Below are 70,199 nucleotides of genomic sequence, written 5' to 3'. Positions count from 1 at the left end.
ACATCTACTGCCGGCCCTTCATGACACTGCCCATGGACACAACCGTATCCATTAATAACACGATCATTACCCCCATGCTGAACCCCTTAATCTATTCCCTGAGTAATCAAGAGATGAAGTCAGCCATGCAGAGGCTGCAGAGGAGACTTGGGCCTTCCGAGAGCAGAAAATGGGGGTGAGCAGTCAGATGGAGAGTGGAAGTCCATCTGATCTAGTTTTCTCAAAATGCTAACCTAAGAGTAACAGGTAGCTAGCTCTTCTTCCACCACTTCGTTGTATATCTTCATAGCCACTCGATTCTATTAGCGAGAGTATACAAACAAAAAGAAGAAATGAGATTAAACAATGTGAGCTATCGAGTTTGTGGACTCAGGAGAAGAAGGGGGTATAAGGTTGAAAGCAATACCCTAAATGCTTTTTGGTGTTATCTGTGACTCATACCAACACTTATCTCACTTTTAGCACCCGTAATACGGAAATATCATTACTTGCTCACAAGGTTGTCAAAAGAACGAAATGTGATCAATGCAGTGAGGATGATAGTTGTGACGGTTAGTACTGCTCCTGGCATTAATCAGGTATTCAATCAACTTTCCCTATTACCTATCCCTCTCTTCCTAAATGTGCATATATGCAGAATATAGACACATTTATTTCATATATGCTTTCTGTGGTGACTCTGCTATATCCAGTCAATTATTAAAATCACTGATTTTATATTTTAAGTACAGAATTTTAAGTGTATTTCACCAATTAGTGAAAATGGGAGGAATATTTTAAATTGTAAGTCAAATATGTACATGGACAAATCTATACATGGACCAAGTATTTCCTGTTCTCAGGTCTAGTCTACTGATTTACGAACTGAAATTAAAAAGATGCTTGTACAGTTTGGGTACATGTATGCGCAGAGACAATTTCTTTATGTTAACCTGAACTTCCTTTTCTTCTTTATACACTCTTTACATTTCACCCTCGGGGATTTTGTGACTGGAATAAAACCATAGTTTTTGTTTATGTATGGGTAGGCAATTCAAGACAAATCATGGTGGTTCAAGAAAACAAAACCTGTCTAATAAATACATTTTATGCCTTCATGGCCCATGGCCCACTTTTTGTTCCAGGAGAGAAAAGAAACACATTGTATTCAGGGTCATTTGGGAATAGCCACTGGGTCTGTGTTAGAATCCACCTGTCTCTCAAGGGAAGGATTCCAAGAGAGTAGATATGTAAAGACAATGAATCCTCCTTCTTCCTCTATACTCATCTCAAATCCACCCTTCGGCCTTCAACAGTCATTCAAAAATTATCCAAGAGAAGTAAGGAAGCTCAAGAAATTGCAACACATTGAAAAAAGTTTTGCAAGGTACCGAAATGTTATAATGCATTAATATTTGGCCACGAAGATCCTAGTAGTTGGCATACATCTGTGATCCTCCCTGAGTCCTACAAGACCAAGATAATGAGCCAAGACCCTGCATCAGCTCACCGTGCAGGCCCAAGGGCCTAGAGTCGCAGCTACTCATGGCAGGAGGATCATTTGAACCCAGGAGTTGGAGACCAGCTTGGACAACACAGCAGGACCTTGTTTCCACACACACACAAAAAAATTATTAGCCCCCTCAGGGAGCTTTATTAGCTGTTTTTCCTAATTGCTCCTTTATGAGGAAATTCAATACCAAAAATATACTGTATATATTTATGTGTACTGAGGCCTTTTGAAGGGCCATACCTCACTGTAATAAGTAAGTTTTGTTGCTCCCCTGAGAATGAATTGTCTCTTTGGACATGTCAGGCTCTCATTGAGTATGAATGATTATATGACATTAGATGTTTCCAGAGACCAATATTTCCTCAAAACTCAGAGAATCACAGAAGAGGTAGATTCATGTCCATGCGTTCCGGGGCCTTGAAAGATTTTGGAAAGCAGAGAAACATGGGCATCCTTGTGCGTGTCTGTCTGTGTGTGTGTGTGTGTGTGTGCATATGTGTGGATTTGCTTGCAGTAATAACTTGGAAACTGTTTAATAACTCCCTCTGGAACTCTGACACTACCAGAAGGATGCCCATTCTATTTCCACACTCACATCCAATAAAATTTCCTTTGCTAATTCTCATATTAGGCCTGAGCCTGAGACATTAGTGCACATAGCAAGGACATTTTGAGCCAAGGAGAAGAGCCAACAATGATGTAACTCTCTTAGTCGGCTCTTTCCAACATGAAGGCTGAAGAGAAGACATTGAAATCTGGTATGATTTATTTTCAGAAGGACTTTACCTTCAAGCGCTATATTTCCCCACGATTGTATATGCTGAGGCCCAGCTACCCAGTCTCAGATGGCGTAAATTCATATTTGGACACTGAAGGATTTAGGTAAGAATATTGAACTGTCAGAGTGTGAGATATTATGGATTATGCATGAATATGATGAGCATGAAAAACGCATCAAGTATATAAGATATGGCAAAAATAGTTGAAAACTTTAACAACAGGAAACCAAAAAAAATGGATGTTAAATATTGGGAAATAAGTAATATTTTCATAAAAAGGAACCACAGCAATAAGGTCAGCATAATAAAAGAGAAGGCAGTTTGTATTTGATGGAAAGAATAGACCAGGCGGTGGCTCACATCTGTGATCCTTTGGGAACCTGAGATGAGCAGATTGCCTGAATTCAGTTGAGTGTTCAAGACCAGCCTGGCCAACATAGTGAAATCCCATCTCTACTAAAAACACAAAAAATTAGCCAAGCGTGGTGGTGCACCCCTGTAGTCCCAGCTACTCAGGAGGCTGAGGCATGAGAATTGCTTGAACCCGGGAGCCTGAGATTGCAATGAGCAGAGATCACACCACTGAACTCCAGCCTGGGCAGCAGAATGAGACCCTGTCTCCAAAAATAAAAGTAAAATAAAATGAAATAAGAAAAAGAAAGGAGCAGATTTTGTTTCAGTTTAGGGTTTGCCCATGAGGATCATGAAGCTCTTTCTACAAAATAGGTGCTTACTTACAAAGACATGACCTTAACCTCAAATTCCCTTAACAACTGTGAAGGTTTCAAAGGCAGCTCCATATGCATACTTTGCCCATGGCTCACTGGGTGTCGTTTCTCTTTGATTCGGAGACAGCCTTATTCCCAAACCCATTCACCCAGTGCTGAAGACTTGGCTCCGCTCAGTCAATTCACACATGTTCACTGAAACAAAACTAAGCAAGCTGATTCAAAGAGAAGCTGTCCTTTCACAGAATAGCATTTTACATTTTGCAAATGTCTTCATGAATAACCTTTCATGTTAGGCAGGATTCAGTTTTAGCTATTGCAAGAACAGAAGTCCAAACACAACATGTTCTCACTCAAAGGTGGGAATTGAACAATGAGATCACTTGGACACAGGAAGGGGAACATGACACACCGGGACCTGTCATGGGGTGGGGGGATGGGGGAGGGATAGCATTAGGAGATATACCTAATGTAAATGATGAGCTAATGTGTGCAGCACACCAACATGGCACATATATACATATGTAACAAACCTGCATGTTGTGCACGTGTACCCTAGAACTTAAAGTATAATAAAAAATAAATTAATTAATTTTAAAAAAGATTCGGTTTTAGGAGAAACAGAAAGGAACCAAGTTAACTAAATGCCTACTATTGAATGACGGGTATTTTACAAATACTACTTCATTTACTCCTTATGCCACCTAACAAAGTGTTATGCTTCCCAGTTTCCAGAGGAGTAAACTAAAGAAAACTAAAAGACTTGCCAAGGTAACAAAGTAGGAAGAGACAGAATTCCAACCCCGGCATGCCCTACTCCAAAGCTCTTAACATTATCCCACACTGCATTGTCATAGACCCCTGCGGCATTTCACCACTGAGGATCTGAGGCACAAGAGGCAAAGCGGTTTTCTCAAACTCACAGAACCTTTTCATAGCCTGGCTCAGAACATGAATCTCTACCTAGCATCCCTGAAACCAAGTCAAAGATATGAGCAACATAAGCTGGGCACAGCGGCTCACACCTGTAATCCCAGCACTTTGGGAAGCCAAGGTGGGAGGATCACCTGAAGTCAGGAGTTTGAGACCAGCCTGGCCAACATGGTGAAACTCCATCTCTACTAAAAATACAAAAATTAGCCGGGCGTGGTGGCGTGCACCTGTAACCTTGGGTACTCGGGAGGATGAGGCAGGAGAATTGCTTGAACCCGGGAGGCGGAGGTTGCAGTGAGCTGAGATCGCGCCATTGCCCTCCGGCCTGGGTGACAAGAGTGAAACTCTGTCTCAAAAAAAAAATGAGCAACATAGCTTATTAGCCTGTGTTTGTCAAGATCCTTCTCACTCAGACTCAAAGGCCAAGGACATATAAGTCACGATGTGCGTTTATCAACTAGATTTATTCATTAAAACAAAAAATATTAATAAGCACCTAACATGTGCCCCAGACTAGGTGAGGCTTTAACAACATTAGGGTGAATGAAACATTGAGCAGACAGGATGAACTTGAGACTTAATAGGAAAATTATACTGAATTATGGAGAGACAGGCATATAAGAAATTAGATGCTATAAACCATGATAGGTGTCAGGGCAGAGAATGGCGGAGACACAAAGGAGGGACCTGGGTGAGGGGAGTTAGGAACATGTGCTCAAAAGAGTATACCATGAACCTGAATGTTGAAAGACCAGGATTGGTCAAGGCAGATAGTTGGGATATTCTGAGAATGGGAAGGACATGGTAGGCAGAGGGAGCAACAGGAATGTAGACCCAAAAGCACAGGTAAACAACAATTTGCATAATATTTGAGCCACTGAAACCAGAATCAAAAGAAACAAGGCACCAGATAATATCCAAGACGAAGAAAAGTCTTGGATGTAAAAAAAAAAAAAAAAAATAGGAGTTTGGGGGCTTTTTTGGTGCTTGTTTTGTTTTGTTTTGTTTTGTTTTTTTGAGACAGAGTCTCACTCTGTCACCCAGGCTGCAGTGCTGTGGTGCGATCTCAACTCACTGCAACCTCCACCTCCCTGGTTCAAGCAATTCTCCTGCCTCAGCCTCCTGAGTAGCTGGGATTGTAGGTGTGCACCGCCATGCCCAGCAAATTTTCGTATTTTTAGTAGAGACTGGGTTTCACCAAGTTGACCAGGCTGGTCTCGAACTCCTGACCTCAAGTGATCTGCCCACCTAGGCCACTACGCCTGATCCAAAAAAAAGGAGTTTAAACTTTATTTTTCAGGCAATAGGGCACCATTTAAAAAATTAAACAAAGAAATAACATGGTCTCATTTAGGATATAAAGACATTTCTGGAAACAACAAAGAGAATGAGGTAAGAGGAATGTAGAACAAAGAAAAGGAGACCAGTTAGGGAATTCCCGCAATAATCTAACAATAGATGAGAGGCTTCAACTGAGGATGGAGAAGAGAGAACAAGAGAAGTAAAGAAAGTGGAATCCTAAGAGAGCTAACTTTGCACAATGTCCTGGTGCCTTTCCAAGTGGGTAGCTCAGTATATGTCATTGGGATGAAATGCCGTCCCCATTAGTACATGCTGTGGTGTTCACTGTGCCCACGTGGAAGAAATAGACTCAGGAAACAAAGGGTCACATTCTCTGGAGCATGTGAGAGGCAACGCGTGTTTTGGGTTTGTTTATCCACACGATTTTTTAAGGTTATCACCCTTCCAAAGCTTGTTTTTCCACAGCCAGAGCACGATGCCTCCCAGCTGTGCACTGAACTGGGGACCTTCTATCTGTAATATGGTGCCAGATGACTCACGCAGATGCTTACACTGAGTATGGCTATTTTCCCCTGAGTTAACTTTTGTATGCTGCCACCATCATAAATTTTATAAATTATTGAAATTATGGTGTCAGACTCCAGAAAAATATATATATATTGAAGTGTCGTGAATGGAAAATGTACTGGGCTGAAAGTGAAAAACTGACTTCACCACTACCTTGCTGTGTGGTCTCTTACATGTCACTTGAGGCTAACAGGAAATTTATTTTTCTTTAATTGATCCAAAACCAAAAAAAGGTTACTGGTTCTTCGAAAAGATAAATAAAATTGATAGACCATTAGCAAGATTAACCAAGAAAAGAAGAGAGAAAATCCAAATAACCTCACTAAGAAACGAAACAGGAGATATTACAACTGACACAACCAAAATACGAAAGATCATTCAAGGCTACTATGAACACCTTTATGCACATAAACTAGAAAACCTAGAAGAGAAGGGTAAATTCCTGGAAAAATACAACCCCCTAGCTTAAATCAGGAAGAATTAGATACCCTGAACAGACCAATACCAGTAACAAGCAGCAAGATTGAAATGGTAATTTTAAAATTACCAACAAAAAAAGTCCAGGACCAGACAGATTCACAACTTAATTCTACGAGGCATTCAAAGAAGAATTGGTACCAATCCTTTTGACAGTATTCCACAAGATAGAGAAAGAAGGAACCCTCCCTACCTCATTCTATGAAGCCAGCATCACCCTAATACCAAAACCAGGAAAGGACACAACCAAAAAAGAAAACTACAGACTGATATCCTTGATGAATATAGATACTAAAATCCTTAACAAAATACTAGCTAACCGAATCCAACAACATATCAAAAAGATAATCCACTATGATCAAGTGGATTTCATACCAGGGATGAAGGGATGGTTTAACATACACAGTTCAATAAATGTGATACACCACATAAACAGAATTAAAAACAAAAACCACATGATCATCTCAACAGATACAGAAAAAAACATTTCACAAAATCCAGCATCCCTTTCTGATTAAAACTCTCAGCAAAGTCAGCATATGAGGGACATACCTTAATGTAATAATAGCCATCTATGACCAAACCACAGCCAACATAATACTGAACGGGGAAAAGTTGAAAGCATTCCCTCTGAGAACTGGAACAAGACAAGGATGCCCACTCTCACCGCTCCTCTTCAACATAGTACTGGAAGTCCTAGCCAGAGCAATCAGACAAGAGAAAGAAATAAAGGGCATCCGAATCAGTAAAGAGGAAGTCAAATTTTCACTGTTTGCTGACAATATGATCTTTTACCTTGAAAACCCTAAAGACTCCTCCAGAAACTCCTAGAACTGATAAAAGAAACAGCAAAGTTTACGGATATAAGATTAATGTACACAAATCAGTAGCTCTTCTATACAATAGCAATGACCAAGCAGAGAATCAAATCAAGAACTCAACCCCTTTTACAATAGCTACAAAAAAAATAAAATTCTTGGGAATATACTTAGCCAAGGAGTTGAAAGTCCTCTGCAGGCAAAACTACAAAACACTGCTGAAAGAAATCATAGATGACACAAACAATTGGAAACACATCCCATGCTGATGGATGGGTAGAATCAACATAGTGAAAATGACCATATTGCCCAAAGCAATCTACAAATTGAATGCAATCCCCATCAAAATACCACCATCATTCTTCACAAAATTAGAAAAAAAATTCTAAAATTCATATGGAATCAAAAAAGAGCCTGCATACCCAAAGCAAGACAAAGCAAAAAGAACAAAATCTGGAGGCATCACACTACCTGATTTCAAACTACACTATAAGGCCATAGTCACCAAAACAGTGTGGTACTGGTATAAAAATAAGCACATAGACCAGTGGAACAGAGTGGAGAACCCAGAAATAAACCCAAATACAGTTGAATTAATTAATGCAAAAAAACAAAAATTCTAAGTTTCAGCAAGTTATAGACGGCTACAAACTAAATATGTCCACTTCCTGAAAAAAAAAAAAAGAGGTATTTGTTGGCTCTTTATTGGTAGAGCCAGAGGCCAACAGAGAGAGCAGCACGAAATGCACACATAATAAGCACCCAATTAGTGAAAAAAAACTGATGAATAAAGAAACATGAGTTTTAGCTTTTTAATGGTTTCTTACTGCCTAAAAAATAAAGTTTAAACTCCTTTTTTGGGCCAGGCATGGTGGCTCAAGCCTGTAATCCCAGCACTTTAGGAGGCCAAGGCAGGTGGATCACCTGAGGTCAGGAGTTCGAGACCAGCCTGGCCAGCATGGTAAAACCCTGTCTCTACTAAAAATACAAAAAAAAAAAAAAAATTAGCCAGTCATGGTGGCGTGTGCCTATAATCCCTGCTACTTGGGAAGCTGAGGCAGAAGAATCACTTGAACCTGGAAGGCAGAGGTTGCAGTGAGCCAAGGTAATCCCACTGCACTGCAGCCTGGGCGACAAGAGTGAAACGCCATCAAAAAAAAAAAGGGAAGGAAGGAAGAAAGGAAAGAAGGAAGGAAGGAAGGAAGGAAGGAAGGAAGGAAGGAAGGAAGGAAGGAAGGAAGGAAGGAAGGAAGGAAGGAAGGAAGGAAGGAAAGAAGGAAGGAAGGAAAGAAGGAAGGAAGGAAGAGTTTTAGTGACAGAAAAACAATAAATAAAATTAATGTACTTCAGAATATATCAAGAAAATTAAAACAAGCTGTAGACTAGGCAGATTTATTTGCAATACATATTTCTAATAAAGGACTTGTATCCAAAATATATCCTAAAACTCAAATTAAGACAAATTAATATAGGAACAAATTTGAATAAACACAAAATCAAAATAAACTATATGAAAAGTACATTATAAATGTGCAACATCACTGGTAGTCAGGAAAATAAAAATTAACACCATGGCCAGGTGCAGTGGTTCACGCCTGTAATCCCAACACTTTGGGAGGTCTAGGCAGGCATATCACTTGAGTCCAGGAGTTCAAGACCAGCCTAGGCAATATGGCGAAACCCTGTCTCTACAAAAAAATACAAAAATTAGTCGGGCATAGTGGCATGTGCCTGTAGTCCCAGCTGCTTGGGAAGCTGTGTTGGGGGGATCACTTGAGCCAGGGAGTTGGAGGTTGCAGTGAGCCAAAATCATGCCACTGCACTCCAGCCCAAGCGACAGAGTGAGACCCTGTCAGAAAAAAGAAAAACACCACAATGAGATACTACCACATACCCATGAGAATAATGAAAATTCATGATGCTAACAATATCAAATGTTGGGAAGAACATGAAGCAACTGCAACACTGCTGGTAGATCTGTCAATTGCTGCAATCACTTTTCAAAACAGTTGGGCAGTTTCTTATAAAGTTGAACATGCATTACCATATAGTGCCCTAACACCTCCAGGTATTTACCGAAGAGAAATAAAAACCTATGTCCACAAGACTTGAACAAGTATGTTTAGAGTAGATTTATTCATAATAGCCAGAAATGAGAAACAACTCAAATGCCCATCAACAGTCAACTGGACAAATGAATTGTGATATATCTATTCAATGGAATACCATTCACAATAATTAGGGGTAAGTAACACATTCAAGAAAACAGATGAATCTCAAAAACTCTTTTTAAAAAGCCAAACACAAAAGAGTTTCTCTATATTATAACTCTATAAAATTGATTTTTTAGAACAGAAATGAAATTTTTTGAATATATATATTTATTTTCTTGACTATTCTACATTAAAAAATTATTTCTGTTCTAATATATATATCTTGTTATATATTCTGTTCTCTCTATCTATATATATTGGTGGGAGGTGTATATGTTTCCAATGCTTGTCAGTCTTTTTTTTTTTTTGAGACGGAGTTTCGCTCTTGTTGCCCAGGCTGTAGTGCAAACTTCAGTCTTTCATACAGCTGCAAGAATGATCCTGTATGATTATGTCAGTGCCCTATTTAAACCCTCCAATTTCACTCAGAATAAAAATAAAATTCTCATAATGGACTACTCATTCTGTATAATCTTGACATCATCTGCTAAGCACTGGTCTTTTTGATGTTCCAAAAACATGGTGCCTCTCTCCTTAATACGCTTGTGTAAAACTCAGTTCCTATCCATTCCCACCTATCTCACTGCCTACCTAGTGGTTTCTATTCTGTTTACCACCAACATACTCTATACATTTGACTGATTTACTTTATTTATTGCCTGGGCTATACCACTAGAATAGTAGCTCCGTGAGGACAGGATTTGGGTCTGTTTTATTCACTGCTGTACTTTAAGTTCCTTGGTTATAAAATAGACTCTTGAGAAGTAATTGTGGTGTAAACAGGTTTTTACACTTTTCTGTGTATTTGATATAAATCACAGATGCCAGAGAGCTTATATAATCACTAAGTCCCTGTGTCACATGAATGCCATTACTGCATCCTATTCACATTAATTCTTGTTTCCAGTTAAACTTAAAATCTTAAAGCTCTATTCCCCAGTACTAAAATTCCAAAACAGATTCACATTTGTCTGGATCCAATTCATTATTCTCCTCACCTTCATTGAAAGGCATCAACCACTCTCAGACTCATTGCCCATTTAATACGTCTGAATCAGGAGTCTCCACACATGTGACACAATTCACCATAAAGCTTGTAGGTAAAGTACATTCTTGTTCTTTTTATTAATTGATTCTCTTCCTTTCCTTGTATCTGCTGCTTCTGACTCAAGTCAGACATTGATGACTGAGACAGAAGAGGATGGAGACAAACGTCCATTCAGTCTGCTACTCCAGAACCAGGTTAGTGAGACCCAGAAAAAGGTAAGGAAAAAAAAAAAAAAAACAAGCATTTTCTATCTCAGCATGTATGTTCAGTCTCATGCTGTTCTTTGTAGACTAGTTTAATGTAATGAAACACAAGTTCAAATTCATTTTCATTCTGGAAAGAGTGGAGGTGGATTCTATGGAAAATCAAACCTTTCAACAAATTGAGTTAGGCTAAAATAATTATTGCATTTATGTGAACAGTTTTATTATCTTGCACTGACCCATCTGTCTCCCAATTGAAAGAGTCCACATAAGTAGTGTTGGAAACAGGAAAATGTATATTCCCCAAATATCACTTAAGTTGTGTATGTTTATATGGACATTTATTAAAACAGCATGATCATACTCAAATGAGATGGACAGTAAGTGTGTGTGTGTGTGTGTGTGTGAGAGTGTGTGTTTGTGTGTGTGTGTGTGTGTGTAAAACAAAAAAAGGCATCATGGGGCTATATTTATTCTGAGTTTAATTAGAAACTGGACTGGTAACAAATTACTTGAGGTCCAGTTCTCCCAGGTTTTTGGCAATCTAGTTGGAACCCACAGGTAGACGATGTCCTCTGAGCCTTGCAAGCTGTGAAAATTGGACTCAAAGCCTCTCTGGCATAGCATTTGGCATGTATTAACAAAGTTCTTATTAAACTGTGGTTAAGGAGATAGGTTTCCTCTATTGCCTCTAGAGAATTTGGACACCAACCAAAATGTACCCAGATGTGTCTACGTACACATGGTATGCTTTGGCAACACTTTAATAACTCCCATTGAAACTCCATCACCAACAGCAAAATCAGCCACTTGACTTCTCTGTTGTCCAGTAACATTCTCTTTCCAATTCATAAATTAAGCATAAGCCTCAGAGGTTTGAACATAAGTCAAGGACACAATGGAAGAACTTTTATAGATGTGGTTCTTTGAGTCTGACTTTTCTCTCCAAAAGTGGAGCAAAGACACTGAGATATTTAGCATTGCAAAGGGCTTAACCTTTAGGCAAGATTTTCAAGAATCAATGTCAGTAGTCTTCTGTTATGCACTGTACCTAATAGCATCCAATTTGTAGTTGGAGTTTTGGGATCAAATGAACTAGGTAGAGACAAACTTCTAGGTAGGATTAAGGTTATGCCTAATGAAATTGAGACGTTGTTATTGATTATGTATGACTAATTTTACTTTGAATATTTTCCAGGTATACCAAGTGCTTCCGACTTAATCATCTCAATGACAGAAACAACAAAGGTGGGTGTTAAATATTGGAAAAATTGATATTGTGTTAAGAGAGATGCTGGAAACATGATCCATTTGGTGTGAGAGGAGGCATCATGCCTTCGCTGTGACCCTTTGAATTGCTTATGTGTGAGGCCACCTCAGCCTAAGGTCAATGCAAAAAGGGTTTCCAGACCGCTTTCTGCCAAAGCTTACCTTCAGAAAGACTTTTTCACATGCTTTCCTAATACAAAGTTTCAACCTATAATGACTGAACTTTGGGAAAAAATAAAATATTGTGTCTTCCATCCTGTTTCTATACCTTCCATTTCATACGGTCGTTCTTCACCCAACAAAGGTTCATGCTATATTCCATATGAAAGACAAGATTTACACTAGTGCAGACTTACCTAACGGGTGGTGGTGAGAATTAAATAAATCAAGTTTTTATACCACTTCACATATACAAATGACTCAAACAATGGATTTTGTTACTGCCATAAATGATCATATCTCCTACCATATGTGCTGTGCCACCCAAATCTCTTACAACATATCTCACTTTTTATCATGTATCATGTTCACTTATTTGCATAAATTTTCCATTTCTGTTGGTCTGTAAACACTTTAGAAATGTGGCCCAACTTATTTGTATAATTTGAAGATTATGATAAATGTCCACAGGCTATGTATAAGGTGGCACGAGTAATAACAATTACAAAATTTATTTCAAATGACCAATGACAGCTTATAAACGTAGGCATTATTCTAAAGATGACAATGTCTCTCATTGCTGTGTGATCCCTCCACCCTCTAAGCTTTGATCCAAAGAGGGATAGAGCAGAAGAAAGCGTGACGGTATAGTATCAGCTGCCTCCCAGAAGGGGGTCACTGTCTTTTTCTCACCCCAACACTCAAGCAAGATCCATAACCTTTCATCACCACTTTCCAGAACACGCCACTCCATGTAATACTAGAAGTGCATGGATCAGAGTTGAGGAGTAAAGAAGTCAAAAGGGCCGGGCACGGTGGCTCACGCCTGTAATCCCAGCACTTTGGGATGCCAAGGCGGGCGGATCACGAGGTCAGGAGATCGAGACCATCCTGGCTAACACAATGAAACCCCATCTCTATTCAAAATACAGAAAATTAGCCGGGCGTGGTGGCAGACCCCTGTAGTCCCAGCTACTTGGGAGGCTGAGGCAGGAGAATGATGTGAACCCGGCAGGTGGATCGCGCCACTGCACTCCAGTCTGGGCGACACAGCCAGACTCCGTCTCAAAATAAAAAATAAAAAAAAAAAAGAAGGAGAAGTCAAAGGACATTGTCCCTACCCATCATGGATGAACATTTCAGGCTTTCCTATCTTGATTAGGAGAACAAGAAGCTCAGTAGGCTTAAACCATTCATTCACAAACCAAACAATACCTAGGCACCATTGAATGTAATAATAAATCTTTGATTAATGAGGTTTCTGTTACTAATAAAAATCTCCTTCCATTCCACACTTCCTCCCTCTGTGCCAACCACACTGCATTTTCCAGTGTTCTCTGTACAAGCATATCCTCTTCACCACTGACTGACATTTTACAGGCTGTTTCCTTTGCATGATACATCTTGCTTTTGTTTGCTGGAAATTCATCTAAATTGAAGGAAAACTTCCCCTCCTCTAGGAAGGCTTGCCGCACTAGTCCCAGCTAGAGCACTGCCGTGCTTCCACAGCACTATATTGGTACCAGCATCATCTCCCATGTGTGATTATGCACTTACATCTTTATATTTTCCATCAGAGCGAAAATTACTCCAGAGTAAGAACTTTGCTGTGGTCATATGTATACTGCTAGTACTAGCAGAATCCCAGCCACACCATAAGGATTACAAAATGTGTGCCAAAGGACTGAAGGATTCATTGGCTAAACGAAAGCCTTCTCACTGGCCTAATACATGGAGGGTCAGGAATGTAATCAAATCCAACATTAAAGAGTCAGGTTCCATTTCAATGACATCGATTTCTGCCGCACAGTCTTATCGGAGGTGCTGTAGAGGTGTGGAATATTGGGCTGAACCTATGCTGATCCAAACTCACCTGAAAATTTTATAATTTTTTTAAACAGTGCTTCTGAGACTGTTTTTCTGCCACCTTTACCCTAAAGTAAATGGGAAAAAATAACTGATCGACTGAATGCTTAAACAATGATCATATGTGGCAACGCACGTCATGTTGTTAGCTTTGGAGGTAAACAGAATCACATCCGAAGTTCAGTTCCACCACTTACTACTGCTGTGAGTTTGAGAAAATGAGCCCACCTTTCTGAAGATCATTTCTTTATCTGCAGGGAGAAATTTTTTTAAGAAACCTTCCTTATAGGAATACATAAAATAATAATTCAGAAGGCACGTTAACTCTTGGGGTATGGAGATTGCAGGGACATCAAGGCTTTCCAGCTGATTTTCTCCCGGCCACATGCAGTTGGTGAAAACAGGATCTACTGTTGGTGAAGACAGGAAAGGGGAAGGAAAAACAGGACAGGAGGTTAGACCTTTTAACAAAGCCTGAAATTGGGCATTAACATTCAGACCCCAGGGTCTATACCCTCACTCAGTCTACTTTTCTCTTTTCTAAGACAAGGTCTCACTCTGTCACCCAGGCTGGAGCACAGGGTGCAATCATGGCTCACTGCAGCCTGGACTTCCGGGGCTCAAGTGATCCTCCCACTTCAGCTTCCTAAGTAGCTGGGACCACAGGTGTGTGCCACCACGCATGGCTAATTTTTTATTTTTTGTAGTGATAGGGTCTCCCTATGTTGCCTCACTCAATCTTGTCTTCTCTCAAGTGAATATTTCCCTTGACTCAGATTGCTACTCCTCCCTGCTGACACCAACTGATATTACACACGCAGAATCCATCTGACACAAGGCAGAGTGGAGAAGTCAGAGCCCGAGTCATTCAGCTAGTTGATGGCAGAATAAGGACCAAGTGAAACCAGTGCTCCAATCTCCCCAGTCCAGAGCCCTCTTCACTACATCCCACTGCCTCTCTCAGCAGGGAAATTCTTCCTTTGGGGAAAAAAATAAGTCACCTTTCAGATTTTCAAAACTTCTGTTGGCTCCTATCAAAATGTATTCCTGTACAGGGCAAAAAAATAACTGATAATAATAATAGTGACCATAAACCAGGAGCAGCCACAGCATAAAAAAAAAAAAAAAAACTAGTACTTTCACTTCTGTCTTTTGAGAAAGCCAGAACTTTTGACCTCCAAAGCAATGTAAGTGACAAGAAGAGATGAAAAGATTTACTTAAAGCAGAATAAAGAGAGGAAAGATTTATTACATTGGGAGTTTTGTACCAAAAGCATCAAATTAAACTTGGGTAATTGATATTTTAAAATACGCTATGTCACTACTTAATATATTTTCTTTCCCAAAATAGCTCTATAGGAGAAGAATTATTGAATGACTTTGCATATGATAACTTGATTTTATCACCAAACTAACTGTAATCTGGAAAACGTGAACAATGCAACAAATTGCAAAAACTACAACCACATGGGAAGTTTCTGCACTAAATTCTAGGTGTTTAGGAAGAAAACAAAATAAATATCCCAGTGCTTTCATATGACATGGTTTAAACCCAAAGAGAATAAAAGGATGATTCAATGGAGATGAAAAACTGCACCAGGGTAAAAGAATTTATTTTCCTTGGCCTGACCCAGAATTGGGAAGCGAGCTTGGTCCTATTTCTTTTTCTACTCTTGGTGTATGTGACGACTCTGCTGGGAAACCTTCTCATCGTGGTTACTGTCACCTGTGAATCTCGCCTTCACGTGCCCATGTATTTTTTGCTCCGTAATTTATCTATTGCCGATATCTGCTTCTCCTCCGTCACAGCGCCCAAGGTTCTGGTGGACCTTCTGTCTGAGAGAAAGACCATCTCCTTCAATGGTTGCTTCACTCAGATGTTTCTCTTCCACCTTATTGGAGGGGTGGATGTATTTTCTCTGTCAGTGATGGCATTGGATCGATATGTGGCCATCTCCAAGCCCCTGCATTATGCGACCATCATGAGTAGAGACCGTTGCATTGGGCTCATAGTGGCTGCCTGGGTGGGGGGCTTTGTCCACTCCATCGTGCAGATTTCCCTGTTGCTCCCACTCCCTTTCTGTGGACCCGATGTTCTTGACACTTTCTACTGTGATGTCCCCCAGGTCCTCAAACTGGCCCGTACAGACATTTTCGTACTTGAGCTACTAATGATTTCCAACAATGGACTGCTCACCACACTGTGGTTTTTCCTGCTCCTGGTGTCCTACATGGTCATATTATCATTACTCAAGTCTCAATCAGGAGAGGGCAGGAGAAAAGCCATCTCTACCTGCACCTCCCACATCACTGTGGTGACCCTGCATTTCGTGCCCTGCATCTATGTCTATGCCCGGCCCTTCACTGCCCTCCCCACAGATAAGGCCATCTCTGTCACCTTCACTATCATCTCCCCTCTGCTCAACCCCTTGATCTACACTCTGAGAAACCATGAGATGAAGTCAGCCATGAGGAGACTGAAGAGAAGACTCTGACCTTCTGATAGGAAATAGACCAATACTTCCCTCCTTCTCACCACTTTTGAAAATGCTTGCCCAGGAAATACATTCTACTCACTAGTTGATTTCTAATTATTTTTTAGTCTACTAATAAGAAACACATGACTTTCAAACATTCTGATTAGCAGGTCATAATAATGTAAAAAAGATTGGTTCTGTGTCACAGGAGAAAGTACAGAGATAAAATTGTTAGCGGGAGAGGTGTATATTGTTTTTGCAATACAGCCTTGGAAAAACTAAAGGAAATGAAATCAAAATACACTCAGACATTTCCACTACAATCCTGTACTACTGCCAGGAACGGAGCTGAGACACACATTAGAAATATGATGGGCCGGGCGCGGTGGCTCAAGCCTGTAATCCCAGCACTTTGGGAGGCCGAGACGGGTGGATCACGAGGTCAGGAGATCGAGACCATCCTGGCTAACACAGTGAAACCCCCGTCTCTACTAAAAAATACAAAAAAACTAGCCGGGCGAGGTGGCGGGCGCCTGTAGTCCCAGCTACTCGGGAGGCTGAGGCAGGAGAATGGCCTGAACCCGGGAGGCGGAGCTTGCAGTGAGCTGAGATCACTGCACTCCAGCAAGGGGGACAGAGTGAGACTCCGTCTCAAAAAAAAAAAAAAAAAAAAAAAAGAAATATGATGCAGCTTGGGCATTAGGATTCCGTAAGATCTTTCATGGAGTCATCATATCCTAATTAAAGAAATCACATCCAAGTTAAGTTCCTCCTCCAGTCCTATAATATGAACAAATAAATATCACTGCTAGGTTTTTTAATCTAAAGCCCACCTACTGGTAGCTGAGAGCAGCTGCTTGGATCAGCACAGCTTGAGTTAGAACATGACCTCACATATTGTGACCTCTGTAACCTTGAACATAGTTCTAACTTGATCTTCCCCTGAATCCCAGGTCTGCTGGCCCCCACTCCAGGACATTCCCTCAGTAGCCTGTGCTTGGCTGTAGCGCAGAACTTGGGACCTTGTTTCAATTCCCTGTTCTCTTTCTCCCAATCTCCCCCAGTAGGATTATGCTTTATTTATTGTCATATCCCCAACACCTGGCACAAGTATAATATAATAAACACTACTGAAAATTACTGAATTAAAACATTCAGTGAAGGACTATCACCTCTCACTCATTTCTGGTATTCAAATCATTGGAAGGTATTGTTAAGAAAATAATTCATTTTTACTCTCTGAAGACATGACTTCCTAAAAAGGACTGAAATCTTGGAAGCCGCTTCAGACTGTACATACTTATTCAAAAAGCTGGAATAATAAAACGGAAAACATTATGCAATATATCAAGTTGGTTTTTATTTGTTTATTTAATGTGCTATTACAGCTGCTGGGAGTTATTCTTTTGTTTTTTCTTTCACCCATTTCTGAAGGTAGATCCTAGATATCTTCAAATTGTTGAAACTAGCAAAATGTGTACGTTGGTATACAAATCTCAGTTCACAAATCAGATATGCAAAGGCCCTGAGATGGGGATGTACACAAAGTCCAAGAAACAGCAAGGAGGCCCTTGGGACTAAGTGAGAAGAAGGAAGTAAGAGAGAGGAAGTGCCTGTAGTTGAGTTCAGAGAGATGGTAGAGTCATGGGGCCAGGTCATCGCAACTTTGTGGACTGCTGCAAAGCTTTTAGCTTTCACATTAAGATGTGACAGCATCTGGAGGTCTTTGAGGAGCAGAAGAAGGGTAAGGACAAAAACAGGGGAGCAATTCAGAGCCTACTACAATAGCCCCATGAGAGAAAGAATGGAGACATGACTTAGAATGGTAATGGTGGTCATGGTGAGAAGTTTAAAAAAATTTGAAGGTCAAGTTGGCACGATTTGCAGATGAACCCAACATGGATTTCCTGACTACTACGTATCCCATGAGAACTCCATCATCCAATTTGGTCATCAGGCCATTAATGATCCCTTCAGATCCAATATCTCCTTTCAGTACTTATGTGTCACACTTCAGACTCATCCTGCATGCATGGGATTGCAAGAATAGAAACTTATTTCCCAGCAGAAGTCAAAGGTTAACCTCTTTTAGTCCCATTGTCCCTTATCATGCTTCCTAGAAAGCATCCAGGTAATCAAAGCTGGGAAAATAAACTAGAGACGGAGTCAATATCTCAGCTGCAAGCTGGAATTCTCAGCCTATGCTGGGACTCATGCTTTTTTTGTATTTCTAGAAAGCATCCCAGGATAATCAAAAAGCTGGGAAACAGGCTTGAGCCACCGCGCCCGGCCAACTAATTAAAATTAAATTAACTTTTTATATTCATAAATAAATGCTGTACCTGGAAATAATCAATAACGTAAAAAGTCAGGTTTTTGTTTTGTTTCCTTTGGTTGGTACCATGTATTGTGTCCTTTATTTATATTTTCAAATCACTTAATAAACATTATTTTTTAACAAAGGCAGCAGTATTTCTTGGAGAAATTACTGATTTTAGGACTGGGGCAGAGAATATACAATATAAGCCTGGAGCATCTTTTAGCACCAAAAAACAAGGAAGTGTTTAAAAAGCAAAACGGTGGAAGTATGTCAAACGGGCACAGGAGTCAACTGAAAGAGCTTCCCATAGCCAAAGTTGGAACAACAAAATACATAAAGTAGTCATGGATTGTAATCCAAAGTATAAAATAAATATCCATGAACCCAGTCATAAATAAATGATTAAATAAATAAAGGATAATAGACAAGTCTTGCATGCAGAACAATTCCAAATAATGTATGTAGATTCTCTGCCCTCAAGGACATGGAGCATGATTCCAATTCTTTTTCTTTTTTTTTTTTTAATTGAGACATGGTCTCACTCTGTTGCCCAGGCTGGAGGGCAGTGGTGCGTCTCGGCTTACTGCAGCCTCAACCTCCTAGGCTCAGGCGAACCTCCCACCTCAGCCCCACAAGTAGCTGGGACCATATGCAGGTGCCATCATGCCCAGCTAATTGTGGTATTTTTAGTAGAGACAGGGTTTCACCATGTTTCCCAGACTGGTCTCAAACTCCTGGGTTCAAACAATGCTCTTGCCTTGGCCTCCCAAATTGCTGAAACTACAGGCACAAGCTACCACACCCAGCCCCAACTCTCTAAGTGTGAGTTATAAGTGGTTATCTCCTGTCTCCAAAAAAGTACAGTTTTTTAAAATCCTGGAGAAACCTGACAAAGACTACCTCAGCCGGCTGTTCAAAGTTAATATCATCAGTGACCAATCATGTTAATGACACGTACCCTAATATGGTTTGACTATGTCCTCACCCAAATCTCATCTTGAATTGTAGCTCCCATAATTCCCATGTGTTGTGGGAGGGATTTGGTGGGAGATAATTGAATCATAGGGGTGGTTTCCCCCATACTGTTCTCATGGTAGTGAGTAAGTCTCACGAGATCGTATGGTTTTATAAAGGGTTAACCCTCTTTCTTGGTTCTCATTCTCTCTTCCCTGCCACCATGCAAGACATGACTTGCTCCTCCTTGCCTTCCGCCATGATTGTGAGGTTTCCCCAGCCATGTGGAACTGTGAGTCAATTAAACCTCCTTCCTTTATAAGTACCCAGTCTCTGGTATGTCTTTATCAGCAGTGCAAAAACAGACTAATACATACCCTTTGATATGATGTGATGAGAGTGGCATTTGGCCTCTGCGTTCTTTCTCCCAGATATCTGCAACCCCTGTCTAACCATGAGAAAATCATCAGGACCAGCCAAATTGAAGAACGTTGTATAACAGCAGTCCCCAACCTTTTTGGCATTATGGGCTGGTTTCACAGAGGATAATTTTTCCACAAATGAAGGTGGTGGGGATGGTTTTGGGATGTTTCATGTGCATTACATATATCGTGCACTTTATTACTATTACATGTAATATATAATGAAATAATTATACAACTCACCATAATGTAGAATCACTGGTAGCCCAGGGCTTGTTTTCCTGCAACTAGATGGTCGCATCTGGGGTGATGGGAGACAGTGACAGATCATGAGGCATTAGAGTCATAAAGAGCATGCAACCTAGATGCCTCGCATGCAGAGTTCATAGTAGTGTTCTCACTCCTGTAAGAATCTAATGTCCTCACTGATCTGACAGGAGGTGGAGCTCAGGCGGTAATGCCAGCAATGAGGAGTGGCTGTAAATACAAAGGATGCTTCTCTCACTTGCTTGCCCCCCACTCACCTCCTGCTGTGTGACCTGGTTTCTAACAGGCCAAGAGCTGGTAACAGTTCATGGCCTGGTGGTTGGGGACCCCTGTTCTATACAATACTTGACAAGGACTCTTCAGTACTGTCAAGGTCATCAAAAACAAGGGAAACAATGGGAGCAATTATGGCCAATATTCCATTTTCAGAAGCTTAAAGCTGTAGATCTTAAAGATGGTCAAAAAATGAAGCTAGCTATTGAATAGAATCACATTTCTCACTGTGTGGCCATCTTGGTGTCTCGTTTCATTTGACTTTATTTTTCTTAGTATAGACAGTCAACCATGCTACTCTGTCCTGTGCCTGCTTCAACCTCTTCCCAAACTGGGGATTCCCAGTCAGTAAAGTAGGTGTTGAGATCTGGAGAAGGGATGAGCCTTCCCCAAAACTTGCATGCCCATGTGCTGTTTGTTACTAAAGGTTCCCTTTCCAGTTCTCTTTGTGTAAGTTGTTAGACTTGGATGTAGAATAGGATGGAAGACCAGGCAGTGAGTCCAGTCCCCTCGTCAGCTCCAAGTTTCTCTGCACCATGGGCACTCATGGAAGGGTGCCCTCTGATCACCAAGAACAGCACTTTTTGGACTTTCTCAGGAATACAGCTTGACATATTTCAACACAACCTTTCTTCCTTTTGGAACCAGAAGATAAAGGGAATTCACTCTTTCAGTTGCCTCTGGAAAATTTTAGGCTCTAGACAAAATGTGTATTCCTAAGTATATGTGTCTGAGTGACTTCTTAATTACTCCCACTGAAACAACCTCACTGTCAGCAGAATTTTTCCACAACTACATCCAACTGTAATCCCTCAGATAATTCTCACGCTAGTTCCGGGATTAAGGAACTGGTAAATATCATGGGAACCCTGTGAATCAGTGTGAAAGAGCCAAGACAATATTATTCCCTAAGTCCTTTCCACATTAAGATAGAAGAGATGCCATTGAAATAACCGGCCTTCAGAGGGGTGTTGAGCAGAATTTTCTGAAGTTGGATGATTCCTGAGGTTCATGTGAACATTATTCAAGATGTTGGAATTCTTAGAAGAAGGTTGCAGATTTTAGGTAAAAAAATAAAAGTCTGCATGTGTGCGTGTGCCTGGGGTGTCTGGGTGTTTATGCATAGAGTGAGAAATAAGAATAAGAAAAATTAAAATCTAGGTGTAATCATTAAGATTCACAAATACACTATGACTAAAAATAATGTAATATGTATACAAGATGCTGCATTCCGGGGAGAACCTTCCTTTAGTAACAGACAGCACAAGTTAGAAATGCTAACAAAGAGTACGTTGTGGAATGAGAGACAGAGTTGAGGTCAGTTTGGAATTGGGGAAAAGGCAGCTTTTGCTCTCTGCGACCTCTTGAATGATACGGACAAGACATTTTTCTCAGTCTTGTTTTCTCTAGACAGATCTTCTCAGGCTGAAATCAACAGAGGTAATTCTTAGCCTGAACTTCAACCTGCAGTAATAAATGAAATATTTCAAACACTCACAAAAGTTGAGAGACTCAGACAATAAACACCTGTCTACCCCTCTTTAGATCTAACACAAAAATAAGAAGTTTATGGTGTAGATGACAGGGGAAAACTTCCCCTTCATCCTCTGAAAGTTCACTGAAAATCAGCTGACAAAAGGCAGACAATTAGGAGGAAAGGAATACAAATTTATTTGATCATAGTTTTACATGACATGGGAGCCTTCCAAATGAAGACCCAAAGATACAAGGAAAAGGTTCATTTTTATGTTTAGGTTCAACAAAGTATGGACAGCCATGTAGAAATACGATTGGACAAAAAAGGTATGGTCGCTTGCTTTGGCAGCACATACACTAAAATTGGAACAATACAGAGGAGATTAGCAGGCCCCTTTACCAGGATGGCACGCAAATTAGTGAAGCGCTCCATAAAAATAAAAATTTAAAATTTAAAAAAAATGGTATGATCTCATGCTAACGGACAATGGGGAAACCCAGCAAGGCCTGTCTGTTTAGATCGTATTTGGCCTCTCTGTGCAGCAATTCCTTCCTCCTGGGTATGAGGAAGTGCTCTGTGTGTGTGTCTCTCTCTCTCTCTTTCTCTCTCTCTCTCTCTCTCTCTCTCTTCTGGAATGGAGTTCCTATGACCTGCAATCAAACAAAGTAGACCTGAGAATTTATTTATGGCCGACTCTTACACAGAAAGGTGGAGTCATGGGGAAGTTAGAGTAATATGTTTAGGTTTTATGGCTGGCTTTGGAGAAAGAGGGTTCTGGTTTCCATGACCCGCCTTAGGGAAGAGGTATTGGAGTTTCTACAGCTAACCTTGGGGAAGAATGAAGGACCAGCCACCCGACACAGGAAGGCAGGAGGAGGTCAGAGAAAAACTTTTACTTCTGAGGCTACTTCTGAGGCCTTCATTATGGGGTATTGTTTTCTGAGAGCTTACAATAGCAATGATTTTCTTTTCTCTGTCTTTCCATGCTGTCATGTTTGCACCCTTTCTTTCCAGCCAAACTTCCTACTCATTAGCAACTTTCATACATTTAAATAGTCTCCTAAGGCCAGAAGGTCCTTTCTCCCCATTCCTATATGTCCGAAACATAAATGCCACTTCCTCCTTAAAGTTTCACTGAGCCTCTTATTTGGAAATCATCCTCTTCTCACACTCAGCTCTTCATCTGTCCTTAGATGGCCCCCATCACTCCCATGTAACTATCAGATTTCAATGCTTCCCACTCACTGCATTTAGATTTTATTCCTTTCTCTCAAATAACCTAGAATTCTTCCCATACTCCATCAATATTTGCTAAATAATTGGATGGATTAAAAGTAGCAGAAGGGTGAAGCGGAAGCTGGGGGATGTTGTCTTTAAATTACCAAAGGCAGTTCATGAACATGAGACCTATTTCTTTTTGACCAATAGGCCCGGCCTGGGGTCTGGGATATGGTTTACCCTCCACCCGTGTGTGTGTAAACAATGTGCTGTTTACATGGGGGTCCCTTTGCAGAGTTTAATAACTAAATTGGTTTTCCTCACATTTCTAGTAACTATACTGAGTTGGTGTTCCTAGCGACCATTTCCTCTCTCTTTAAGCTAATCAGGATTGGTAGCTACCATTTAGTTCAATGCACTCCATTTACTGATGAGGCTCCACTGTTAGAGTTACCCGGCGTAGCACTAATCATGACAGATAACCAGCCCGTATGCTGAGAAGCTTACACATGCTAATTCTCCAACCCTCATAACTTCCCTGTGAGGTGAGTAATATTATTATCCCCATTCCACAGATGAAAAAGTAGAGGCTCAATAAGGTTATGCACTTGCTCAAATTGCACAGTGGCAAAGCCAGGACTTGAACCCAGACGAGCCTTGATCCCAGAGCCCTTGCACTGAACAGTTTCTCTGGTCTGCTAATAAGATGTCAGAGAAGAAGCCAAACCAAGCAAGTGCTCTTTTTACTGTCATACACTGTCACCACTCTCTGGGTCACTGGAAGGCAAATACCTCCTAATTCCTTCGAAACAGCAAATGTTCTGATGAAGTGGTTGAGGATACACGTTTGGGAAACATGCAGCTCCTCCAAAAGAATGTCCATAAATATATTGGAAATACATTTATTAAAGAAGTCATGTGTGGGAATTATTAACCTGGAGTTTTCTTTAAGGTAGCATACATATAATTACACTTATTACAGATTAGGCAATGCTCTAAGTACTGATGCTCTACATAGATTAATTTATTTAACCCTCACAAAAGTCTTATGAAGGAGATGCTATTGTCTCCAAATTACTGATACAGAGAATGAGGTCAAGGGATGAAGCAATTTGCTCGTGTTAGCACAACCAGTAAGTGCTCAGTTGGGATTTGAACAGGCTGTGTGGTCCCAGAGTCTAGCAGGCATCTACCTCGAAGGTAAAATACTTCTTGGCAGCTTGCTTTTGGATTTACCTATTAAATAGATTTTGGACAAAATTGCATAGAGAGGAAAGAAAACTTGAAGACAAAGTGAGCTAAGTGAGAAGAAATATCTTCATTTAAATTGGAGAACACACCCAAAGAATGGGAAGAAGGGGACTTTTGCCCTTCATTTGTTTCTAATTATGGAAAGAAAAAGGAGGTAAACTAGGAAGAAAGAAAATAAGGCCCATTTCAAAGATATACCAAAAAAAAAAAAAAAAGAAAAGAAAGAAGAAAGGAATTCAAAAGCAACACAGTTATAAGGTAAGTGTATGTGTAACAGCTTTTTAAAAAACTGCCAGCCAGGCACGGTGGCTCACGCCTGTAATCCCAGCACTTTGGGAGGTCAAGGTGGGTGGATGACCTGAGGTCAGGAGTTCAAGACCAGCCTGGCCAACATGGTGAAACCCTGCCTTTACTAAAAATACAAAAATTAGCTGGGCATGGTGGTGGGCACCTGTAATCCCAGCTACTCGGGAGGCTGAGGTGGGAGAATCGCTTGAACCCGGGAGGCAGAGGTTGCAGTGAGCCAAGATGGTGCCACTGCACTCCACCCTGGGCGACAGAGCAAGACTCCATCTCAAAAAAAAAAAAAAAAAAAAAAAAACTGCCAAACTATTTTCAAAAGTGATTGTACCCTTTTACCTTCCCACTGGAGTTCCATTCCTCTACGTCTTTGTCCACTCTTGATATAACAATCTTTTTCATTCTAGTGACTCTACTATATACTATTTTTAAATTACACTGTGGTTTTAATTTATATTTTCTCAGTGATAAATGATGTTGAGCCTTTTCATGTGCTTATTTGCTATCTCTGTCTTCTTGCTGAAGTGTCTGTTCAAATAATTTGTCCTTTTTTCTCTTCTGTTTTTTTAACTTCTTTTAGCGACTTCGCTTTGTTAAAATAATTTGTCTTTGTTGCTTAATTGGGTTGTTTGTTCTCTTACTATTGAATGTTAAGAGTTACAGCCATTCCACTCCTAGCTAGTTACCCAAGAGAACTGAAAACATAAGTCCACACAAAGACCCAAACGTGAATGTTCATAGCAGCTTTATGGGTAATATTCAAAAGCCACAAATAACCCAAATGTTCACCTACAAGTAAACAGATAAGCAAACTGTGGTATATTCATACAATAGAAAGGAACAAAATAGCAGTACACACAAAACGATGGATGAATTTCATGGTTGAAAGAAGGCAGACAAGAAGAAAATACACATAGAATTTCACTTATAGAATATTGTAGAAAATACAAACTAATATACAATGACAGAAAGCAGATCAGTGGTTGCTTGAACAAGGAAGGGTAAATGGGACAGGTTACAAAGGGGCACAAGGACATTTTCTGGGTGATAGGTATATTCACTCTCTTAACTATAGAGATGGTGTCACAGGTATATACTATGTCAAAACTTATCAGCTGAGTGCAGTGGCTCACGCCTGTAATCCCAGCACTTTGGGAGGCCGAGGTGGGTGGATCACAAGGTCAGGAGTTCGAGACCAGCCGGGCCGATATGGTGAAACCCCGTCTTTACTAAAAATACAAAAATTAGCCAGGTGTGGTGGTGTGCACCTTTAATCCCAGCTACTCGGGAGGCTGAGGCGGGAGAATCACTTGAACCCGGGAGTCAGAGGTTGCAGTGAGCCGAGATCGCGCCACTGCACTCCAGCCTGGGAGACAGAGTAAGACTCTGTCTCAAAAAAAAAAAAAAAAATTATCAAAGTGTGAATTCAAATATGTGCAGTCTATGGTATGTCAATGATAGCTCAACAAAAATTATTTTTTAAGAAAGAAATTGAAACAACAGAAGAGAAGCTCTGGGCAATATTTTTATTTCCATAGCTAAGGAGCTATTTACCACCCAGGGGTTTCAGTACCTAAAGTAGATTAAAGTAGAGAAAGAAACAAAGAAGTCCCCTTAAAGAAGAGTAGAGCAATAGAGATGAATTTTATGGCTTAAATATTTTCTAATTTTTCACAAAAAAAAGTTTGTGATTTAAGAAGACAGGGGTGCTGCTTCCGTACAATTCAATCCAGTGGGGGGCCATTTTGCAGACAGGGGTTCTTAGAACCATTTAAATGGAGCATCCAGTCTCGGAAAAAAACAACAAAATCCTCAGCCCTGTGAAACTCAAGGTGTTCTAGTCACACCAAGTAAGCACTGCCTTACTCACACAACAAACTAATCCCATTTTTATATTTCCCATGCCACAAGTCTCTTTCTAAATAGTTAACATCCCCCTCTGTTTATCTTGAATAATGTTCTAAGTATCTTGAATAACTGGAACATTATTTTATGCATTTTATACATTTTTAAAAATTGTAATTTACATAAGTGTATGCATGATTGTGTAATAAAATGTCATTTTACATGCATTGGCAATAAACTTGAAATTGTATTTCATGTGGTGGTAATATCTCACAAGTTTTCAAGCCAAATACTTGAATCTGTTAAGAGAGAGTAAACACTTTCTGAAATAACATTATTTTTTCCAAGATATTCAGGAAAGAGAAAACATGATTCAATGGAGTTGGGAAATGTCACCAGAGTAAAAGAATTTATATTTCTGGGACTTACTCAATCCCAAGACCTGAGCTTGGTCTTGTTTCATTTTTTATGTCTTGTGTACATGACGACTCTGCTGGGAAACCTCCTCATCATGGTCACTGTGACTTGTGAGTCTCGCCTTCACACCCCCATGTACTTCCTGCTCTGCAATCTAGCCATCCTTGACATCTGCTTCTCCTCCATAACTGCTCCTAAAGTCTTGCTGGACCTTCTGTCAAAGAAAAAGACCATATCCTATACAAGCTGCATGACACAGATATTTCTCTTCCACCTCCTTGGTGGGGCAGACATTTTTTCTCTCTCTGTGATGGCGTTTGACCGCTACATGGCCATCTCCAAGCCCTTGCACTATGTGACCATCATGAGTAGGGGTCGATGCACTGCCCTCATCTCTGCCTCCTGGGTTGGGGGCTTTGTCCACTCCATCGTGCAGATCTCCCTGTTGCTGCCCCTCCCTTTCTGTGGACCCAATGTTCTTGACACTTTCTACTGTGATGTCCCCCAGGTCCTCAAACTCGCTTGCACTGACACTTTTGTTCTTGAGCTCCTGATGATTTCCAACAATGGCCTGGTCACTACCTTGTGGTTTACCTTCCTGCTTGTGTCCTACACCGTCATCCTAATGATGCTGAGGTCTCAGGCAGGAAAGGGCAGGAGGAAAGCCATCTCCACTTGCACCTCCCACATCACTGTGGTGACCCTCCATTTCGTGCCCTGCATCTATGTCTATGCCCGGCCCTTCACTGTCCTCCCCACAGATAAGGCCGTCTCTATCACCTTCACTGTCATCTCCCCTCTGCTGAATCCTTTGATCTACACTCTGAGGAACCAGGAAATGATGTCAGCCATGAAAAGACTGAAGAGAAGACTCGTGCCTTCTGAAAGGGAATAGAAAACAAATTCAGGCCAGGTGCGGTAGCTCACGCCTATAATCCCAACACTTTGGGAGGCCAAGGCAGGTAGATCGTGAGGTCAAGAGATCGAGACCATCCTGGCCAACATGGTGAAACCCCATCTCTACTAAAAATACAAAAATTAGCTGGGCATGGTGGTGTGTGCCTGTAGTCCCAGCTACACAGGAGGCTGAGGCAGGAGAATTACTTGAACCCGGGAGGCAGAGGTTGCAGTGAGCCGAGATCACGCCACTGCAACACAGCGAGACTCCATCTTGAAGAAAAGAAAAGAAAAGACAACAAATTCAGCTCTTCATCATCAAGGACACCTTATATTATTTTTCCCATGAATTCACATTTACATACACAGATACACTGTCAGTAAACCAACTATACTGACTACGAACAATTTGTCTTCCTATTTAAGTTAGTAGATAACTGATAACCCAACCTTCTGTGCAGCATGAAGTAACTAGTGTTATAAGAGTGAACTGACTGTTATTTTTCCAAAGACCAAGTAACCGTATGTCAATCAAGACAGCTATATGGCAGGCAGATAAGATGATTAAGTCCAACATTTTTTTCAGAAGATAAGGAAATAAAAGCCCAGAGAGATAAAGTGATGTATTCAAGGTCTTATATTAAGTTAATTACAGAGACATCTTCAGATGCCCAACCCATTGTTCTTCCACCACATGAATGTAATGTATTACATTGTTGGACTTGTCTATACCAAACTATAACCCTGTTCCAGAAGGATCTCATGATCAGCGCCTCTGGTGTACATATACGTGGGTATGTACGGCCTACTGGAGTTTGAGAAATTGGCCTCTCCTGAGTTAAATTAAAGTGGGCTCATGAGCTACTGAGAACTTCATAGGTTCATAATGGTTATCCTCCTGGATTCCTATCAGGATTGATGAGGCTTGGGAAGATTTCTCATCATGGCCTAAAGGTATGTATCTTAATGCAGAACTAGACATGCCAGACATTCTCCTGATGAGTTTGGATAAAGGCAAGACTTCAGGAACCACACACATGAAGCAATCTAGCTCTACCTTCAAAGGACTGATTTTCCAGTTGTAGCCTTACAAGGGTCAGTTTTGACTTGGCCTTGCCATTGAGAATTCACATTTCTTTTCACTGGAAAGAGACAGGATGGGAGAGTTAGAGAAGGGAAAACTCTACCCGGTCTATTTTTTCAGACTTCTAGTGTTCGTGAAGAGGCAGTATAGGTATAGGCTAGTGAGAGACAGCAGTAAAGCATGGTGGATGAAAGTTCTAGTTTCAGAATCATACAGACCCAGGTATGAATCCTATTTCTGCCATTCACCAGCTGTGTGATCCTGAGCAAGTTATTTCATCTCTCTCTCCAAAGGTCATAGTTCACCTACACAAAGATTCCCATTATAATATCCACCTCATGAGGTTGTGTAAAGGACAAAATGAGATGGTATACATGAAACATATGAAACCTGGCAGAGAATAAATGTGCAATGAAAGATAAATGTTATTATTAATATTACCTTTATTGGTTTGCCTAACACACCTTCTGTTTCCCATTGGCCTGTCACACCCTTCCCCCATATGACCCATACTCCTCATTTTTAGATAAAACTGGTTGAGTAGAAAACATGAAAATGTATATTGAGCTCAAAACATCTATCATGTTAAAATGTCTAGCTATTATTAAAACATGACAGTAGGTTTGCTTGTTATTTATGAGGCTTAAAGAGTCACCCTGGGCGGGTGCAGTGGCTCATGCCAATAATCCCAGCACTTTGGGAGACCGAGGCAGGTGGATCACCTGAGGTCGGGAGTTCAAGACCAGCCTGCCCAACATGGTGAAACCCCATCTCTACTAAAAACACACACAAAAAAATAGCCGGGCGTGGTGGTAGGCACCTGTAATCCCAGCTACTCAGGAGGCTGAAGCGGGAGAATCATTTGAACCTGGGAGGCGGAGGTTGCAGTGAGCCAAGATTGTGCCACTGCACTCCAGCCTGGGCAACAGTGTGAGACTCTGTCTCAAGAAAAAAAGAAGAAAAAAAAAAGTCACCCTTAAGCTAATGAGAGAAACAGTACAGGAGAATTTAATATCAAAAGAAAATAATGGGTCAAAAATAAACCCTGGCTTTCAGAGTAGCCAAGAGGACAGGCCCCATGGGATGGAACAGAGAGCCCAAGGAGAGTAAATTAGCCAAAGGATAACGAATGTTGAAGGATAGTGAATGTTGAAGACAAACTTTACCTAAGTCTCTCATTGGATCCTGCCTGGCCCTATAAGCATTCATGAACTAACTGGCTCAAATGTTTGCCACTTCCTTTCACCTGATCGACAAACTCTAACTTCTTACAATATTAACTTACTTCTGCAAGCAAACAGATTCTAATAAAAAGTCACACTTGCCAAATCAATTCATAGGGTCCTGCTATGTTTGCCCAAGTAGGTTTGGTCTCAAGAGTCCCTAGGCTTTTCTTTATGAAATCGCCTATGAAAAAATACACACTACAAGCCACTTAATAGCCCATTTCATGCCAATCTGTCCTTTGCCCTTTTCTTTTCTTCCTAACTCTTGTGACTCACTCAGATCAATTTTTTATCTCTATATCAGAATCAGATGACACCACAGATCTGTAGGGCCTGACTCAGAAGCAGAATCCCAAGAGATCAAGAACCCAGGAACTCTTGGAATATCATTGCCAAGAGTTGACTTCCTCATGACCGTGTCTAAACATGCAACATAAGCTGATTCAATAAGTCAGGACAGAAAAAGCAATTGCATCTGATCACACAAACAAGTATCTACAGTGACATAAAATCACAAGTTGTGTAGCATTTTTCCCACTTAAACTAGTTTTTACTAGTTTTTGTTTGTTTTGTTGTTCGTTTTTTGAGATGGGGTCTCGCTCTGTCACCTAAGCTGGAGACAGTGGTGTGATCCCGGCTCACTGCAGGCTTCATGTCCTGGGTTCCAACAATTCTCCTGTCTCAGCCTCCTAGGTAGCTGGGATTACGGACGCCCACCACCACACTCGGCTAATTTTTGTATTTTTAATAGAGATGGGGTTTCACCATGTTGGCCAGGCTAGCCTCAAACTCCTGACCTCAGGTGATCTGCCCACCTCAGCCTCCCAAAGTGTTAGGATTACAGGCGTGAGCCACCGCACTCGGCCTAGTTTTTACTTTTTTATTTTGTTTTGTTTTGTTTTTGAGATGGAGTCTTGCTCTGTCACCTAGACTGGAGTGCAGTGGTGTGATCTTAGCTCACTGCAACCTCTGCCTCCTGGGTTCAAGCAATTCTCCTGCCTCAGCATCCCAAGCAGCTGTCATAGATAAATAAAAATTATACATATTGACAGTGCACAGTACAATGTGATGTTTTATTATACATATACATTGTGAAATGATTGTTGTATGCTTTCATGCTTTCACTATTTTTTAAGCTCTGCTGCTAAGAACTGTAGAAAAGTCAACTGACTCTGGAGACACACGTGGTTTTCAAACTGCTCATTTGTATATGCGCTCCCCAAATCAAATGTTTTCATAATGAATATCTCTGGGTAAGCGTGAAAAAATAACGTAAAATAATTATGAAGTAACTGAGTTGATGAATATCAAGAGCTGTCCCTAGATGTGAAGTGAGCTATACATTTCAGAGATGTAGGTTGAAATAACTGTAGGGGCTGACAGGGCACAGTGGCTCATGCCTGTAATCTCAGCCCTTTGGGAGGCCAAAGCAGGAGGATCATTTGAGGCCAAGAGTTCAAGACCAGCCTGGCCAACATGGTGAAATCGCATCTCTACTAAAAATACAAAAATTAACTGGGCATAGTGGCTCGTGCCTGTAATCCCAGCTACTTGGGAGGCTGAGACAGGAAGATCACTTGAACCCAGGAGGCAGAGATTGCAGTGAGTTGGGATCATGCCACAGTACAACTCCAGCCTGGACAACAGAGTGAGACACTGTATTAAAAAAAAAAAAAAAAACTGTCCTGGGACAACGTACATGTTGCTTTAAACAGAAAATATGGCCGGGCGCTATGGCTCAAGCTCGTAATCCCAGCACTTTGGGAGGCAAAGGCAGTTGCAGCACCTGAGGTCAGGAACAGCCTGACCAACATGGTGAAGCCCCATTTCTACTAAAAATACAAAGCTGGCCGGGTGTGGTGGCAGGTGTCTGTAATCCCAGCCACTTGGGAGGCTGAGGCAGGAGAATCACTTGAACCTGGGAGGCAGAGGTTGCAGTGAGCCAAGATCACACCATTGAACTCCAGCCTGGGCAACAAGAGCAAAACTGCATCTCAGAAACTAAATTAATTAATTAATTAAATAGAAAAATGCTTACATAAATCTACACAGTCTCTGAGAGCTGCTCTGACAGTAGCCACAGAGTTTTGAATTTTTCATCGCTACTCTTTTATTTATTGAAGTTTCATTTCCTAGCTGATTGCAGGCAAAGTGACTTTGGTCAAGAGGAAGACTGCACAGTCATTGGTGTGGTTTAACAAAACACTTTCTTCCTGGGCCAATGGGAAAATGCACTGTCTCATGTGTTTCCTCTAGAGGAAAGGGTATGTCCTGAGTGCACTGGGGCGTCTGCTTGTATGTATGAGAGGGAACAGAGAAAAAATGAGAAAGAGGGAGAGAGAACAAAAGAGACAGAGCACTTGGTGACACTTTGATGACTCCCACAGGAACTCCTGAGTTGTATTGTAGTGTATTGTGTTGGCCACTGAGCTTCCACATTCCTGCCTAACAATATTCCCTTTGCTAATTCCTATCTTGGGCTTGTCGCTGAGAGACTAATACAGGTGGCCAAAATGTAATAAGGCAGAAAAGAGTCAGAATACTGTAATTACCTGAGGTTGCCTTTTCCCATCTGAGGAAAGAAGATAACGAAATCACTCACCTTGAGGTAGGCTTTACATTAAACAGAGAATTTCCCCAGTACCTATTTCTTCTAAAACGCAGCTGGAGCATCATAAGAGGATCAATTTCCCACTTGAAGAATAAACCAGCAGTTAGTATTAGTGCCTATGAACTTCTGAAACTGAAAAGCTGTTCATGCTGAATTTTGAGAAATGCTGCAAATGTGTGGAATGTTCCTATAGAAGCCAAGACTCTTAAGAAGCAAAGAAAAGAGGTCGTTTTTCACTATTGGAAAGAGGGAAAGTATGGCTTGCAAAATATACGAAGACGGTCAGTTGGCTTCAGGAAATGTGGCTGTATTTTACTTGTTGAGATATTGAGGTTCAAAGTTCATTAAAGGTATTTCAGAAGGTGCTGACATCACCGGCTCTCAGGAGGATGACTGAATAGAAAAAACAGCTTTTAAAGGCAGTAATTCCTGAGTTTAGTAGATGCAGTTTTGCCTCTTGGCTGGGAATGAAATTTTGGAGGCTTTGAGTAAGATGTTTTCATGACTGGATTATCTGTGCCTTAATGTGCCACTGAATATGAATGCTTCTAATAAAAGTTTCAGGGATTCAATCAGGAGTAAGGGATTTTCAAAATTGGAAAAGAGAAAACCATGATACGTGGAGCATCCTAGAAAGTCAACTTAATGTAGAGAATGAGGAAGAATTTGCTCAGTGGGATGCTGGGGTATGGGGGGGATCCCTCAGTTTGCAGACTTTATCCAAGATACTTGATAAGCTTGTTTCCAAAGAAGGGTCCCCTTTGAGGTGATTTTTAAGAAATCCTCATTATCTTTTTTGTGACTTTGCAAAAATACATGAAACTGTATTTTTATTCATTTCCCCACCTGCTTTTTTTTTTTTTTTTTTTTTTTTGAGATGGAGTCTCGATGTTGCCCAGGCTGATGTGCCATGGTGTGATCTCAGCTCATTTCAACCTCTGCCTCCCAGGTTCAAGTGATTCTCCTGCTTCAGCCTCCCAAGTAGCTGGGATTACAGGCACGCAGCACCATGCCCAGCTAATTTTTGTATTTTAATAGAGACAGGGTTTCACCATGTTGGCCAGGCTGGTCTCGAACTCATGACCTCAAGTGATCCGCCAGCCTCAGCCTCCTAAAGTGCTGGGTTTACAGGTGTGAGCCACCACGCCCGGCCCCACCCACTCTTTATTGTGCATGTGTTTCAATGCATTGTGCATAATTCTATACTTTCAAAGTATCCTTCCCCCTCTGTAAAAGACACCCTTTAGGGGGACATAGTGGCTAACACCTGTAATATCAGCATTTTGGGAGGATGAGGCAGAAGGATTGCTTGATCTCAGAAGTTCATGGCTGCAGTGAGTCATGATCATGCCACTGCACTGTAGCCTGGGTGACAGAGCAAGACCTTGTCTCAAACACACACACACACACACACACACACACACACACACACACATACACAATCCATAGGAACCTATCAGTCTATTATTTTCAAGGGGAGTTCACGTTTGAGATAACGTTGCTCACAACTCATTTCTGTACCTTGCCATTGGAACACTATGTGGTTGATGCAGGTTCTTTGTGAAAATGTATCTAAATACCGCAAAGTCTGATTCTTCATACTCTGCTTTTTTTTTTTCAAAGTCACCTCTGACATACCTCACGCTAAGTCACTCCCAGCCATACCTCTCGCTTGCCATATCCTGGCTTCTAACAGCTCCACCTTATACTCATACTACTTTCACTTGATTTGCTAAAAATTTTTGTGAACTCTTTCTTTTGCAGCATCTTCTGGGAAGGACTGATCAACATCAGGAAGAAGTGTAGTTGAAGTAGGTAAGAGCGTCAGTCTTTGAAATAAGACAAATCTTGGTTTGAGACAAAGTTCTACTAGTTGTGAGACCTTAAGCAAGTTACTTAATCTTTCTGTGCCTCAGTTTCCTCATCTATAAAATCAGGATAATAATATCTATTTCACCTGAATATTACATATTCTGAAACAGATACAATGAAGCAGTTGGAGGCCGGTCACGTTGGCTCACTCATGTAACCCCAGCACTTTAGGAGGCCGAGGAGGGCAGATCAACTGAGGTTAGGAGTTCGAGACCAGCCTGGCCAACATAGTGAAACCCCATCCCTACTAAAAATACAAAAATTAGCCGAGCGTGGTGGCAGGCGTCTATAATCCCAGCTACTTGGGAGGCTGAGGCAGGAGAAATGCTTGAACCCGGGACACGGAGGTTGCAGTGAGCTGAGATCATGCCACTGTACTCCAGCCTGGGCAACAAGGGCAAGACTCCATCTCAAAAATAATAATAATAAAATAAGATAAAATGAAGCAGTTGGTATAACACATGAGAATCACCCCATAAGTGTTCTCTAAAAGCAAACAAAAAATTAGCAAAGCAGAGCTCCATCGTTCTGCCCACATTTCTACAATGCTGAGACCTTGAAAATTACATGGAAGTCCTGGGGTTTGATAGTTGGATGACTGGATTTCTTATTGAGGATTATGGTGTATATTCTTCCAGTATAGGTTTATAATATAAATATCTATATTTACAACTGCACACAAAAATTAATTTAATTTATATTTTTGTTTTGTTTTGTTTTGTTTGAGATGGAGTTTTGCTCTGCTGCCCAGGCTGAAGTGCAGTGGCATGATCTCAGCTCACCCCAACCTCTGCCTCCCAGATTCAGGTGATTCTACTGCCTCAGCCTCCAGAGTAGCTGGGATTACAGGCACACACCATCAAGCCCAGCTAATTTTTGTATTTTTAGTAGAGACGGGGTTTCACCATGTTGGCCAGGTTGGTCTCGAACTCCTGACCTCAGGTGATCCTCCTGCCTTGGCCTCCCAAAGTGCCAGAATTACAGGCATGAGCCACTGCGCTCAGCCCACTCTTTCTATCTTAACTGTAAACTTCTTAAGGAAAGAATCTAATTTGAGTCACCTTTCCCTCAAAAAGACCACCTTTGTGTTATGGAAATCATACATAGAGGAAGGAAATAAGAAAGAATATAGAAAAAAGTAAAGAACAGGAGAAAGAAATAGGGGAGGGAAGGAGAGGACAGGTGATACAGGACACTCTTAGGCTTGTCACAGCGGTTTCCTGAGCAGAAGATTTGAAAACCATCGACTGATTATTGCAATATCCAAAAGAAAGTTCCTAGAGTGGGCTGCTGTCATTTACTAAAATACGTGTCTACATTCCAGATTAACCAAAGGTGCCTTCTTAGATGATTGCTTCACTTTCCAGCCCTGGTAAGTACAGTGTAGGGAGTTCTTCCTTCAAGGATTCTGGAGACTTGAAATCTGTGGTGATTATTCTGAACCCCTATTCTTGCCACCCCCATGTTGTTGACATAAACACCTTAGGGGGTGATTGAGAGAATCTGAATAAATACCAAGGGAATGGGAAAGACAGCTCTCATTTTTCCGCGTGAGTAAAAGAAAGAGTGCTGCTTAGGGAAGCATAGTCTTTTAAGGATTTTTTTTCCCTAAGTTTAGAAGAGTAAAATGGAAAAAAAAAAATATATATATATATAGAAATTAAAGCCAGAACCAGAGAAAGAACTACATGTGGACCCAGGGTCACCTACATAACACAAAAGTTTAAGAACACCTAAAATCCATATGTGAGTAAAAAATAAAATAGTAACTCTTGGGATGGTCACAGTGGCCCCTGCCTGTAATCTCAGCACTTTGGGAGGTCCAGACAGGTGGATCACTTGAGCCCAGGAGTTTGAGACCAGCCTGAGCAACATGGTGAAACCCAGTCTTTTTATAAAAATACAAAAAAATTAGCCAGGCATGGTGGCACAGCCTGTAGTCCCAGCTACTGGGGAGGCTGAGGTGGGAGGATCAATTGAGCCCAGGAAGCGGAGGTTGCAGTGAGCCACGATTGCACCGAGCCACGATTGCACCACTGCACTCCAGCCTAGGCAATGGAAGTGAAATCCTGTCTCAAAAAAACAACACAACAAAAAGGTTAGTCTCAGATGATAGCTGGTGAAGACTATAACCATGTAACTATAAAAATAACTGTTATAAAAGTGAGTTGTCCATTAAGTTTTGCTTTAAATGTAATTCATTCTTTAACCATGAGATTAAAGTGTTATAAATGATAAATGTTATATGTTTGCTATTTAAAACTTTATACTGAAGTATAATATGTTAACATACAGAAAAATGCACATACATATACAGCTCAATGAATTTCTTTTTTTTTTTTTTTTTTTTTTTTTTTTGAGACAGAGTCTCGCTCTGTCACCAGGCTGGAGTGCAGTGACATGATCTCAGCTCACTGCAACCTCCACATCCTGTGTTCAAGTGATTCTCCTGCCTCAACCTCCCAAGTAGCTAGAACTACAGGCACATGCCACCACGCCCAGTTAATTTTTGTATTTTTAGTAGAGACGGGGTTTTACCATGTTGGCCAGGCCTCCACCCGCCTCGGCCTCCCAAAGTGCTGGATTACATGAGTCACCACGCCCCGCCAACTCAATGAATGTTTTTACACCAGCGGAATATGACTACTGGTGTAAACCAGCACCCAGATCAAGAAACAGAATATTACCAGCGCCCAGAAGCCTCCCTTAGGCTCCCTTCAGTTTTGTACATATGAATAAAATGGAAGAGTGCATACTCTTTGGTTGCTGGATTATTCAGCATGACATTATGTTTCTGGGATTCACTTACATTATTATGTATAGTGTAAATCATTCTCATTGCTGTATAGTATTGTGTGAATGTAACACAATTTGTTTATCTTTTCTACTGTTGATGGGTTTCTGAGTCATTTTCCAGTTTGAAGAAATTATAATCAGTGCTACTGGTCAGGTGTGGTGGCTCATGCTTGTAATCTCAGCACCTTAAGAGGACAAAGTAGGAAGATCACCTGAGGCCAGGAGTTTGAGACCAGCCTGGGTAACATAGGGAGACCCCAACTCTATAAAAAAAAGTTAAAAATTATTCCAGCTTAAAAAAAAGAAAAAGAAAAAAAGAAAAAAATTATTCAGGTGTAGTGACAGGCACCTGTAAGTCCCAGCAACTAGGGAGGCTGAGGTGGGAGGATCGCTTGAGCCCAGGAGTTAGAGGCTACAGTGAGCTATAAGCTCACCACTGCACTCCAGCCTGGGTGACAGAGTCTCAAAAAATAAAAATAAAAAATAACAGTGCTGCTATGAATATTCTAAGACATGTCTTTTGATGAATATATGTACATATTTCCTTAGCAGATATATAGGTAATGACATACAGATAGATCCTTTAAAAGAGATATATCATCATACATGTAGATATATAGATATCCTCCTATGCATATATAAAACTATATCTATATACAGTCTTAGCAGAGATATTCAAATAGCAAAGTGGTTATACCAATTTTACACACCCACTAGCAGCGTATTAGAGCTCCAATTGTTCCACATCTTCACCACCACTTTTTCATCTTTTCAGTTTTTATCTTTTTCAATTTAGCCATTCTGGTGTGTATATTGTGGCTTATTTAAATTGGCATTTGGATATCCCTTTTGTGAAGTATTGGTTTCAACCTTTTGCCATTTTGAGGTTGGGTCATCCAGCTTTTTTACTGATTTGTAGAGGCTCTTTGTATATTCTGAACATGAATCATTTCTCAGATAAACGTATTGTAAATATCCTGCTCCATTTGCAGGTTACCCTTATAATGATGCCTTTATGAACAGAAATTCTTAATATATTCAGATTTCTTCCTATTATTTATTACTTTAGGTGTCAGATTTTATAGTGAAAGTACAATTGAATAGATTCACAGACTTGCAACCTCTGTTTCAGCAGCAGCCATGAGAGAACCTTGTCTCCTTGGATGACTGAATCAAAAACTTGGGTAATCTTTCATCCAGTGGTGGCATAGTGACTTGCAGACACAGCGAGTGCACAGAGAAAAGAACTTCCTCCTAATTCTAAGCCAAAACTTAAAAGACCACACTAGATTTTAGGACATGTTAATATAATTTAACTGCACTATTATTTCTTCCAGAGATGAACCTGATAAAGGATCTGTGATTCAATGGATCAGGGAAATGACACCAGAGTGAAAGAATTTATCTTTCTGGGAATTACTCAGTCCCAAGAACTGAGCTGGATCTTATTTATCTTGCTGTTTTTGGTGTACATGACAACTCTGATGGGAAACCTCCTCATCATGGTTACAGTTACCTGTGAATCTCACCTTCACACGCCCATGTACTTCCTGCTCCGCAACCTGTCTGTTCTTGACATCTGCTTTTCCTCCATCACAGCTCCTAAGGTCCTGATTGATCTTCTATCAGAGAGAAAAACCATCTCGTTCAGTGGCTGTGTCACTCAGATGTTCTTCTTCCACCTTCTTGGGGGAGCAGACGTTTTTTCTCTCTCCGTGATGGCGTTTGACCGCTACATAGCCATCTCCAAGCCCCTGCACTATATGACCATCATGAGTAGGGGACGATGCACAGCCCTCATCGTGGCTTCCTGGGTGGGGGGCTTTGTCCACTCCATAGCACAGATTTCTCTATTGCTCCCACTCCCTTTCTGTGGACCCAATGTTCTTGACACTTTCTACTGCGATGTTCCCCAGGTCCTCAAACTTGCCTGCACTGACACCTTCACTCTGGAGCTCCTGATGATTTCAAACAATGGGTTAGTCAGTTGGTTTATATTCTTCTTTCTCCTCGTATCTTACATGGTCATCTTGATGATGCTGAGGTCTCACACTGGGGAAGGCAGGAGGAAAGCCATCTCCACCTGCACCTCCCACATCACTGTGGTGACCCTGCATTTCGTGCCCTGCATCTATGTCTATGCCCGGCCCTTCACTGCCCTCCCCACAGACACCGCCATCTCTGTCACCTTCACTGTCATCTCTCCTTTGCTCAATCCTGTAATCTACACGCTGAGGAATCAGGAAATGAAGTTGGCCATGAGGAAACTAAAGAAACGGCTAGGACAATCAGAAAGAGTTTTAACTCAACAAGGATAAGATAGTACCCATATTTTAAAATAGACATTAAATTTCGCTTTCTCAAAATGGGAAAAGAGCATGTTCATGCCCAAAATAAAGAGATACCTATGGCTACCATCGAGTCCTAAAAGAAGTTGTTCGATAGTATGTGCTGGGGACCACGTGGATGATACTGCTTTAAGACAAAATCCGTTCAAGTCTTTCCCTACTCACTTTCAATTATTCATTCCACAAATTTTTATAGAACATACACTATATGCCTGAAAGTACTGGGATTCAGATTGCTGCAAAAAGATTACATGTAGTCACCTTCCTGGAGGCATAACCCAAAATACTTTTTAAAAAATATAAACAGGCTGGGCGTGGTAGCTCATGCCTGTAATCCCAGCACTTTGGGAGGCTGAGGCAGGCAGATCACCTGAGGTCGGGAGTTCGAGACCAGCCTGACCAACATGGAGAAACTCAGTCTCTACTGAAAATACAAAGAAAAATAGGCCAGGCGTGGTGGCGCATGCCTGTAATCCCAGCTACTCAGAAGGCTGAGGCAGGAGAATCACTTGAACCCAGGAGGCAGAGGTTGCAGTGAGCTGAGATCGCACCATTGCACTCCAACCTGGGCAACAAGAGCAAAACTCCATCTCAAAAGAAATAAAGAAAATAAAAAATAAATAAAGTGCTAGGGAAACTGTTGCCACAATGTTACTTGAGAGTTTCCAAAGACATTTAACAGCCAGTAGACATTTTCAAGGGGGAAAAGATAAGAAAAGATCAATACAAACAAAGAAAACAACATGTACATGTCCATATGAGGTGTCTTATGCCTGTAATCCTAGCACTTTGGGAGGCTGAGGTGGAGAGATCGCTTGAGCCCAAGAGTTCAAGACCAGCCTGGGCAACTTAGTGAAACCTCATCTCTACAAAAAATCATAATAATAGGCCCGGCGCGGTGGCTTATGCCTGTAATCCCAGCACTTTGGGAGACTGAGGCAGGCAGATCACGAGGTCAGGAGATCGAGACCATCCTAGCTAACACAGTGAAACCCTGTCTCTACTAAAAATACAAAAATAAAATTAGCCAGCCATGGTGGTGGGCGCCTGTAGTCCCAACTACTGGGGAGGCTGAAGTGGGAGAATGGCATGAACCTGGGAGGCTGAGCTTGCAGTGAGCCGAGATCGCACCACTGCACTCCAGCCTGGGCAACAGAGCAAGACTCTATCTCAAAAATAATAATAATAATAATAAATAAAAATTAGCCAGACATAATAGTGCATGCCTGTAGTCCCAGCTACTCGAGAGACTGAGGCAGAAGAAGTTGAGACTGCAGTGAGCCATGTTCACTTTACTGCACTCCAGCCTGGGCGACAGATCAAGACCCTGTCAAAAAAAAAAGAAAAGACAAAAAGAAACCAGCATGTGCAAAGGAAGACAATGAAGCGAGATTGTGCCACATTTGTGCAACCATGAACTCAGTGTAGCCATGGTGTAATACACTCTTGGGGTGAATATTGGCACTGGACCTTTAAAAGAAAAGTTGGGAAGAATAACTCCATTTATGACCACCTGAACAATGCAAGCCCATGATTTCTGTTGAGGAGAGAGAATCCCCAATTCACTTCAAGGACATAATTTCCTCCTAGGAGAAGGAGATAATGCTGTTAGTGAGAGTGTTCATAAAGAAGAATCACTGTTGAGGCTGTGGACAGCTCCTTTGATTGTGTGGGAAAAAAATGAGCAAAGGCAGATGCCAAGTTCTCACATGGGAAGCAACTGACTGCCCATTATATAGCAGGATTAGCCAGACCCAAATTTCCCATTGTTTCTGTACATAGGGATCTCACCACTCCTTTACCTGTGCCACTCAATCTATTAAAAGGTAAAGAAAGGGTATAAAAAGCAGGATCGTTTAATCAGTGAACCTGAGAATTTGCCAGTCTCTGTTGTGAAAGAGACAAGGATAATGCTAGGAGATTTCTCTGACAATCCAACTGATATTCTGCTAAGATCTATTGACTTCACTGTCCTGTGATCCCCACTATGATAAAGCTCAAGCCAAAGCAGCTGGCACACATTTATCAATCAGAGTAGGCCAACCATTGCAACGAAAGCATCCACAGTCTAAGCAGTTAGCCACAACAACAGTTTACTTCTTACTCATGTCACAGACCAATGCTGATTTGCGGAAAGAGGGCTCAGTGCCACACTGTCATTCAGAAATGCAGGTTTCTTCCGTCTTGGGCTCCACATTCTCTAGATTCTCAGAATCCTGTCCATGATCCAGCAGATGGAGAAAGGGAGAGAGAATTAAGAATAAGTGATTCTCCTGCCTCAGCCTCTTGAATAGCTGGGACTACAGACATGCACCACCATGTCTGGCTAATTTTGTTTTTTGGTTTTTTTTTTCGTAGAGATGAGGTCTCACTAAGTTGCCCAGGCTGGTTCAAACTCTTGGGCTCAAATGATCCCTCCATCTCAGCTTCCCAAAATGCTAGAATTACAGGCATGAGACACCTCGCCTGGACATGTTCGTGCTGTCTTGGGCTCCACATTCTCTAGATCCTCATAGTCCTGTTCACACAGCCAGCAGATAGAGAAAGGGAGAGATAATTAAGAATTATGGGGAAGGCGCCGGGCACAGTAGCTCACGCCTGTAATCCCAGCACTTTGGGAGGCCGAGGCAGGTGGATCACCTGAGGTCGGGAGTTCAAGACCAGCCTGACCAACATGGAGAAACCCTGTCTCTACTAAAAATACAAAATTAGCCGGGGTGGTGGCACATGCCTGTAATCCCAGCTACTTGGGAGGCTGAGGCAGGAGAATCGCTTGAACCCGGGAGGCGGAGGTTGCGGTGAGCCGAGATCGTGCCATTGCACTCCAGCCTGGGCAAAAAGAGCGAAACTCTATCTCAAAAAAATATATATGGGGAAGGGAAGGGTGTGTCTTCATGGGACAGTCCTGGAAGTGGAGTGAACTACTTATGACCACATTCATTGGTCAGCCCTTGGTCACATAGCCTCACCTAACTGCAAGGGAGCTTGGAGAATGAAATCAAACTCTGCTCCCAGAAAGAAGAAAATATGAAGAATGAACTGTAGTGATCTCTTCCATATGTGAGATTCACTGCTAAGAAATCACAATTGGGTTACATTACAAAGATTAAGACTTTGTCTCTAAAAGGATTCTCTTAATACATAAAAATGTTTGCGACAGGGCTGGGTGCGGTGGCTCATGCCTGTAATCCCGGCACCTTGGGAGGTCGGGGAGGGTGGATTGCTTGAGCTCAGGAGTTTCAGACCAGCCTGGGCAACATGGAAAAACCCCATCTCTACAAAAAATATAAAAATTACCAGAGCATGGTGTCATACGCCTGTAGTCCTAGCTACTCAGGAGGCTGAGGTGGGAGGATCACTTGAGCCCAGGGAAGTCAAGGGTGCAGTGAGCCATGAATGCCCCACTGCACTCCCGCCTGGGCGAAAGAGTTGGACCCTGTCTCAAAAAAAAAAGAAAAAGTTTGCTGGAAATATGACTAGACCCTTAGAACACACAGAGAACCAAACCAGAATGAAGGAGATGGGGGAAATTTTTTCTTAACTTAAAGGAAGAGTGAAATGATCAGAGTAAACCCTGGGATTAGGATGACAGTAGACTAGAAGGACTGGGTCCCATGAGATAGAACATTAGGGTAGAGTGCCCAAAGAAGATTGGCCAAGAAGACAATCGTCATAGAAGGCAACTCTCACTTATTCCCAAACTTTTCATGGGCTTGTTGTAAACAAGTTTTATTAATGCAGAAGCTCCTTTAGCAATGAATGTTCTCCAAAACTACCATTTGACACAGCAATCCCATTGCTGGGTATATACCCAAAAGAAAATAAATTCTTCTAACAAAAAGACACATGCACCTGTATGTTCGCAGTAGCAAAGACAAGGAATGAGCCTAGGTGGCCATCAATGGTGGACTGGATGAAGAAAATGTGATACATTATATACCATGGAGTACTATGCAGCCATTTTTAAAAATGAATTTTTGTCCTTTACAGCAACATGGATGCAGCTGGAGGCCATGATCCTAAGCAAATTAATGCAGGAACAAAAAATCAAATACCACATGTTCTCACTTATACGTGAAAGCTAACCATTGATTTACACATGGACACAAAGATGGGAACAATAGACACTGGGGCCTACTTGAGGGGAGGAGGGTGGGAAGAGTATGAGGGTCAAAAAACTACCTATTAGGTACTATGCTCACTATCTGGGTGACAAAATCATTTGTACACCAAACCCCAGCAACACACAATTTACTCATGTAACAAGCCTACACATGTACCCGCTGAACCTAAAATAAAAGTTAAACAAAAATGAAACCAATGTTCTCTTCTTTGCTGATTGACATTCCCTGTGTTCTATTTCCACCACTCAAAAATGTTCTGAATTATTTTCCAATATTGGATATCTTTCCCCAAGTATGAAAATGCTAATATAGACACAAATTAGTTTTCAGCTGGATCCAGACTCTGTTGCCCAAGCTGGAGTGCAGTGACACGATCTCAGCTCACTGAAACACTGCCTCCCAGGTTCAAACAACTCTCCTGCCTCAGCCTCCTGAGTAGCTGGGATTACAGGCATGTACCACCACGCCTGGCTAATTTTTGTACTTTTTTTTTTACTAGAGAGAGGGTTTCGCCATGTTGGTCAGGCTGGTCTCGAACTCCTGGCCACAAGCAATCTGCCTGCCTTGGCCTCCCAAAGTGCTAGTATTACAGGTGTAAGCCACAGAGCCCAGCCAGAGAGCACTGAATAATCCTAAACACTACATGAACTGATGATACTCATCAACCCCTTAGTCATCAATATCTTTCTTGTTTTCAGTTTTATTTTACCTTCCTTGATGCTGGTATTGCATTTTGTTGTCGTTTTGTTTGTTTGTTTGTTTTGAGATGGAGTCTCACTCTGTTGCCCAGTGGCTGGAGTGCAGTGGCATAATCTCGGCTCACTGCAACCTCCGCCTCCTGGGTTCAAGCGATTCTCCTGCCTCAGCCGAGACTACAAGCATGCGCCACCACGCCCGGCTAATTTTTGTATTTTTTAGTAGAGAAAGGGTTTCACCGTGTTAGCCAGGGTGGTCTCGATCTCCTGACCTCGTGATCCGCCCACCTCGGCCTCCCACAGTGCTGGGATTACAGGCGTGAGCCACCGCGCCCAGCCTTCTTCTTCTTGTTTTAAACGGAGTTTCGCTCTGACACCCAGGCTGGAGAGCAGTGGCATGATCTTGGCTCTCTGCAACCTCTGCATCCCGGGATCAAGCGATTCTCCTGCCTCAGGCTCTGGAGAAGCTGGGATTACAGGCACCTGCCACCATAACCAGCTAATTTTTGTATTTTTAGATTTTTAGTACAGAGGAGGTTTCACCATGTTGGCCAGGCTGGTCTCAAACTCCTGACTCAAGTGATTCGCCCACCTCGGCCTCCCCAAGTGCTAGGGTTACAGGTCTGCGCCACTGCGCCTGGCCGGTTGCTAATATTTCAATTTAAAGTAATAAAAATGGAATAAGGACCAGCATAAATTATAATTGGTTGAGGCCATCTGGGGCCGAGGAAGAGCAGGGGCACAGACATGGTCCAGCAAAGTTCAGTGTGGAAGGAGAGCACTGTATGGGCAGGGCAGTAATCAAAAAAGAAAAACCAAGAAAGGAACGGAAAGCGCTGGAGCCAGGTAGGAAGGTAGGAACTGGGGTCAAATGTTGGAAGTTGACTGGGAAGACGTTAGCATACCTTCAAGTAAAGGTATCCAAGGCTTATTGATTAACTGTTAAGCATATGAATGTCAAACTCAATTTTAATCCTACTTCTATCATTTACTGACCTATGAAAATCTTGATGTTAATGTACAGAAGTGACTGCAAATCACATAAATGCATGCTGCTAGATCCAAAATAAGTGTATCCTAACCCAACCCCACCTTAACAAGATCCACAAAATGCCTGTGACCTCTCTAAAGCCACCAAAATAAGAATTGTGATGGAAGGGAGGTCAGAGTAGAAACAGGAGCCCTACCTGATTGTGGTTATAATATTTTACTATTGCAAGCTCTACAAAACATGTGACCATGTGAGCATATTGCTAGGGGTCTTCCCAGGGCCTTGGGCTCCACAAATAAGGGGCTACAAGGCTTAAGCTCCGTTAGCCTCATGAGAAATCCAATTTTAATCCTCCAGCCAGACCAAGGTCTTCTCAGAACTGGCACCTCTGGGCCTGAGTCAAATGTACTAATATGGATCTATCATAGATTTCATCTTTTTAGAATTTCATGGCCGGGCGCGGTGGCTCAAGCCTGTAATCCCAGCACTTTGGGAGGCCGAGACGGGCGGATCACGAGGTCAGGAGTTCGAGACCATCCTGGCTAACACGGTGAAACCCCGTCTCTACTAAAAAATACAAAAAACTAGCCGGGCGAGGTGGCGGGCGCCTGTAGTCCCGGCTACTCGGGAGGCTGAGACAGGAGAATGGCATAAACCCGGGAGGCAGAGCTTGCAGTGAGCTGAGATCCGGCCACTGCACTCCAGCCTGGGCGACACAGCGAGACTCCGTCTCAAAAAAAAAGAATTTCATAATATATGTATCAGTGAAGTGCTGCATACACCACATTCAAAACGAAAGTTTTATTTCTAGACAAATCGGACCTGTGAATATATTGGTGCCAAGTAATCTGTTTAACAAACAAACCACATTTACATTCAGAATGGCATCTGCAGGGGTGAGATGGCGTTTTCCACTGGATCCCGGAATGGCAAGAAGAGGCCCTTGAGCCTCAGGGTTACTAACAGGTTGCTTCCTTCTAACAGAAGTCCCTGGGGACAGGAGCCCTCCGCTGTGATTTAAGGTGCGAAAAACTGACTATTTCAACCTGCTTGCTCCTTCTTTACATTTGGGAATTTCTAAATCTTTGAACGTTATAGCTAACTCCAAGCTAACAAAGACCTCCCTTCGTTCCACACTTTGTTAAAAATCTTTCTCGTGACTAGGTACAGTGGCTCATGCCCGTAATCCCACCGCGTTGGAAGGCTGAGGCAGGAGTTTGAAAACATAAATATTTTACCATTGCTCTATGAAGGTAGCAAGGTTGGCATCCAAAATTCATGACCTCCAAGTGTCTTTTCTCTATACCCTATTACTTCTAATTATAGTTCAACACAAAAGGAAAAAAAAAAAAAAAAAAAAAAAAAAAAACTTGTATGCATTATCTTGTGTTCTGATTTTCCTTAATACTTTTAAATATTTACTCTGAAGAAAATACCTGGCCTTTTAAAAACTAAAAATGTTTGAAAATGATGACATTCGCTGAGTTATTGATGGATTAATAGTTAATTGGGAGTCAGCCTAGAAAATTCGCTTTGTGTTGCTTGAACTTCAAAGGGAAGATCATAGGAGGTAAGGTAACTGAGTAGGAGTTGTGCTCTGATGAAACAATGAGAGCTAAAGTACTGTGAAATCCAGAGAGGTCAGTGGTTTGCAGCAGGACCAGACATTGGCCTCAGTATGGGCAGAACATGGAGGGAAGGTGTACAAAGGCACGTCAAAGATACACACAGCGGGACATTAGTTAAAGCAGCAAAAACAGATTTTATTTTTATTTTTTTTTTTTTTTTTTTTTTTTTTGAGACGGAGTCTCGCTCTGTCGCCCAGGCTGGAGTGCAGTGGCGCGATCTCGGCTCACTGCAAGCTCCGCCTCCCGGGTTCCCGCCATTCTCCGGCCTCAGCCTCCCGAGTAGCTGGGACTACAGGCGCCCGCCACTGCGCCCGGCTAATTTTTTTCTATTTTTAGTAGAGACGGGGTTTCACCATGGTCTCGATCTCCTGACCTTGTGATCCGCCCGCCTCGGCCTTCCAAAGTGCTGGGATTACAGGCGTGAGCCACCGCGCCCGGCCAAAAAAAAAAACAGATTTTATTCAGTAACTACTGACAGTAGGGGAATGAGCTGGGCTCCACTGTGATTTGTGCAGAGGTGGTTCGAGCATTTTACAGGGAGAATGAATGAAGAATGGGCGAGTGTGAGGTCTCAGTAGAGTCAGAGAAGTGAAAAATTGCAAACGGTTCATCAGTAGCAATGCGATGAGGCCAGCTGTGTCTGTTAGCTGGCAATTATCCAAGTTAGGGTTCCGCCCTCCCACAGACACCGGAAGACAGAGGCTTCATCCTTTTTGATGATTACGTTTCAAAGGAATGGCTCCCAGGTCCTTAAGAAAGACATTTCTGAGTTCTGAGAGATACATGCTCACAATCGTAAGCCCTTTTTTGTAAATGCTTTAAGTAAGGGAGGTCAGGGGCCTATCGTCAGGGTTTGGGTAAAACAAACCGTAAATTCTCCTGGTAGTATTGAGCTTACTCAGGCAGGCATTTAATGGGGGGGGGGGGGGGCTGGGGTCATTCTAAGGACACAGCCTTATGCTGCTAGAAGCCATGTGAGAGTTTGGTCTAGTTCAGGGGTTTGGACAGAGCTATTTGCCAAGAGTTCTGCAGTTCTCAGGAGCATGAGGTTTAGGGGATAATGGAGATACTCATTACCCTAATTGTAGCGTCAGTTTCACAGGTGTGTGTGTTTAAGTGTGTCTGTGTCAAAACTCATCAAGTTGGCCGGGCGCGGTGGCTCAAGCCTGTAATCCCAGCACTTTGGGAGGCCGAGGCGGGCGGATCACAAGGTCAGGAGATCGAGACCACAGTGAAACCCCGTCTCTACTAAAAATACAAAAAAAAATTAGCCGGGCGCAGTGGCGGGCGCCTGTAGTCCCAGCTACTCAGGAGGCTGAGGCAGGAGAATGGCGGGAACCCGGGAGGCGGAGCTTGCAGTGAGCCGAGATCGCGCCACTGCACTCCAGCCTGGGCAACAGCGTGAGACTCCGTCACAAAAAAAAAAAAAAAAAAAAAAAAAAAAAAAACTCATCAAGTTATATCCTTGAAATATGTGCAGTTTACAGTGCGTAAGTTATACCTTAACAAAGCAGGGGGCTATTTCATTTTAGGCAGTTTGCAAAACACAAGAGACATCCAGAAGCCTGTCGGTACCCAAAGTGGTGTTTATTTTAAATGTTCTTTTTAAAACAGAGTGGAAAGCAGGAGGAGTTAAATTAGGATTTACAAGAAGTGATGTTTGGCAACAAAAGTTAAAAAGAGTGTTTCTTTACTTTGTACTCTAATTGTTTTATCCTTTGACTTATCTACTTTTTAAAAGTTAATATCTTTTTTTTTTTTTTGAGACAATGGTCTCACTCTGTCATCTAGGCTGGAGGGCAGTGGCACAATCTTGGCTCAGTGCAACCTCTGCCTCCCAGGTGCAAGCAATTCTTGTTCTTCAGCCTCCTGAGTAGCTGGAGCTACAGGTGCACACCACCACACCCAGCTAATTGTTTGTATTTTAGTAGAGATAGGATTTCATCATGTTACCCAAGCTGGTCTGGAACTCCTGCTACTTGGGAGGCTGAGGCAGAGAATTGCTTGAACCCGGGAGGCAGAAGTTGCAGTGAGCCAAGATTGCATCATTGCACTCCAGCCTGGATGACAGAGCAAGAACTCCATCTCAAAAAAAAAAAAAAAAAAAAAAAAAAAAATCAATTACAAAAGAGGTTGAATTAAATTTACTTCACAAGAAAGATCAATTTTTTAAATATTAAAAAGGTCTTTTTCTCAGAAACACTTTTAATTGGATATGCATGAACCACATGCCAATCACAGAATGGGGACCAACTAGGGCACTGACACATTCCGTCCTTAACCAAACACCAGTCAGGCTTCTCTGAGCCCTCTTCTCCACTAGGCCTAGACCTTGGCCTCAGTTCCATCCTCAGCTTGCAGACAGTCCAGGTTTATTAAGTATCCTGCTAATTCAATGTATCAAGAATCCCTCTGACCCTTGATATCTGATCACCCTGGTCCACCCTCAGCAAGAATCCTGTTAATTCAGTGTACCCAGAATCCCCTTACCCTGGATGTCTCCTGTTCCTAATTTTCCATCCACTGACCCCACGCCACCCCAATTCTGCTCCTTGGCTGTAAATTCCCAGCTGTCTCTACCACATTTGGAGTTAAGCCCAGTCTGTCTCTTCTCTTGTGATAATCTTTTATTTAAGAATACCTGGGAGTAGGAGAGAGAAATAAATAAAAATAAATAACAAACTAAGTGTAGTGGCTCATGGCTGTAATCCCAGCACTCTGAGAAGCTGAGGCAGGAGGATTGCCTGAGCCCAGAAGTTGAGACCACAGTGGGCAACATAGCGAGACTCTGTCTCTATAAAAAAATTTTAAAATTAGCCAGGCGTTGGCCGGGCACGGTGGCTTACACCTGTAACCCCAGCATTTTGGGAGGCCGAGGCGGGTGGATCACGAGGTCAGGAGTTCGAGACCGACCTGACCAACATGGTGAAACCCTGTCTCTACTAAAAATACAAAAATTAGCCTAGTGTGGTGGCACATGCCTGTAGTCTCAGCTACTGAGGAGAATCACTTGAACTCAGGAGGTGGAGGTTACAGTGAGTTGAGATTGCGCCACTGCACTCCAGCCTGGGCGACAAAGCAAGACTCCGTAACCAAAAACAAAAAAAAAAAGAAAAAAGAAGAAGAAAAAAAAGCAAAGGAATAAAGAATCACTACTCCATAGGCAGAGCAGCCCACTAGGGCTGCTGGCTGTCCATCTTTGTGGTCATTTCCTGATTACATGCTAAACGAGGGGTGGATTATTCATGAGTTTTCTGGGAAAGTCAGGGACAATTCCCAGAACGGAGAGTTCCTCATCTTTTTAGACCATATAGGATAACTTCCTGACATTGCCATGGCATCTGTAAACTGTCATGGTGCTGGTGGGAGTGTCTTTTAACATGTTAATGCAGTATAATTAGCATATAATGAGCAGTGAGGACACCAGAGGTCACTCTCCTGACCATCCTGGTTTGATGGGTTTTGGCCGGCTTCTTTACCACAACCTGTTTTATCAGAAAGGTCTTTTTGACCTGTATCTTGTGCCAACCTCCTAGCTCATCCTATGATTTAGAATGCCTTCATCTCCCAGGAATACAGCCCAGTAGGTCTCAGCCCTATTTTACCCAGCCCCTATTCGAGATGGAGTTGCTCTGGTTCCAAGGCCTCTGACAAAAGGTTGAAACATTAGAAAACGTTTAACCGTACAACAATCAGGAGAAAATATAGCATAATTTTTGAAGTATAATTTCAAAGTGAGGAAGTATTTTCTAGGCAGGAAATGTTAAAAGCCCCTCTCCCGCACCCACCCCCAAAAAGATGATGAAATTGACTTCATAAAAATGTTTACTTTCTGCATCGCACAGAATATCAAAAATAGAATCAAAAGATAAATGGCAAGTCTGGATACATTTGCAAAATATATCCTAAATCTGAATTTACAAAGAACACCTAAAAACCTATTTATTTATTTATTTATTTATTTATTTATTTATTTATTTAGAGACGGAGTCTCGCTGTGTCGCCAGGCTGGAGTACAGTGGCCCGATCTCGGCTCACCGCAACCTCCGCCTCCCAGGTTCAAACGATTCTCCTGCCTCAGCCTCCTGAGTAGCTGGGACTACAGGTGTGTGCCACCACACCCAGGTAATTTTTGTATTTTTAGTAGAGACAGGGTTTCACCATGTTGGCCAGGATGGTCTCGATCTCTTGACCTCATGATCCACCTTCCTCGACCTCCCAAAGTGCTGGGATTACAGGAGTGAGCCACTGCGCCAGGCCTAAAAACCAATTTAAACACAAATTAACAGAATATATATATTAGAAAATTGAACAAAAGAGGTGAACAGATGGAAGAAAGGAAGCTTTTAAGTACATGAAAAACGTTCAACCTAACTCACAATAAAACACACATACCATTTCTAGCTGACTCAAAATTCGATTATTTTCATTTGAGAGAGACAGGAGGAACAAGGGCTTTCATATTGGTGTGAGTGTAATTTGATACAAACTGTTTTGAAAGGAGCTGTGGCGGGTTTGGTGGGGACAGCAGGGAGGTTGGTGGGACGGGTTTGCGGAGGGCGTCTCGCTTTTTTGCCCAAGCTGGTTTTGAAATCCTGGGTTCAAGCCATACTTCCACGTCGGCCTGCCAAAGTGCTGGGATTACAGGTGTGAGCCACAGCGCCCAGCCATCAATTAAATTTCTAAGACAAAAAGGCAACCCTCTTCTTGCTTGGGTTGGTACTGTGTTCTGTCCCTGACCAGGGGTGTAACCCTGGGCCATTTCTTAATCTCACTATGCTTCCTCTTCCTCGTCTGTAAAACGGGATAAATAATAATAGAGTCATGGTGAACATTAAATTAGCTACCCATGTAAGTGCCTGTTCAAGGTTTTGCTAGGATTATTTTACATATTGCCCTATCTAAAACCAAGAAACAAGGAAATCTGCTCAGCCTTGTTCCTAAGACTAGATACAATTTAAGTGTTCATCAAAAGGCATAAAGAACTGTGATATATCCAAACACAGGAAATAAAAGGATAAGCCAAGATGTATGAACGAAATAGGAAGATTTTCAGAATATTGTTGAGGAAATGGGAGCGGTACCTATGTGTGTTACCTTTGTACAAAAAGCGTCAAGTGGCTTATAAAGTAAATATACATGTATACTGGTGAATGCATAGACGTTTTCTGAAGGGTCACAAAAGAAACAGCTAATCGTTGAAAGATGGGACGGAGACATCACTGTGAAATACATGGGGAATTCTGAATTCTGTGCATGATCAATTTTTTCACAAGCTTTTTTTTTTTTTTTTTTTTTTTGACGGAGCCTCGCTCTGTCGCCGAGGCTGGAGTGCAGTGGCACTATCTCGGCTCACTGCAAGCTCCGCCTCCCGGGTTCACACCATTCTCCTGCCTCAGCCTCCCGAGTAGAGTAGCTGGGACCACAGGCTCCCGCCACCACGCCTGGCTAATTTTTTTGTATTTTTAGTAGAGACGGGGTTTCACCGTGTTAGCCAAGATGGACACCATCTCCTGACCTCGTGATCCGCCCGCCTCGGCCTCCCAAAGTGCTGGGATTACCGGCGTGAGCCACTGCGCCCGGCCTCAAAAAGCATTTTTAATTTAAATAAATGCAGTATGAGGGCAGTGAACTTGGAGGTAATCAGCAAACAGGGCGTGGCCTTCGTGATGTCCTTCGACTTAGTGGTAGCAATTTTTAGAGATGGCCCAAGCAAGGCTTAGAAGAAGGTAGGTGAGCCAAGGTGCAACACCCAGGAACCCAGAAGCCGGCTGGCCAGGCAGTGGAAAGGCGCAGGCGCAGGGGTGCGCGATGCCTCCGTGGAGCGGAGCCGCCTGCACCTCCAGAGAGGCGCCACACGGGGGCAGCCTCGGAGGCCGACTCCGCGCCGCGCGCTAAGAGGAACCCAGCTGGTGCAGCAGGCGGGGAGTAAGCCTCAGAAAACCCGTGAAACACAGGTGCGTCGCCAGCTTCTTGGTGCAAAACCCAACACCTGGCTCACAAAACAGAAGGTAATACCCCCTGGTTCCACTGGGGCTCGAACCCAGGACCTTCTGCGTGTAAAGCAGACGTGATAACCACTACACTATGGAACCTCACAAGAACCAACGGCTTCTCCAGGATTTAATAACTGTTCCAAAAGACGTTTTGGCACCGGGAAATGGTTATGTGGACTTGACATCCGGCGATTGTGCACAGAGAAAAACTTTCAAAAGGATTCCTCATTTTCCAGTGTTCAAAGGAAGACGACCGCGCAGAAACGTTGTAGAAATGTCTGCGTCTCCAGCTTCCTGAAGCAAAACCCAAGATTGGGCTCGCAAAATGTTAATACTAAGCATTTTAGAGAAAGGAAAGAAAAGAAAAAAAAAAAAATTGGAGACCACATCGTGGTTCCACTGGGGCTCGAACCCAGGACCTTCTGCGTGTAAAGCAGACGTGATAACCGCTACACTATGGAACCGCGTGCAGGGTTTTGACGTCTGGATTTAGTAATTCTGCATAAAGACATGTTAGCAACATGGACCGAAACGGATTTACTGCTCAGCAATCGTGAACAGAGAGACAAACTTACACAAGGATTACAGATTTTCCAGTGTAATTCCTACCCACACTCTCCTTAGAGGCAAAGGTTTCACACTTACTCGTGGAAAGAAAGTGCCTCCCCTGATGTGTTCATCGCGGAGGGGTTGTACGTGTCTGGCTCTGTGGCGCAATGGATAGCGCATTGGACTTCTAGATAGTTAGAGAAATTCAAAGGTTGTGGGTTCGAGTCCCACCAGAGTCGCTTTTTGTTTGAAGGAGGGCAAACGGAAAGTTAGGCAGAGGGAATGGATATAAAATAGATGAAACGAAAAACATCTACCATTTAAAATTTCCAGAAGGATGTGAATTGCAGCTAATTGCAGTTCCTGGTTATGTTCCTTCACTAGAAGGCGTTAAGAATCCCACTCCTCTATCTAACCTTTTCTCCTTCACTTTTATGTGGCCCCAGTTTCTGGTGACGAGATAAAGAAATTAGGGAAAGGTAATCAAAGTCACCAAGTTATTTCTCCTATATTATTCTTTTATATCAGGAATAAAAGTAATTTTAAATTGTTCTGAAACTTTAGTCGCCTAGTGTTACCCGAGTTGCCTTAAAATAAACCGTCGTTTCGTCAATTACCAGAATGGCCGAGTGGTTAAGGCGTTGGACTTAAGATCCAATGGATTCATATCCGCGTGGGTTCGAACCCCACTTCTGGTAAATGTTAGTTGTTTTTCCGAGCAAAAACCTTTTTTCCTAATCCTTGGCAATCCATTTTGCAATCTTAGGCGTCCAGATAATAATAACTATAGTTAATATCATTTTGCCAGAAACCTTAAACATGGCGACAGCTTCATAGTTTATATTTTGAAAAGTAGAAAGAAAACGTCTGAAAAAAAGAAAGAAAGAAAAGAAAATGTCTGGGTCCAGCTATACTACATGGGGGTGAGGGAGCACACAGAGAGAGACCCATTGTGCTGCAAAAACGTTCACTCCGAGTCAACAGTTATTACTTGAGTTCCTATTACGTGCCACGTACTGTTCTAAACACTGGGGTTGTGGTGATGCAGGCAGGTTTTCTTTTCTTTTCTTTTTAAGTAAAACAACAAAAAATACAAGAGCCTTACAATCGAGACCACTGCCCAATACCACTTACATGACAAAGTGACAGAAGAAAAATATGGGTTAAAAACAAGCAGACAGCTGGGCGCGGTGGCTTACGCCTGTAATCACAGCACTTTGGGAGGCCGAGGCGGGAGGATCGCGAGGTCAGGAGTTCGAGACAAGCCTGGCCAACATGGTGAAACCCCGTCTCTACTAAAAATACAAAACTTCGCTGGGCATGGTGGCGTGTGCCTTTAATCTTAGCTACTCAGGAGGCCGAGGAAAGAGAACCGCTTGAGGCGGAGGTTGCAGTGAGGTAAGATCGCGCCACTGCACTCCAGCCTAAGCGACAGAGCCAGACTCCCGTCTCAAAAAAAAGTGGAGGTTCAGAGGTTTGGAAAGAAACAGGCCAAAGGCTAATAACCCGTGGGACTGACCTCACAAGGCACAGGCAGCTGGTTTCCAAGGGTTCTGGTTTTAGTTTTCTTCCTTGAGCCGAGACTGGCCATCTGATGTGTAGGGATCCGCATCTTCATTTGTGAAAACCTTACCTGTCAAATTTGTGATTTTTCAATACCAGCAACTCCCATCCAAAGCAATGAGGCATGGAGGGAGTCCCCCAGAGGAGGAAGTGTGTGATTTAACCCTTCTCTTCTGGCTCTTTATAGAGAAACTTCAAAGGAAGCTTTGATCTAAGGTGCCACCTATGCCATCCCAGAAGCATGGAATATTTTATTAATAACAAATCATATTTTTCACAGCACTTTGCTAGGCCGTGGCAGGCGGATCACGTGAGGTCAGGAGTTCCAGACCAGCCTGGCCAACATGGTGAAACCCCGTCTCTACTAAAAATACAAAAATTAGCCGGTCATGGTGGTGGGCGCCTGTAGTCCCAGCTACTGGGGAGGCTGAGGCAGGAGAATCGCTTGAACCCTAGAGGAGGAGGTTGCAGTGAGCCGAGGTCGCGCCACTGCACTCCAGCCTGGGCGACAAAAGGAAAAAAAAAGAAAAGAAAAAGAAAAAAATCAGAACGTCCTCTCATAGGTTTCATTGCCATTCCTCAAGATGTAGTCATTTTAACAGGTTGTTTTCTATCTTTATAGACCTTCTATGTATATGCAAGGAATATTTATATATAATTATATGTAGTATTAAAGGATATATGTTTATATACTCTCATATACATAATACATAAATATTTCAATTTCTTCACAAGCATTATGCCATTCACATTGTTTGGCACATTTTTTTTTTTTTTCCTTAACATAACCTCTTCCCATATGGCTTTTTAACCTTTGTCGATTGTTCTCTTGATGTATTTCTTTATTTAAAAATCGGAATCTTGGCCGGGCGCGGTGGCTCAAGCCTGTAATCCCAGCACTTTGGGAGGCCGAGACGGACGGATCACGAGGTCAGGAGATCGAGACCATCCTGGCTAACACGGTGAAACCCCGTCTCTACTAAAAAATACAAAAAACTAGCCGGGCGAGGTGGCAGGCGCCTGTAGTCCCAGCTACTTGGGAGGCTGAGGCAGGAGAATGGCGTAAACCTGGGAGGCGGAGCTTGCAGTCAGCTGAGATCTGGCCACTGCACTCCAGCCTGGGCGACAGAGCGAGACTCCGTCTCAAAAAAAAAAAAAAAAAATCGGAATCTTATCGTTTCCCCCACAGTGGACTGTCACCCAGGCTGGAGTGCAGTGGGGCAATCCCGGCTCACTGTAGCCTCCGCCTCCCGGGTGCAAGCGATTCTCCTGCCTCAGCCTCCCGAGTAGCTGGGACTACAGGTGTGTGCCACCACACCCAGCTAATTTTGTATTTTTAGTAGAGACGGGGTTTCACCTTGTTAGCCAGGCTGGTCTCTAACTCCTGACCTCGTGATCCGCCGGCTCGGCCTCCCAAAGTGCTGAGATTACAGGCGTGAACCACCGCGTCCGGCTGAATTCTCTTTGAAGGGATCCAATGCCTTAAGAAATGAGAAGGCAAAGAATTTACGAAGAAGCAGGTCGAATTATAGAATTGACTAATTAGATACGTCTGAGACCCAGCTACCAAGGTATCAGACTCCCTAAAAAGATAAAATCCATCCTGTAGCTTGCCTGATCAAAATGTTTCAATGGAAGCTTCCGCTAAATGGTCAGATGCCCAAGGTTAGTAAATATTGTCATTTTCCATTTGCTATTCCCTCGGCTAGAAATTCTTTTTCCAAGTCTTCAGGTGCCCAGTCGCTATCCACAGCTCGGTTCAGGCATGATCAACCCCTGGAAAACTTGGCTCTTACTTCGGGTGCCGACCAAGTCCTCCGGTGTCCGAAAAGGCTGGCCTCCCACCACCAAAGCGCGTGACTGGGGGCTTCTGTTTTGCGCGTCTTCCAGTTCCACTGAGGGCCGAGACTTGGTCTTTGCGGCCCCAGTACTTGCTTAGTTCCGAGAGTGCGGTATGCACTCAATAAATGTCTAATCGATTATTGGAAACCTAATTTTTCATCACTGCTACTCCCACAAGCAGCTCTAGGACTGACTCCTCAAAGACCAAAACCGGAATTAGAAATCCCACTGTTTACCCGGAGGCCCGCTCAAATGCCTTAAACCTGGGGGTATTTCCTCGTGGGAAATTCCCCTTAGGGCGCGGGGCAGGTCAGGCAGGCGGTTACTTTTTGGGTCTTTATTGTCTGTGATGGGAGAAAAGGAGAAATGAAGACTCGATTTTGCTGAACCCCTGCTCAATGTCAATTTTGCAGGTTCACCTCTCAAGAAATCAGCAAAAAGACTCAGAATTGTAATCGCGGAAAGAATGTGGCCACGTGGCCTACTTTCCCGTGGATAGATTAGGCAAACGCGTTTCTTTAGGGGCCCGGATAGCTCAGTAGGTAGAGCATCAGACTTTTAATCTGAGGGTCCAGGGTTCAAGTCCCTGTTCGGGCGGATGCTATTTTAGTTTCCAACATAAATGGATTTGGGCGAGGTTGAGCAAAAGGAGCGTTATGCAAAATTCGTTTGGGTTGCCCCATCCTTGAGGGAAACCAAAACTTGCTAGTGGGTTTTTGCTGGAAAAAGTGAAACGTGGAAAGTGCCAAGAAACTTTCTCTTCCAACATCAGGCTTTTCTTTTCCAACCTTTATACGTTGCGTTGTCTTAGGATATTCTCTTTTAAATTGCGTTTATTTTATATTCAAAACAGATCAATTAACACACCTGTCGTCAGAGTCACAATAGCAATATTCTTGGCAAGAATTGTGCAGTTTTTGGCACCGAGGAATGTTTTCAGGCACTTTTATTGAAAGTGCGATGAGGAAACTGAGATTCAAGAAATATTTCAGATGAAGACAAGTGAAGACACAAGATTCCTACATCTACAACTGGACACAGTCCTTCACCAGATTCTTCATGCTCCGGTGGGCCCCTGACTTGTGTATCTTGCGGTAAAGACTAATGCTTTTGGACACTGTCCTCATGTCTGTAGTCGATGAAAAAAACGTGCAGCCCCAGAGAGCTGACTACACTGGTGATCAAACCCAAGACCTTCCTCCTGTGAAACAGGAGTGTTGGCCACCTCAATAAAAAATCTTGTGCCACGTATTGCCATTTAACATCCAATAGTATAAATAGGGCGATTATGGAACTGGGAAGAAATCGCTCTACGACTTCTGATTCCTTTGAGAGGCTTAAGCTCATTATGCATCCTCATAATGACTTTGACTTCTGATTTCTTGAGAAGCTTATTCTTTGCATCCTTACACTTTACTAAATACTATCCTCTCATTAGTTGGTGCCCGCTTAGGAGACAAGGAGAACAGCTGTCTCTGGGTGTGTACGGCGTAGGTGCAAACGTGCAAGGGGACTGGGGAGGGAGGCGAGCCTCCAGAGAGGCTAAGAAGTGGACTATGGCCCTGTGTGTTCAAAGCGGTTAAGCCAACAAAAGCTCTGCCGAAACCCGGGATCGAACCAGGGACCTTTAGATCTTCAGTCTAACGCTCTCCCAACTGAGCTATTTCGGCAAGGACATGAGAACATCCCGCCCTGTCAAGGAAATTTAAAAGAAAAAAAAGAAGATGATGAAACCGGGCGCGGTGGCTCACGTCTGTAATGCCAGCGCTTTGGGAGGTTGAGACGGGTGGATCACCAGAGCTCAGGAGTTCGAGACCAGACTGGCCAGCATGGTGAAACCCTGTCTCTACTAAAAATGCAAAAAAAATTAGCCGGGCGTGGTCGCAAGCGCCTGTAATCCCAGCTACTCAGGAGGCTGAGGCAGGAGCATCGGTTGAACCAGAGAGGCGGAGGTTGCAGTGAGCCAGGATGGCGCCATTGCACTCCAGCCTGGGCGACAAGAGCGGAACTCCGTCTCAAAAACAAAAACAAAAAAATCCTGTTTCCGGCCGGGCGCGGTGGCTCAAGCCTGTAATCCCAGCACTTTGGGAGGCCGAGACGGGCGGATCACGAGGTCAGGAGATCGAGACCATCCTGGCTGACACGGTGAAACCCCGTCTCTACTAAAAAAAATACAAAAACTTAGCCGGGCGAGGTGGCGGGCGCCTGTAGTCCCAGCTACTCGGGAGGCTGAGGCAGGAGAATGGCGTAAACCCGGGAGGCGGAGCTTGCAGTGAGCTGAGATCCGGCCAGTGCACTCCAGCCTGGGCGACAGAGTGAGACTCCGTCTCAAAAAAAAAAAAAAAATCCTGTTTCCTCCCACTTCCAGCCTTTTAGTTCTTCATTTCACCTTCCAAACTGTATTATTTTTAGCCCTGAGGTTTTAAGAACAATCAGTGAGAAAATTAATTCCTTTCATGTGAGGAAACTTTCGCGTTCTGCCTTTTCCTAGGCCACATTGTATTGCCTTTCTCATGCTTTCTCTCTTCCCAGAGCCCTAATAAGAGTAAGAATCGCCGCTTTCTAAGAACCTACTGTGTGTCCAGCAGGAATCTGCAGTGTTGCATTCAATCCCGTCCTCCCCCACGCCTGCCTTTAATTGATATGATAATATACAAATTTTTAAATGAGTTACTAATGTGCCACCAATCACCCAGAACTATTTGGGAGGCTCCAAAGCATCAAAGGCTGAACACCATGGCTGGAGAAGGAATGAACTGGAGGAAGGAAAGGAGGAAAGACTGGGGGAACCCAAAGCTCTCCACCCTTGTCCTCTCGCCCCACCCTGGTCCGTTCTTGCTCGTTCAGAAACTGGTTGGAGTAAAGAGATTCCTCTTTTCAAGACAGCCAAAAGTGGAACTGATCGCTTTCGAAGGGACTCCCTCCGGAAGAAGGAGAAAAATTCGAGAAACTTACCTGTTTCTCTCCCTGGAATGCCTTCTGACCCCCGTGATTTACTTTCCGCAATAAAGAAACTCGACTCGCCCACCCAGCCCACTCTTCCTACGAGCAGCGAGGATCGCTGTCCCTCCAGCACATACCAATCAACTCAAGTCACCTGAATATGGGCATATTGGGCACACATTTCTTTGTAATGGTTCCTCTCCTATTACAATATGTATCTGTTGTTTCATCCCTAGATAGAAAACCCTTTAAGAATTATGGTAACAGTGTTACAGCTCTTTTAGAATTTGTTTAGCAGGTTTTTTGGTTTTCAGAGGAAAATAAAATAAAAACAATAATTATAATAATGGCTACCGTGTTTTGAATGCTTGCTTTTAGGCTATTAAGCACAGTACATGCATTGTTATGCCATTTAATTATCACAAGCTTATGAGATGGAAGCTATTATTATTCCCTTTCTGCAGGGGAAGCTGAGCTCTAGAGAAGGGGGAGGTAATGCTGGGATCTGTGTGCACCACGGTAGAGCATTCCTGTGGGCAGGGTGAAGGCCCTGCCTCACGATTGGGTGCTGTCTCCATCCTGGCCTTTCTCCACTAATCAGGACTCACTGGGCACCATAGTCCACCAGGTAAGAGGGCAGCCTCTTACACGTTCAGCCCACATCCCCATCCTGTCAATGAGGAGATCAAGACCGACTTTCTTCTGTTGCCTGGCTGAAGCCAGGAAGGCTCCATCATTAGCCAAGCAAGGGATGCAACCGGTCCTTTCATCTCACAGGGAAAATTAGCTCACCTTGATTACCTTACATTTCAAAAACCTCTGCAGGAGCCGGATGTTTCTCCCACACCCCGCCTTTTTTTTTTTCTTTGAAACGGAGTCTCGCACTGTCGCCCCGGCTGGAGTGCAGAGGCGTGATCTCAGCTCACAGCAACCTCCGCCTCCCGGGTTCAAGTGATTATCCTGCCTTAGCTTTCCGAGTAGCTGGGATTACAGGCGCCAGCCACCACGCCCAGCTAATTTTTTTGTATTTTTACTACAGGCGGAGCTTCACCATATTGACCAGGCTGTTCTCCAACTCCTGACCTTGTGATTCGCCCGCCTCGGTCTCCCAAAGTGCTGGGATTACCTGTTTCCCTTTTTAATTTGTAGTAGGGGAGAACTAACGTTTCATTTTTCCCATTTCGGTCCCTTGAATACGCTGTCTCTTAATATGCACCCTCTTTCGCCCACCAACAGAAGCTACTGTCTCCACCTCAACTTCTTCCTGTGTTCAGATCACATTTTTGAGAGGGGAGTCGGGGGTGGATTTGACCTGTTTTAACGAGGGAAATGGCTCTGTTTGGGGCTTCAGTTTCTAGATGATCATCTCTTCCTTTTTATGATACAGAAAACTCTTTCCTAAGGTAGTAAGGAGGGCTAGGAAGGTGCAGGATCCCAACCATATTCCTCAGGCACCCAATCAGAGAGAACCCAAGAGGGAAGGTCAGCAGGAGCCGTCACAGGTGAGCGAAGAGAGGCTGTCACTGCGGGGGCGGGGGGACCGGTCCTTTGATAAATCCGCTGTTGGGATACAGCAGCTCAGCGGCTGACTACAGAATAATCTGCCTATTGCAGCCCCCAAAGCGATGGACTGGAAGTTTCCCGTATACCTCTGCACAAAGGCCTATCCCCACAGGGGCCCCAGGTTTACCCTCCTATAAGCGATTGGGGTCGCAGTTTACACAATCCAGGACTTGATTGCCTTCTTTTGCAGTGGGTTAACAAACAAAAGACCCTAAAATTGGTTCTCATTCTTTTAATGAAGAAAAGTTAAAGCCGCCCGAACAGGGACTTGAACCCTGGACCCTCAGATTAAAAGTCTGATGCTCTACCGACTGAGCTATCCGGGCTCACGGAAAGAGTTTTGCTTCCATTAATGAAGACTGTGTTATCATTATGCCGCGAACTAATGGGCAGGGCGATGGACGAGTTACTGGGCTCTTTTGTGTGTGATCCAATCCAATTCCGAGGCAGAAATCCTGCGAGGACTGGGAGGAGGCGAAGTCGGGCGTGGGGAAGAAGGGTGATCAGCTTGTTCTTTGGCAGCTGAATACAGATTGTTAAATAAAGCACGCTCTCCTTATATTTAGAGACTGCTTGGCAAACGCGAACCCTCAGTTCTGCAAAACTGAGCAGGGGAGAGAAAAAGCCGCCCACGAATTGAACTGTGTGCACCGCCTACGCGTGTCTTAGCCCTGAACCCAAAGCGCATCTGGTCAGAGACCACAGTTCAGTGTTTAAAGACATCAGGCTGCCCCTTCCGAGAAGACGCCACTTCGTGATTCCTTGCCCCCATCCCAGGTGCCCACCTCCAAAATGTAGCGCGAAGCACATTAGCTGAAAAGAGATGACGGGTGGTAACCACAGCCCTCCGGCGATCCGGTGAGCGCGCTGCGAGCCCACCCCGCCCCCACGGCCCCCACGGCCCCGGCCTCGACGCACGCGCAGCTCAGTCGCAGCGCGCTAGCCGACCCGCCCCTCCCACTTCTTCCCTCTACACGCAGCTATTTTCTGCCCCCAGACATCAAGAACTTTCAGTTCTCTAGGCCTCGCACGTGCTGTCCCATCGCTAACTGAAATGTCACCTTCCTTTGAACTCCTTTCCCCTCGTTGACTCCAAGCACCTGTAGAGAAGGAAAAATAATCTTCCCTCTACCAGTTTGAGTTATCAGCCGGACTCCTGTAACAACAGACAGAATGAAGACAAAAACAAACAGAAGTGTATTAACGTGTGGGACATACCCAGGGAATGAGTAATTCCAAAGGTGTGGCTGAGAACTCCATTTTATACAGCATCGTCAACGAAGAACAACACGTTTTTGGAGAAGTGACAATACAAAGGAAAAGGACCTTAAAGGGAGGGCGCGGTGGCTCACTCCTGTAATCCCAGCATTTTGGGAGGCCGAAGGCCGAGGCGGGCGGATGACCTGAGGTCAGGAGTTCGAGACCAGCCTGACCAACATGTGGTGAAACCCTGTCTCTACTAAAAATACAAAAATTAGCCGGGCGTGGTGGCGCGCGCCTGTAATCCCAGCTACGCAGGAGGCCTAGGAAGGAGAATCGCTTGAACCCGGGGGGCAGATCGTGCCACTGTACTCCAGCCTGCATGCTTTGAGACAGAGCGAGACTCTGTCTCAAAGAAAAAAAGAAAACAAAAAAAAAGAAAAGGACCTCGGGTCTCCAGGGACAGCAAACTAGGAAATTAATTTTAGGTAGATAAATGCAGGTTCCTAAAGCTTGTTAAATATACTCCGCTGGTCCCGTCTCCAAGCTGTTAGGGTCTAAAGTTGTCTTAGGTTATCAACTTTTGTCCTTCCTGGTAGAGAAGGAAGAATGCCTTTGTAAATATATATCCTGCTTTTAGGCAGATAGGGGGAGGCTACGGAGCTTTATTTCAATCAGCTTCTTCCCAATTGCCTTTAGCGCGAAATAATCTTTAGGCCGGAGTGGCATATTTTGGGGTGGTATATACTGCTACCCTTTACACCTTTGAGAATGCAGCTTGGCCAAAGCAGTGGTTCACGCCTGTAATCCCAGCGCTTTGGAGGCCGAGGCGGGCCAATCACTTGAGGTCAGGAGTTTGAGACTAGCCTGGCCAACATGATGAAACCTGGTCTCTATCAAAAAATACAAAAATTAGCCGAGTGCGGTGGCGCCCGCCTGTAGTCCCAGCTACTCGGGAGGCTGAGGCAGGAGAATCACTTGAACCCGGGAAATGGAGGTTGCAGTGAGCTGAGATGGCCTTTAATCAATGCTTTAATAGAGAAATATACAAGACCTTTGGTAACCCAGAGGAATGACTAGAAGGAAGGCAGAGTAGCACCTCGTAGGGGTGGGAAAGGCATTAGAACTGTGCCTTGAAAGGTGAGTAGGAGTGTGCAGGCATGCAGGAAATGTGATTCAGCCAGAGATACCGAGTCTTCTTTTCTGAGCTTGAATTCCAAATACTTCTCACCAGGATTCCCCCTCTCCTCTTCAGGCTGAAAACCAGACAGGCTTTTTAGGGCAAAGGCTAGGCCCAACATTTCCTAGGAATATGACTCCCGCTTTTGGTCCCAAGGCGGTTGGCTTTTGCTCAGAGCAATAGTAACAATCTCATTCTTCACTCTTACCTGTGTGTAAATAACACTTTAAAGCATGTTGTCAGGTTCTCCAAAGAAATGGAACCAATAGGACAGAGACAGATAGAAACAGAGGTAGAGACAGATTATTTTAAGAGCTTGGTTCACACATTGTGGGGGTCAGCAAACCCAAAACCTGTAGGGCAGACTAACAGTTTGAAAATTTAGATAAGAGTTAAGGTTGCCATCTTGAGTTTAAATTCAGCAGGGCAGGCCAGGTGCGGTGGCTCATGCCTGTAATCCCAACACTTTGGGAGACCGAGACGGGTGGATGACCTGAGGTCAGGAGTTCCAGACCAGCCTAGCCAAAATGGTAAAACCCCGTCTCTACTAAAAATACAAAAATTAGCCAGGCATGGTGGCACACACCTGTAATCCCAGCTACTTGGGAGGCTGAGGCAGGAGAATCTCTGGAACCCAGGAGGCAGAGGTTGCAGTAAGCCCAGATCACGCCACTGCACTCCAGCCTGGGTGACAGAGCAGGACTCTCTCTCAAAAAAAGTAAATAAATAAATAAATTCAGCAGGGCAGTAAGCTGGAGACTCAGGAAAGCAGGTTTTCTATACCAAAGTTTTTTTTGTTTGTTTGTTTCTGTTTGAGATGGAATCTTGCTCTGTTGCCCAGGCTGGAGTGCAGTGGCACAATCTCGGCTCACTGTAACTTCCACCTCTCAGGTTCAAGCGATTCTTCTGCCTCAGCCTCCCGAGTAGCTAGGATTACAGGCATGCGTCACCATGCCGGGCTAATTTTTGTATTTTTAGTAGGGAGATGGGATTTCACCATGTTGGCCAGGCTGGTCTTGAACTCCTGACCTCAGGTGATCAGCCCGCCTCGGCCTCCCAAAATGCTGGGATTACAGGCGTGAGCCACCGTGCCCGGCCTATAGCAAAGTTTTTAGGAGAATTCCTTCTTCAGAAACGCCAGTCTTTGCTCTTAAAGGTTTCAGCTGGTTTAACGAGGCACATTACGAAGGGTAATCTTCTTTACCTGGAGTCTACTGATTTAAATGTTAATCACATGTAAAAAACACCTTCATTGCCAGGGGCTGTGACTCACACCTGTAGTCTCAGCACTTTGGAAGGCCGAGGGCAGGTGGATCACTTGAGCTCCTGAGTTCGAGACCAGCCTGGGCAATATGGCGAAACCCCGTCTCAATACCAAAAATACAAACAATTAGCTGGACGTGATGGTGCGTACCTGTAGTCCCAGCTACTCGGGAGGCTGAGGCCAAGGAATGACTTGAGGCCCAAGAGGTCGAGGCTGCAGTGAACTGTGATGGCGCCACTGCACCCCACACCTGAGCAACAGAACAAGAACCTGTCTCAAAAGAAACCAACAAACCAAAAACACCTGCCTAGTAACATCTAGAATGGTGTTCGACCAAACCTCATGAAAAGTTTAATTCTCTAGTCTGTTAGATGATCACTTGGGGTTTCTTCTTATTGCTCATCATTGAATTTTCAAGAGCCTCTCATCAAAATACATCTTTCCACCCAAGAACTCAACGATTTTGGGGGTGAAGCCCCATATCAGATAGCATATTGGCAAACATTAACAGAAAGGGGACAGGGGTATAAATAGGCCTAAAAACCATATGGCTGGTTTCATTTTGCCTTTTACCACACTGCGAGTTCTTAGAATGTGACACATGGATCTCCTTCCTCCCTCTCTCCATGGTCCAGCCTGGCTAAAAAGAAGGCACCCCCTAAGTGTGTTGTTCCATTGCCTTGCCTTGAGTGGAGTGGCTCAGTGGCTCATCTTCCTTTTTTTTTTTTTTTTTGTTTAGATGGAGTTTCGCTCTTGCTGCCCATGCTGGAGTGCAATGGCGCAATCTTGGCTTACGGCAACCTCTGCCTCCTGGGTTCAAGCAATTCTCCTACCTCAGCCTCCCGAGTCGGTGGGATGACCGGCATGCGCCACCGCGCCCAGTTAATTTTGTATATTTAGTAGAGACGGGGTTTCTCCATGTTGGTCAGGCTGGTCTTGAACTCCCGACCTCAGGTGATCCACCCGCCTTAGCCTCCCAAAGTGCTGGGATTACAGGCGTGAGACACTGTGCCCAGCTGTGGTTCATCATCTTAATGAGGCTTTCTACCGGAATTCAATCCAGATCCTCCGAGTTCCACTGACATCCACCCCCATGCCGGACCAGGATGGACAACTCTGGAAGCCTAGAGACAGATGGGATGGCCGATTCCCGGGGTGTTTCCCGGTGATCTCTGCCAGGAGCTTCTCTATTGGCGTTGATAACAAATTAGCCAATGGATACAAACCTATTTTGTAAACTGCCAGGTGTTGAAGATCCAGCGGTGTCCTCTGAAATCCAGTTCTTCCTGCATACAGTGTCTGGATATCTTTGCTGGGGCGGAGAGGGTGGTGCATCGAGTTCAGAGGGGTGCGAGGATAGGATGTACAAGTGACTTGCAATTTGGCACATAAAAATACAGGACATCCCATTAAATCCAGTTTCACAGAAACAACAGATATATACTTTGTATGTTCCATGCAATATTTGGGACATGTTTATACTCAAAAGTATTTGTTGTTTCTCTGAAATTCAAATTTTGGCCAAGTTCAGTGGCTCACGCCTGTAATCCCAACACTTTGGGAGGCTGAGGCGGGCGGATGACCTGAGGTCAGGAGTTCGGGACCAGCCTGGCCAACATGGTGAAACCCTGTCTCTACTAAAAATATAAAAATTAGCCGGGCATGATGGCAGGCACCTGTAATCCCAGCTACTCCGGGTGGCTGAGGCAGGAGAATCACTTGAACCCGAGGCGGAGGTTACAATGAGCTGAGATCCCGACACTGCACTCCAGGGAGCAAGACTTCGTCAAGAAAGAGAGAGAAATTAATTGGACGTCCTGTATTTGGTCTCCTGACCCTAGTGTAGATTTAAACCAGAAAGGACTTCTGATCCCTGTCTCCCACCCCAACCAAGAGCTGTTCTGGGATCATTGCTATTGTTTTTGTTTTCTTTTTTAAAGACAGGGTTTCACCGTGTTGGCCAGGCTGGTCTCGAACGCCTGACCTCAAGTAATCCGTCCATCTCGGCTTCCCAAAGTGCTGGGATTACAGGCGTGAGCCAGTGCGCCCGGCCCCGGCCCTTGTGGTTAAAACAGCTGGACGAAGCCCGTGCGCCTAACGCTTTCGAGAACTTCTTTGGCCAAGAGGGGGCCGGGCTGTCACCATTCCCGGCGTGCCCGCGACCAAGCAGGCGACGGAAGCGGCGCAGGCCGAGAGCTCCCGCCCCCTGACACTGAGAGAAAGGTTCCAGCGTCCACGGCTGCCTATAACCCGAAAGAAGAGAAGCGGGGTGCGGGGGAACAGGGTTGCTCAAGAAAGTGAGCTGTGCGCGGTGCTCCGGGAGAGCTCGGCTCAAACCAGGCCTCAAGTCAGGGCAGAGGTATAACTTCGTACTGGGCAGTTTAAAAGGTAGGACATATGTCCCCAGTATCCTCCCTCCCACAGGAAAATGCCGATGAGTCAGTATTCCCTTAACTGCTCCAGCCCGAGATCCCACAGGGTGTTGACCCTGTTGACTGTGCAGAAATCACATGTAAGTGACCTGTTGACTGTGCAGAAATCACACGTAGTGATGACTAACGCCTAAAACGGAAGCCCTGCCGAAACCCGGGATCGAACCAGGGACCTTTAGATCTTCAGTCTAACGCTCTCCCAACTGAGCTATTTCGGCTGTATTGGAAGAACTTTTTCTTTTTTTCTACAAAATTATAATAAAATAGTATTTGTTCATGGTAACAGATTATATGGATTCAGCTAAAGGTAGGCATTTTACAAATGTTACAAAGATGATAAGGCAAGGCCCTTGTTTACAAATTAGAAGTGATAAATCACTTTTCTCAGGGGTTTTTTTGTTGGTTTTTTTGTTTTTTAAGTTCCCTGCAATTCGCTTTTTTCATTTAAAAATATGTTTTTATGGACTTGTTTCATGGCAGTTTTGTAGACCTATCGTGCTTTTTAATCCACGTTTACCAGTATTGGATTGTATGGTTATAATGTAATCTATGTAATCAAACCGACAATTATCGGCTTTTTTACGTTTTTCTATATCTCATTATTAAAAACAATACTGCAATTAATTTTTAAAATATATTTGTTGTTCTTGTGCAAAGGCAGATTTTGCAAGGTAGATATATATGAACATTATGATTTTTACAGATATCTTCAGATTGAAATCCAGGATATAGAGAAGAGGTAAGGAAGGCCACTTGTAAAGGCTTCAAATGTAAACTTTCAATCCTACCTCCACATGAGGTAAACATACAGTCACTGTACAGTATTTGTTAAAAGCATTGATTTACTAAACCTAGCATTAAAAATATACCTCAATTTTTGTAATACCATCTTGGCATTTTTCATTTTTAAATATATATAGTCAAAAAAATAGAATTTACTCAGGCTTCCCTCAAACTCTAAGAAGTAAGCTGTGGTTTAATAATATCTCTAAGATGCCGATTTTATTCCTCCCCCACCTCCCATTTCATAATTTTCATCTCTTGCATTTATTCACTTAAAAATGTTTTAGCTGGGCGCATTGTCTCATGCCTGTAATCCCAGCACTTTGAGAGGCCGAGGTGGGCGTATCACCTGAGGTCAGGAGTTCAAGACCAGCCTGACCACCATGGAGAAACCCCGTCTCTACTAAAAATACAAAACTAACCTGGCATGGTGGCGCATGCCTGTAATCCCAGCTACTCAGGAGGCTGAAGCAGGAGAATCCCTTGAACCCAGGAGGTGGAGGTTGCGGTGGGCAGAGATAGCACCACTGCACTCCAGCCTGGGCAACAAGAGCAAAACTCTTGTTGCAAAAAAAAAAAAAAAAAAAAAAAAGATTTTATATAAACTCCATAAGGCTGTTAGAATAATTCAACACTTCATATTCACTTGTTTCATAAATAAGGAGCCAGCATGGGCTCATTATAATTTGAAATAAAAATATAACCTTAGTTTAGAATTTATAAACAATGGGATTAAAATGGAGGATGAGTATAGACTGTCATTCTCAAGAGAGATTAAGAAAAGAGTACATCTGAAATGAGATGTTTGTGGCTGTCACGCCTAAACTAGGTGACTTTACAATTGTTTCAGACTCAAGAGCTTATCATTTGTTTAGCTTAAATTTCACCCTTTTGGTTTCCCTGGGTAGTTGAATTAGGAAAAATTCTAAAATGATCCACAAAACACCCTCCCAGCCCCACAAAACCCTGCATAATCCCTGGGACTATGAAATTCATCATATTAATTTATAACCTGTTATTAGGTGATATTATATAATACAGGTGACTCTAAAATATCTGGGTGAGCCTGACCAATCACTTGAGCCTCTTAAAAGCAGAGGGTTTTCTCTACCTGGTTGCAGAAAGGAGTCAGAGACCCAAAACACAAGACTTGAAGATGGAGGGGACCACGTGGCAAAAACATGTGGGCAGTCTCTAGAAGTTGAGGGTGGGTCTCAGCTGACAGTCAGCAAGGAAATTGGTCTTCATTTCTACAACTGCAGGAAACCTAAGTTAGCCAAGAACAAGAAGGAGCTTGGAAGCAGTTTTCTCCCCAGTGCCTCCAGATGAGAACTCAAGCTAGTCAACTCCTTGATTTCAGCCTTGTGATACCCTGAGTAGAGAACCCAGTCACATCATGTGGGACTTCTCATCTACAGATGAACAGATAAACAGTGAACAGATAAAACAGGTGTTGTTTTAAGCTACTGTGTATTAATTATGCAGCTATGGAAAATTAATACCGTCGTATAGACTTGCCGTAGGCTAGGTATATTAA

The 70,199-nt window shown here is 43.1% G+C and overlaps 5 protein-coding genes and 10 non-coding genes across 15 annotated transcripts in view; 9 read left to right on the top strand and 6 right to left on the bottom strand.

Moving 5' to 3' along the window:
* Positions 1-259, top strand: part of LOC126936137 (olfactory receptor 4D6) — a 1,040-nt gene extending 781 nt beyond the window's left edge. Inside the window, exon 1 of the mRNA XM_050758588.1 lies at positions 1-259. This exon is cut by the window's left edge and continues 781 nt beyond it. Coding sequence (XP_050614545.1) covers positions 1-179 — 179 coding nt within the window. The 3' untranslated portion in view covers positions 180-259.
* Positions 260-15,431: 15,172 nt separating this feature from the next.
* LOC126936167 (olfactory receptor 4D10) lies at positions 15,432-16,349 on the top strand. Its single transcript, XM_050758624.1, has one exon. It carries the CDS (start codon positions 15,432-15,434, stop codon positions 16,347-16,349), a length of 918 nt encoding a protein of 305 aa, XP_050614581.1.
* A 6,031-nt stretch (positions 16,350-22,380) lies between these two features.
* On the top strand, positions 22,381-22,482 carry LOC126936658 (U6 spliceosomal RNA). Its single transcript, XR_007719488.1, has one exon. It is a non-coding gene; the product is annotated as a U6 spliceosomal RNA (small nuclear RNA).
* Positions 22,483-27,034: 4,552 nt separating this feature from the next.
* On the top strand, positions 27,035-27,970 carry LOC126936146 (olfactory receptor 4D11). The gene has a single exon (XM_050758598.1). The coding sequence runs from the start codon at positions 27,035-27,037 to the stop codon at positions 27,968-27,970; it is 936 nt and encodes a 311-aa protein (XP_050614555.1).
* Positions 27,971-38,928: 10,958 nt separating this feature from the next.
* Positions 38,929-39,879, top strand: LOC126936130 (olfactory receptor 4D9). The gene has a single exon (XM_050758580.1). It carries the CDS (start codon positions 38,929-38,931, stop codon positions 39,877-39,879), a length of 951 nt encoding a protein of 316 aa, XP_050614537.1.
* Positions 39,880-53,369: 13,490 nt separating this feature from the next.
* Positions 53,370-53,442, bottom strand: TRNAV-UAC (transfer RNA valine (anticodon UAC)). Its single transcript has one exon. It is a non-coding gene; the product is annotated as a tRNA-Val (tRNA).
* A 292-nt stretch (positions 53,443-53,734) lies between these two features.
* TRNAV-UAC (transfer RNA valine (anticodon UAC)) lies at positions 53,735-53,807 on the bottom strand. The gene has a single exon. It is a non-coding gene; the product is annotated as a tRNA-Val (tRNA).
* A 238-nt stretch (positions 53,808-54,045) lies between these two features.
* TRNAR-UCU (transfer RNA arginine (anticodon UCU)) lies at positions 54,046-54,131 on the top strand. Its single transcript is given in 2 exon segments — positions 54,046-54,082; positions 54,096-54,131. It is a non-coding gene; the product is annotated as a tRNA-Arg (tRNA).
* Positions 54,132-54,507: 376 nt separating this feature from the next.
* On the top strand, positions 54,508-54,590 carry TRNAL-UAA (transfer RNA leucine (anticodon UAA)). The gene has a single exon. It is a non-coding gene; the product is annotated as a tRNA-Leu (tRNA).
* Positions 54,591-57,821: 3,231 nt separating this feature from the next.
* TRNAK-UUU (transfer RNA lysine (anticodon UUU)) lies at positions 57,822-57,894 on the top strand. The gene has a single exon. It is a non-coding gene; the product is annotated as a tRNA-Lys (tRNA).
* A 1,000-nt stretch (positions 57,895-58,894) lies between these two features.
* TRNAF-GAA (transfer RNA phenylalanine (anticodon GAA)) lies at positions 58,895-58,967 on the bottom strand. The gene has a single exon. It is a non-coding gene; the product is annotated as a tRNA-Phe (tRNA).
* A 1,537-nt stretch (positions 58,968-60,504) lies between these two features.
* Positions 60,505-60,565, top strand: LOC126936685 (U7 small nuclear RNA). Its single transcript, XR_007719507.1, has one exon. It is a non-coding gene; the product is annotated as a U7 small nuclear RNA (small nuclear RNA).
* Positions 60,566-62,005: 1,440 nt separating this feature from the next.
* On the bottom strand, positions 62,006-66,313 carry LOC126936421 (uncharacterized). Its single transcript, XM_050759221.1, has 4 exons — positions 66,281-66,313; positions 64,194-64,259; positions 62,589-62,742; positions 62,006-62,399 (listed from the first exon to the last, which is right to left on the bottom strand). The coding sequence occupies exons 1-4, from the start codon at positions 66,311-66,313 to the stop codon at positions 62,092-62,094; spliced, it is 561 nt and encodes a 186-aa protein (XP_050615178.1). The 3' UTR covers positions 62,006-62,091.
* Positions 62,057-62,129, bottom strand: TRNAK-UUU (transfer RNA lysine (anticodon UUU)). Its single transcript has one exon. It is a non-coding gene; the product is annotated as a tRNA-Lys (tRNA).
* Positions 66,314-68,024: 1,711 nt separating the features above from the next.
* TRNAF-GAA (transfer RNA phenylalanine (anticodon GAA)) lies at positions 68,025-68,097 on the bottom strand. The gene has a single exon. It is a non-coding gene; the product is annotated as a tRNA-Phe (tRNA).
* Between the last annotated feature and the right edge of the window lie 2,102 nt (positions 68,098-70,199).

This window comes from Macaca thibetana, chromosome 14, assembly GCF_024542745.1.
Source record: "Macaca thibetana thibetana isolate TM-01 chromosome 14, ASM2454274v1, whole genome shotgun sequence".
NCBI lineage: Eukaryota > Metazoa > Chordata > Mammalia > Primates > Cercopithecidae > Macaca > Macaca thibetana.
This window is presented reverse-complemented; position numbering and strand designations above follow the sequence as displayed.

What these genes read in the sequence shown, in the direction of transcription:
- LOC126936130 (XM_050758580.1), top strand. Translation starts at nt 38,929, where the DNA reads ATGGATCAGGGAAATGACACCAGAGTGAAAGAATTTATCTTTCTGGGA.
- LOC126936167 (XM_050758624.1), top strand. Translation starts at nt 15,432, where the DNA reads ATGGAGATGAAAAACTGCACCAGGGTAAAAGAATTTATTTTCCTTGGC.
- LOC126936146 (XM_050758598.1), top strand. Translation starts at nt 27,035, where the DNA reads ATGGAGTTGGGAAATGTCACCAGAGTAAAAGAATTTATATTTCTGGGA.
- LOC126936421 (XM_050759221.1), bottom strand. Translation starts at nt 66,313, where the DNA reads ATGCCGGTCATCCCACCGACTCGGGAGGCTGAG. An exon ending in AGCTCAGAAAAGAAGACTCG is followed by an intron (nt 62,743 to 64,193) that starts GTATCTCTGGCT and finishes CGGGTCGGCTAG; the next exon opens with CGCGCTGCGACTGAGCTGCG. An exon ending in CTTCGCGCTACATTTTGGAG is followed by an intron (nt 62,400 to 62,588) that starts GTGGGCACCTGG and finishes TCAGTTTTGCAG; the next exon opens with AACTGAGGGTTCGCGTTTGC.